Raw genomic sequence first — 72,089 nt, forward strand, 5'->3', positions numbered from 1 at the left:
CCTAGCATCAGCTGTCTTTCTACAGCACAGCTGATCACAGGTTTACTTGCACAACCAATTAATCTATCAACTCTAAGGCATTTGGGCACATTCCTTCTAATGTACTGAATTTTTAACCATTATCACTCACTTACCCCTAGCATCAGCTGTCTTTCTACAGCACAACTGATCACAGGCTTACTTGTTCAAATGGCTACTAGCAGTCCTAACTCATTTTTAGCACTACAAGAACAATGACATGATTACTAACTATCTTAACATACAATCAAGAGTTTCATCTAAACCCTAGCACATGATACTTAAAACATGCTGGAAATGATTAATAGCTGAAATTGAAATAATATTGACTTCAAAACATGAACTGAAAATAACTTGGAAGCACTGGCTATTCCAGGCCCCTTGGGTGAAGCTCTGGCTAGCCCAGGCATGACTTCTAACACACACCCATCATCCCTATTTATACAACAATCCAAAATTAGGGTTAACACCCTTTTCCCCAAAACAGTGAAATTAGGGTTTGGTGAAAATCAAAATTAAATCAAAATAATCCTACCTAATGTCACTGAATCTACTCAATAACACTCACCCATGCCTCTATTTCTAGTTGTAATCATCAATTCCTAAGAATCCCCAATTTGTAAAATTAGGGTTTCCTGTTGAGAAATAGGAATCGAAATTACTCACCTAACAGCTCTGATTTCTTCCCAATAGTCTCGACCCATGCTTCCTCAACGTCTTCTGCTCCTTCCCATGCTTCAATTACATCCATCTCATCAACTTATTTCACCAACTCCACAGCTAGGGATTAGAGGTGTGAAAATGGGTGAAATTAGTCGTTGAGAGGGATATAGGACGTGATATAGGGGATGGGTTTAGTTGGTAGGAGCCATGATGGCTTTGGTGGTGGATGTGGTGGTGGCAGAAGGAGCAGGTGGTGGTGATGGCGACAGCGTCGCTGTGCAGAGAAGGGAGGAGAAGAAGATGGGTTCGATATTTTTGGAGTAGGGGGTGTTTGGTTGGGTTAATATATTTGGGTTCTTGGGTGTTGAGAAGGCTCATCAAGTCTTGATGTTTGGATGGTGAAAGGCGTAGGATGAAAAGATGAAAGAATGATCCAACGGCTCGATGGAAATGGATATGAAGCGACCTTTGGATCTGGGATACATCAAAACTGACGGTCTGAGATGGAGTTAGGTGCTATAGTGTTAGACAGGAACATCAAAACTCGATGCACTCTGATAGAGCGACCGTTGGATGATGGAATGGATTCAATCTGACGGTGAAAGAGAGAAACGGGTTTGGGTATTGATTTTAGGCTTAGAAAATGGGTTTGAGCTTAAACAATCTTGAGCCCACTTCTTCTTTAAGAACAATTTCTTCCTTTGTGAGCCCATTTTCATCCTTGAGTCTTCCATACCGCATTCTGCACTTCTTTTCCTCTAGAGTTTCCGCCGGCTTTCTCCGTGTCTTTGCACTTTTCGCTCCGCAACTCATCTAGTCTTTATTTATTACCAAAAAATGCAAAATTAATTAATAAAAATATTTATTCTTGAAAACAATGAAAATACAGAATATGGGATAAAATGTAGAATTAATGCACAAAAGATGAGTTAAATGCCAAGAAAAATATATAAAAAAATGCACTTTTTAGCACTCATCACAAACCTAGGGCCAAGGCGCCACACGCGTCATTGGCACATGCCAACGACGCTTGCAACCTAGCATGCCAAGCCGTGCAAACCTAGGGCCAAGCCGCCACACGCGCCATTGGCACATGCCAAGCGATGCTTGCGACCTAGCATGCCAAGCCGTGCAGACTTAGCGACAAGCCTCCACACGCGCCATTGGCACATGCCAAGCGACGCTTGCGACCTAGCATGCCAAGTCGTGCAGACCTAGGGCCAAGCCGCCACACGCGCCATTTGCACATGCCAAGCGACGCTTGCGACCTAGCATGCCAATCCGTGCAAACCTAAGGCCAAGCCGCCACACGCGCCATTGGCACATGTTAAGCGACGCTCGCGACCTAGCATGCCAAGCCGTGAAAGCCTAGGGCCATGCCGGCACACGCGCCATTGGCACATGCCAAGCGACGCTTGCGACCTAGCATGCCAAGACGTGCAAACCTAGGGCCAAGCCGCCGCACGCGCCATTGGCACATGCCAAGCGACTCTTGCGACCTAGCATGCCAAGCCGTGCAAACCTAGGGCCAAGCTGCCACATGCGCCATTGGCACATGCCAAGCGACGCTTGCGACCTAGCATGCCTAGCCGGGTAAACCTAGGGCCAAGCCGCCACACGCGCCATTAGCACATGCCGAGCGACGCTTGCAACCTAGCATGCCAAGTCGTGCAAACCTAGTGCCAAGCCGCCACACGCGCCATTGGAACATGCCAAGCGACGCTTGCGACCTAGCATGCCAAGCCGTGCAAACCTAGGGCCAAGCCGCCACACGCGCCATTGGCACATGCCAAAAGACGCTTGCTACCTAGCGTGCTAACCCGTGCAAACCTAGGGCCAAGCCGCCACACGCGCCATTGGCACATGCCTTGCATGCCAAACCGTGCAAACCTAGGGCCAAGCCGCTGCACGTGCCATTGGCACATGCCAAGCGACGCTTGCGACCTAGCATGTCAAGCCATGCAAACCTAGGGCCAAGCCGCCACACGCGCCATTGGCACATGCCAAGCGACGCTTGCGACCTAGCATGCCTAGTCGTGCAAATCTAGGGCCAAGCCGCCACACGCGCCATTGGCACATGCCGAGCGACGCTTGCAACCTAGCATGCCAAGTCGTGCAAACCTAGTGCCAAGCCGTCGCACGCGCCATTGGCACATGCCAAGCGACCCTTGCAACCTAGCATGCCAAGCCGTGCAAACCTAGGGCCAAAGCCGCTACGCGCACCATTGGCACATGCCATTCAATATTTGCATTTTGGCATTGCCACCTGCACCCGATGTGCAACCTACAGCCAAGGAATTCCACACAAGCCATTGGCACATGTCATGCGACCCTTGCACTTTGGCATGCCGCGCCTACATCAAAAGCCACGATTCCTCTCAAGATGCAAAATCTCGACCGTCGAAGGTCGCCACTGAGCCGGCGCATCTCTCAAGCTCAACCTATCAAAAACCAGCGACATGCTACACATTTTCCATGAAAACACTCGAGACATCAATACATGTCACAAACTGGGGGATGCTCTTTAGGGTTTTGGTTTGGCGGTTTACAGCGTGTGGCATACACAAACGCCCGTTTCAAGACAGTGTATTAAAAATAAAACGGTTAGTAAATCCAGGAAGTACTGGTGAAACGCTCTTTCATTATGGAACATCAATTCCATCAAATTCCATCAACACCAGGCGTTACCACCTCTTCCCATTTAACTCATCTGCTTCTTTTTTTTACGAAGCCAGAGTACGTTTCACTTAGACTTGTATAAATAGGTCTTACCTATTTCCACCAAGACAACAAGTTTTTGGTCAGGAGAAATATAATATTCAGAAAGGCAACTTTGCTAGCTTTCCCAAAAGCTTTCACCTTCTGATACAAGTCAAGTACTACTCTTCCAGAACTGTTCTGGTCTCAACACTATCTTCGTTTCCCTCCCTAAACCAGCCCTTCTCCTCCTCTTTGTGACCGAAGCAAATCCGGAAAGGCCATTTCTTGGTTTAGGCCGGAGTTGTACAGATTGATCTCTCGAATCTAAAGTACTCCCGTGCAGTATATTTGTTTAGGGTTTAGATCTGTTTCTCACTCACCTACCGAAATTACCAAAATCGGCAGAAACGATTTTCACCCATAAACAACAACATCAAAGTTCAATTGTATCACAACTTCGACAACAATACTATGGTGATATGTATCACTACCCCTAGTCAATACTCCATCTCACATGGAAACCACTCCCCCTTACATAATGATCTGAAAACCATATGTATTTGTAGTGTGAACTACATATTAATTCTCCTCCTTTTTGTCAATAAAATTGGCAAAGGTACGAAAACGGGATCCTAATGAAATTTCCAAAAGAGACATTTCATGACCAAAAGAAAGCACATATCATCTTATTTAGATGAAATCATATAGCCGAAGCTAAATGCATTCATCAAGGAGTTTATAAAGATACAAGATAACCCCTATAATATTCAACATCCGCACTCCCCACAAAGATTTGGAGATTAAGCACAAGTTCAATTAAGAACTCTCCCCCATAATATGCCATTCCCGAATGAACAACAAGAGCGACCTTAATTTCAAAAGAAAAGAAGGATTTCTTTGGACATAACAAATCACATACAAGTATGAATTTGAATCCAAAATACTCAATTAAATTAACCACAAGAGAAGCGATGATTAATTTAATCGGAAATATACAATCAAATTTACCACAAAAAGTGATTAATTTAATTGGCCATGCTCGACATAAGAGAACTTACGGAGCCTCACAGTATAGACATAAAAATATGGATCAGGGAAGATCAATACTGCGGAATACACAAGGATTCATTCTATTTTCCATCACTATTCGCACAATGACATACAATAGACATAATCCTTGTAAACAAAAGATTTTAACCTATCTTTTATCAATAATTGACATAATAGGCTTAACTTTTGTATTGTAAAATGTTTATTCCTTCTTTTATCAACACATGCATATCGACATATAAAGGACTTAACTTTTGACAAGGTATGGGACAATCACAGTTCACAGACGCAAACACACATATCCCATAACAAATTGAAATATATAAAACCATAAAGATTAATACTGCAAAAATCATCTTCCAAACATTTTTAGAATTTAAACCAATAAATCTAAAAACATGAAGATGAAAACGTTGGACATAGCTATGTGTAATCACAATAATGGCTATTCCAAACTCTAGTTATTCTTCTACACAAAACACGAAAATAGAAGATTTACTAGACGTTAAGACCTTTGAAGAATTCTTTATCGTCCCCGAACTCCTTATCATCAACAACCATTGGGACATAAGGTTCATGAAGATAGGAGTTAATATCAATAAACCTTCTTGATTGATGTCGAACCAGGGCCTTTTGAGTCTCATGAGTCTTAAACACAAAAGCCTTTATTTGATGAATCTCATTTTGCATCTCCTTCAACACTTCAAGAACATCAGAAAACTTCTGAGAATTTGAAGGAACGACTCTTGGGCTTCCTCACATTCCTTCTTGTTCTTTTCAATGTCGGAGCTAACAGAGATATCTCTTTTTCCTTCATGATTGATGACTTGACAATCATATTAACATCCTTTCCATCATAAGACATGGTACTTGGAGCATCCATAGGCGTATGGGTTTGTGAGAGGAATTCACACTCTCAACAAGTGGTCTTGAGATAAAAAGAAGTTTCAAATAAGGAAAAGGAATGTAGGGTTAACCTTTAACAGGTTCGTGCATGCACAATTCTGAACCCTAAAGAGACAGAATTGTCGAGAATAACCTTCCTTTATTGATAGACAGGGTTTCTAAAAAAAATCAAAATTAAGAAAAGAAGAGGACAACCTTTTCCTAAAGCCTGAGAGCTACAAAATCTTGCCTCTTTTGATCAGGCACATGAGACAAGATTTTCAGATCAACACAATCAAGTTGTGTTGCGGTGAACAACAATTTGTCTACCATTTTCCTCGTGAGAGGAATTCACAGACCTCTGTCTAACAAAACAACTTGAGTACTTGACCATACTTTCTTCTCTAATAGTCTTGTTTTATCCTTGGAAACTAACTTCTTAGACGAAGATAAAATCCTACATACCTCAGCGGTCTTCTGACCAAGTTTAAGATTATTTGCCAATTGATTTGCTCTTCGTTGAAGTTTGTTGACATGCCTCAATTGGTGTTTGTACTTGTAACCCTTTGAAAGTTCATGACCCTTTAGAGAACAATATGAGCACGTCAATTTTGGATAAAAATCAGGCCTCTGGGATGTGCAAGCAGCTAGACATATGGTGGAACCTGAAACATTACATATAGAGTTTTCAAAGAATGAGTCAATTTTTTCTTCCAGATTGGTTGGGTTTTCTTCTGAAAGAATATCAATATTGATGTATGTATTTCTACAATTATCAAAATCAATATTTTCACCAAGAAGTGCAACACTCGATTTCTCGTCTTCATTTGAATCACAGCTGTCAGACATTTCATCAAGAGTTGCAGCAAGACCTTTGTTCCCAGTGTATTTTCTACGATTTGGGCACTCGTTTGCAAAATGACCAAATCCCTTACACTTAAAGCACCGAGGCATATCCTTGTCATCAGTTTCATCTGTGTCCCTGTTTTTAGGAGGAATACGATTATGCGGTTTGACTGATGCTTTAGGATTATCTCTGGAGAACCGTTTACTTCTCTTCAACAGAAGGTCCCTAAACTGTCTTGTGGTCATTGAGACCGATTTGTCAAGATCTTCATCTGATAAATTGGTCTCAGAGTGATCGTCCTCAGAGATATACACTTTTTTATTTTTACCAAGTAATTTAGTGTTTTTTAGTGATTTGAACGCAACATCCTTAGATTTGGATGAATGCTCGTGATCAAAGATCTTAAGCTTCCCAACCAGCGTATTTCTGGAGAGATTATCAAGGTTATTTCCCTCAATGATGGCATGCTTCTTAGAGTCATATCTAGATGGCAGCGGTCTGAGAATTTTCATCGCAATGTCCTTTTCAGGAATAGTCTTACCCAATGCAAAAGATGCATTAACAATTTCAGACACTTTGTGATTAAACTCGTCAAATGTATCTTCATCTGCCATACGAAGGTTTTCCCAATCGGAATTAAGGTTTTGAAACCTAGCTTCCTTTTCACCGGTATTTCCTTCGAATACGGTTTCTAAGATATCCCATGCTTCTTTAGACTTAGTGCAATTTGACACATGGTGCTGAAGATTTGGGTTAATGGCATGTATGATGGCATTCAAACCGTCGGAATTTTGCTTTGCAGCAAGTATTTCAGCAGGACTGTATTCACCAATATTCTTGGGAACGTTTACATTTCCTATTGCCACAACGGGAGCATCATAGCCATTAACAACATATACCTATGATTGAAAATCACGTGCTTGAAGAAAACCTCGCATAGCAATTTTCCACCATAAGTAATTAGAGTCATCGAAGACTGGTAGTACGTTAATAGAGATAGCACCTCTGTCCATAGAGTCAGATCGCTACAAACACAGACTTGTAAGGTCTTGAACGTGTTTGCCTGCTCTGATACCAATTGAAAAAGAGGGGGTACAACAACCTCACCCAATATTTTGATTAGAAATCTGTATGGACTAACTCTAATATACTTTTAAGAGAATCAACTAGACTCAATCTTAATAAAGTATATCAAAGAGTTATATCTCTCTTTCTCGATTCAATTCTTACTCAAGTAAATAGTAATCTGCGAGTCTAATTGAATATAAGAGAAATCACTTGAACGGTACCAAAGACCAATGTTCAAGTATCAATCAATTTCAATCAACAACCAAAGGTCAGATTTCCAATTGATTGATTCTAACGCACAACCTGTGATATTTCAATTATATAACAAAATATAATGTGGAATAGAAATAACACAGACACCAGAATTTTGTTAAAGAGGAAACCGAAAATGCAGAAAAAACCCTGGGACCTAGTCCAGATTGAACACACACTGTATTAAGCCGCTACAAACACTAGCCTACGACAAACTAACTTCGGTCTGGACTGTAGTTGATCCCCAATCAATCTCACACTAATCCAAGGTACAGTTGCGCCCCTTACGTCTCTGATCCCAGCAGGATACTACGCACTTGATTCCCTTAGCTGATCTCACCCACAACTAAGAGTTGCTACGACCCCAAGTCGAAGACTTTAATAAACAAATCTGTATCACACAGAAAAGTCTACAGTAATAGATAAATTTGTCTCCCACAGAAATACCTACAAGTTTTGTTCCGTATTTTGATAAATCAAGGTGAACAGGAACCAATTGATAACCCAGACTTATATTCCCGAAGAACAGCCTAGTATTATCAATCACCTCGCAATAATCTTAATATACGCGGCGAAAAAATATAGCGTGGAATCACAAACGATGAAACGAAGATGTTTGTGACGACTTTTATATCTTGCCTATCGGAGATATTAATCTGAATCCAATCGTTACGATTGTACTCAACACGATAGAATCAGCAAGTTCATATCACACAACTATGATAAAGTAGTATCGGTCTGGCTTCACAATCCCAATGAAGTCTTTAAGTCGTTAACCTGGTTTTTAAGAAGAAACCTAACGTTAAAGGAGAATCGACTCTAGCTAATACAACTAGTATCACACAGGAGGTGTGGGGATTAGGTTTCCCAGTTATCATAGTTCTCCCTTATATAGTCTTTCAAATCAGGATTTGCAATCAATGTTAGCTTGGTAACAAAGCATTCAATATTCACCGTTAGATGAAAACCTGATTAGATTCAAGCTAATATATTTCAACCGTTGGATAGAAAACTTAGCTTGTTACACACAAATGAAATGCGCAATTTTAGGTTTGTGTAACCGTATCCAAACATGTACATTTGTTGGTTCAACAATAGTTAACCAAATGGTTATCCATATGAGCACTTTCATATCAACCATATTCTTCTTCACCATAACTAGTTCAAGTGACTCAAATGAACTAGTTAGAGAGTTGTTCAATTGTATAAATCTTATGTAACTACACAAGACACAATCGAAGCAAAAACGATTTGATTCACTCGAATCGATTCATGAACTTTATAGCTACGGTTTGCATTTTGCATTCCTTAGTTTTTATAAATGTAAGTTCATAAAACATCGTCTTTAGATATAACCAACTTAAGTTCGCAGACTTAGTTCGCGGACTTAAGTTCCCGGAAGAAGTTCTCAAACTCCAGCAGAATTTCTCGGGAAGAGAACTTCCGCCAGTTCGCGGACTTAGCTCACAGCACTTATTCCGGTTTTTCCTGATCAACGAAGTACGCATACTTTGGTTCAAGGAAAAGGACTTATACATATATGTGTTGCCACACAATGCTTATATCAAACAATGGTTATATAATCTAAAGTCTCATTTCAATCATTGAAACATTCTTAGAGGACGTTATTATATAGTTGTTATTCACAAACTATTTTTCGTCAAAGCAATTTTCAAAGTGATTGAAACATAACATGACTTTCGTCACTAGGTAAAGATGAACTTCGCCAAAGCAAAAGCTTACCAACACATATTTCGAGAAATAGATAGGAGAGATAAACTCGCCTCGAAGTAGCAAATGTGTATAATCAAAGTTTATATAGCAAAACGACTTTTGTCTCAAAATAGGAGATAGAGTAGATAGACTTTTGAGTGATATATAAGTTCAAGTCTCCACATACCTTTTAGTCGATGAAGTTCCACCAGTTCCTTGAGTAGTTCTTCGTCTTGTATAATGATTTCCATGCAGTTCTTGAGCTCAACTACACTTTCTATCCTAGTCCGAGACTTTGCTATAGTAGACTAGAAATCAAGACTTATAGTTTTTGATCACTAACATTGACAAACATGTTTGAGATAGCAACGCATGCGAGTTCGACCGAGCAATGCTCTAACACTAACTTTTGGTCCCTTCTTGGCTATGGAGGACTTTGGGACCCATTTAAAGTAGGGTATCGAAGGAGCAACTTTCTCCTTCATACCATTAGGACCATTGTCCTTTTGGATATTTTGCGAAACAACCTTTCTCCAATTTGGAACATCAGATCTTGTCTTTGCATTTACAAAGTCATCTCTCTTTCTATATTCGGATCTTTTATGAGATGACCTTGTCAAGCGATAGGAAAAATTTGAACAATCATTATAATAGTTATTTTTTCTAAACTTAGGACAATAACGATCTGAGCTCTTTCGGGGAGCAAACTTAAACAATTCGTTTGATACAAAAGAAAGTGCATATTGCATCTTACGAACTTTGCATCCTCATTGCAAGTGTCCTTTATTATCACAATAATAACAATGCTTAGTAACATACGAAGTCTAAGTTATGTTATCTTTTTTTGGATCCACTTGCCTTGGAGCTCGACGATTTTTCTTCTTCTTCTTCTTAGCTTTATTCAACGTTGTTGCTTTCTTGACATTAGCAAAAGTGTTTTCTTTGATTGCTGCTGGTTGAACACTATTCTTAGGCTTGACAGGCTTTTCTTTTTTACAAGAAATAAGAGCATTTTTGACATCAGCGGAAGCCTCTGGTTGAGAAGAATTTGTAGCTTTAACAAATTCTATCTCATTGTTATCCTTGGAAGCACTTGATCCTTATAATATCCCAATCCTCGTGTATCACCTGAGGCTGATCTAGCTGGTGCTCTTGTTTGTGTTATCATTGGACTTTTTCAAGTACAAATTTTCTTCTTCTAACGTCTTGAATTTATCAAGAGCACCAGCTAGATCAGCCTCAAGGTGTTTTTCTCGTGAGAGATATTCACCTTCTTTCTTTTCAAAACTCTTTTGTTGAGAGTTATTCCTTACATCAGATTCAACAAGTTTCTCTTCCCACGATTGAATCTTTAAGGAAGATGTATTCTTAAGAGAATCTAATTCCGCTGTCAAGGAGGAAAGATCACGAACAAGTTGTTCATTTTCATCTTGCAAAAAACTTAATTCTTCTAGAAGTTCACCTTCTCTTTTTAGTCCAAGAGTGAGTTCAGTTGTACAAGAAAGACAAGTTTCTTTTAACTCTTGTAGCTCGGAAGTTTTTATACTCACATGATCAATAACCTTTTCATCTCGTATAAAAGGTTTTTCAGAATCGAGGTCCTTGATCATCAGTAAAGGACTTAACTTAATCTCATCTTGAGAATATTCAGAAGTATTTTCAACTGATTCGTAGAGCTCAATAAGTATGTCCCTTCTAAGCATTTTTTAAAATCAAAACTTCTAAAGTCTTGTGATACGTTAACTGAGTCCTTTTTTAGTTTTCGCTAACTCTGCTTTGATTCATTTCTTATAGGTTGGATCGCACCAAATACAGATTGTTAGATCTTTTCGTGTTTGCTTGCTCTGATACCAATTAAAAAGACGAGGGTACCCAAATACACAAAAATCTTTTTGTTTCAACCTATAAGTCCTCTACCGAAAGTGATCGTCTATGGACAGAATCAAGACAATACAACTAATCGGTTCACACTTCGTGTGATTGTCTATGAATACGAGATCGAGACAATACAACAACAAGATAACTTGTGTGATTGACTATGGATACAAGATCGAAACAATACGACAACAAAGTATGTTACTGGATAATAGGTTCAGACTTAACCAAACTTTATAGGATCACTATCAAGTAATACAGAGTTAACGTAAAATGCAATTTACTTTAATTATAATAAAATAATTATAATGCGGAAAAGTAAAGTAAATAACAAAACAAAATTTTGTTAACGAGGAAATTGCAAATGCAAAAAAACCTCGGGACCTAGTCCAAAACTTAATACTCTCAGAATTTAGCCACTATACAAAATCTAAACCAACTTCGTATAGTTGAGACCAAGCAGACTACCCCTAGCTACTTAGTTCCCTCAGTATCCATGCGCTTCCGACTTCAAGAGTCACGCACTGGTACAATTCCTTTGGATCGAATTCCAAACAGCAAAGGAATCACGAATCTGTTTGGTAACAACCTCTTAGATTCTTTTTAAGATAAAGATATCTTAAGTCATATGCAAAGGCTCTTCCGTTTAATCTAATAAACTCCTTTTCCTTGTTGGATCAATCTAACTTTAACTATCGAAATAGTCAAGTCTAGATTCGCAATCAATCAGTATAGATCTCAAAGAGAAACTATAAAGCGATGCCGATCACACACAACTAATCAATCGAATAAATCTGATTCTAGTTGGATCCCAGCCGATCAAGCTTTGTGCACACAACAAGATAAGAACACCAATAAGAAATTTTATTCGTCTTCAGATCTTCTTTAATCTTCAATAACCTGCACAACACCACTTGAATATCTTGTGATCAATCACTCACAGAACAGAGTTCGTTAACAATGGATTATCATAAGATATATTTATATCTAACAACAGTTCTAAAGATCTCGTCGATACTTCGATCTAGTTTGAGTGAATCTTATATAAGAAGAGAAGATTCTCAAGAATAAACAAACTAGTGCAATCAAAGTTTCAACAACCATTAGTCAATCAAATCAATCGAAAACTAACAACAGTGCAGTTATCTAGTTTCCCACCAATGGTACTCGTAAAGCTTCTTGATCCCACGGAAGTATTTAAACGAGCGGTCGTAAGAGATTTCACTTAATTAGAATAAATTCCTCTCTGAATAGACGACTCCACCAGAAACAACAAGAAATGAAATTTGCCTAGTTCTTAGGATATTTTGCTAGAAATGCAAACTTAGGTATTTATAGACCAAGGATGTTTGGACATCAAGGAATCTCCAAAACCAAAAATATTCTCAAGATATGCAATGAATAACAAAATTCGGTTTTCATAATTCCAATAAAAGCTAGTCCAAAATTTCTGAAATCTCTTAATAGAAAATTTCCATTTAGTAAATGCATATTACTAATTTTCATTCTCTTGAGATATGCATATAATTGCTGGTAATTAAAGCATATGAAACCAAAAACCTTAATTAAAATATTCTCAATTTATTTCCGCATAGGATCTCCTTGAGTACTAAGGAATATCTGTGAACAATAAATAATAAGAGTTACTGCTCGTATTCAAAGTATGTTGACATCTTTTCACTGTAAATCCTTATTTCATATTCACATTATTTACATTCTTCGAATCGGTCATACCACACTTCCAAACAAGTTTAGAATTGGGTTCCCTGTATTCCAAGACAACTATGTGATTCATCAATTACCAAATCACATATATGGGTTCAATCGATTCTACCAATCACTAGGATCGGTTATACCTAATTATGGAAATACTTGTGATCGGTCACACAATTTACCAGGACCGGTTACACCAGTTACAAGGATCGGTTCCATCTACACATGGTAATTCTTTTAGTCGGTCACACCAGTTACCAGGACCAGTTACACAAGTTACAAGGAGCGGTTACACCAATTACAAGGATCGATTATACATACTCATGATCGGTCACATCAATTACTAGGATCGGTTACACCAATTATAAGGATGGATCATACCAACACATGGTGATTAATTAGGAACGGTTACACCAATTAATAAAAACCAGTCATACCAAATTATTAGTCAGGCATTGTGATTAGTTATACCAAGATACATAACTTGGTTACGATCGGTTATACCAACTCACACATATTGGTCATCCAAAGATCTGCAATGAATAGCTGGACCAATAAGCCTAATGATTTCCCTTTTGATTCAAGAAACAAGTTCATGAATGTACTTCCTTTAAAAAATGTAAAACATTGTTTCCTAGGATGAAATCTTCAACATAACCCATTCACATAATATATACAAGATTATGTCGATGTCATATCTACGAAGTTCAAAAGATAAGCGTTATACTTCGTAGTCTAATTCCCTATTACTATGATCATATTATTATGATCATGTCACATCACTAGAGTATTATACAATATGTACACTATATACAGCTTCATAAATATGTTTTCAATATATCACGACTTGAAAGATACTTTAGGAATGAAACAGTTCAAGTCAATATTAGTAACCTCAAGTGGAAGGATGATGTCGCCGGTATAGTTCGCTACTTCTTCACATTCTTCAGGTCTTCTGAGTAATACTTGTATGTCTCAACATTCATATACTTTCTAGTCTAACCTAAACGAAGTTGACTCTAGTATTTAATCAAGCAACTTTAGATAAGTTTTGACACACTAAAATATGACAACCAAACTTTACATACCAACGCTTGGTGAGTTCAACTGAGCTATGTTCTAACACTGTAGAAAAAGTCAATTGAATATTCAAAATTTAATATAATTGTGGAAAACAAACCAACTTTTAACTCAACCCCTAACTGAGTGAAAGAGTGGAACACTTAATTTTTCAAACGAAATTACTCTAGAGAAATGGAAATGTTTAAATTAAATAGGTATACCACTATTTTTGATATGAATCTTTAACAAATATGGATCTTTAACAAATGGATCTTTAAATTAAAGTGGATACACATCATATGAATCTTTAACAAATATGGAAAGATACTTTTACAGAGAAAGAATACTATATATTCAAGCATTTTTAAATGAAAATTTTAGGTTTCAAAGGAGAATGCATATGCCAGACCCATAGCCATTGCTTCTGCTCATTGTCAGGAGAAGAAACTTGCACAAAGTTAATATAGATGGGCCAAAAGAAAAAAACTCGAAGTAGTTAAAAATGAACCCACATATGGAGTATATCTCCACAAACTGGGGATACTCACGGTCAAATGGAGCTGGAATTTAGGCTAAAAGGGAGGTTTTACTAATGAAAATACCATTATATCCTTTATACTTTTTTCCTAATATTTTTTAAAAAAAAAAACTAAAATATATATGAAGTTAAAGAATCCCTAATTGTCTTCTTCTCTTAAAATAAAAGCAAAATCTGAAAAATAAATTCCGAGCACTTACATTCAACAGTCTGCACTGTATTTATCATGAACACAATGTTGAATGTTGCAGCCAGCATTGTATTCATCATGACCACAATGTCGCAGAGGTACCAATACTCTGGTGTTTGAAAACACTCTGTCGGTATGGTCAATTAATTTTTTTTCAATGTTGACTACCATTAGTACAGTTGGCATACTCGACCCTCATTACGTCAATGCCGACTGTATACAAGTTTTGGGGAATACCCGATGTCGGCTTAGCTAGATGATGAATACAATACTGATTACTTAGAGTTGACATTGCCTTTATCATTTAGTTATGCTGACTGTGGTTATGTATCTTCATTTTCCTTGCAAGTCAAACCAAGAAAATCAAATTTATCACACTCTCTAACATCAAATTCCTCATTAGAATCTCTCATTTGTTTCCCTCAGATCTCCCAAAATACTTCTCTATTCTTCTTCTTTTCTCTTTTATTTAATAACTAACACTTATAAAAACAAATCAAAATAACTCAAAATCTTAAGTTTAATCTTAACAAGCTAATCTATTACTAATTCATCTTATCAAACTAATTAATCTAATTTTCATTAATTACTCAATGGTAATTTGGCCAATGCAAAAATTAATTGGATAAGGGGTTCTTTAAATTACTTCATATTTTTTTGTTGTCTTTTTGTGTATCACACAATTTATGGGGGTAACCCCCAAATATGGGTCTTAAAAATCATCTTAAAGAATCAGAATCTTGACTACGAAGATGAATTAGATGTATATTATGAATTTTCTCCTATGTGAACAACTCAGAAAGAGCTTGTTCATTCCAAGTTTTTCGTAAAAATCTATAAGCTGAAAATCTTGATATTAATCCTGAAGATAATACTTAGTTAGTCTTTGAGACTACAAGGAATTAATCGGATCTATCTTTCAGACCAAATGGAAATATCATCACCCTTTGCAATATCCAAGATAAAGTGCCTTAGATAAACCATGTCGAATCCAAGATCCTTGTTTTCTTAGTAATGGATGTGACAAGTTATGTTTCAGAAAATACTTTGCTTCAAGAAGTTCATCCTATGTTTTTTAAGGGTTGGATATCATTCTCTCAGCTTTTTTGGTTAACATGGTCATATCAAACTTATGAAGATTCTTAAAAACCAAGACATCCTTACCTTTTAGCATATACAAAGAAGACCAGAATTTAGGATAAATTTATCTTCTCCCCTTTTCATGACTGGACCCTCCACTGATATTGTCCCCACTTAGCCAGTGCGATAATTCGGTAGTGTGGGTTTTTCAACGGGAATATTTAAAGTCATCTGACGACAAGTTCTTGGGAGGTCACTCATCCCTAATTACTCTCGCCCAAGAAAATTATGCTGAAAAGGACATTGTTGTTAGGAAATGACAAACCATTACACATATCCCATTTGCGAACCCTCGTAGGTAGGGGTATTACAATATCAACACCTTAAATTGGAGTCATTCTCGCCTCCGTAATATTTTCAAGCCCAAATCTCCGACGTTCCCTGCTGAAAAAGCGGGGGTACAACAACCACACCCAATATTTCTCTTAGCACTCTGTATGAACAAACTCCAATATACTTTCTAGAGAATCAACTAGACAGTCAGACTCAATCTAGATAAAAAGTATATCAAAGAGTTTATATGTCAATCTCTCGATTTGATATATACTCAAGCAAATAGAAATCTGCGAGTCTTTATCAAATACTAGAGAGATAACTTGGATGGTACCGAAGACCAATATTCAAGTGTTAATAAATTTAAATCAACAACCAAAAGGTCGGATATTCTAATTGATTGAACAACGCACAACCTGTGATATTTCTATTATATAACAAATATAATGCGGAAAAGAAATAACACAGACACCAGAATTTTGTTAACGAGGAAACCGCAAATGCAGAAAAAGCCCGGGACCTAGTCCACATTGAATACACACTGTATTAAGCCGCTACAGACACTATCCTACTCCAAATTAACTTCGGTCTGGACTGTAGTTGAACCCCAATCAATCTCACACTAATCCAAGGTACAGTTATGCTCCTACGTGTCTGATCTCTGCAGGATACTACGTACTTGATTTCTAGCTGATCTCACCCACAACTAAGAGTTGCTACGACCCAAAGTCGAATACTCTAATAAACAAATCTGTATCACAAAGAAAAGTCTACGGTAATAGATAAATACGTCTCCCGGGAATATACCTACGATTTTTGTTCCGTCTTTTGATAAATCAAGGTGAACAGGAACCAATTGATAAATCGGACTTATATTCCCGAATAACAACCTAGTATTATCAATCACCTCACAATAATCTTAACCGACGCAGCGAAAAAAGATATTGTGGAATCACAAACGATGAGACGAAGTGTTTGTGATTACTTTTATATCTTGCCTATCGGAGATATCAATCTCAATACAATTATTACAATTGTACTCGTACGATAGAAACAACAAGATCAGATCACACAACTACGAGAAAGTAGTATCGGTCTGGCTTCACAATCCCAATGAAGTCTTTGAGTCGTTAACCTGGTTTAGAAGAAGAAACCAAAGGTTAAAGGAGAATCGACTCTAGCTTAGCACAACTAGTATCACAAAGAAGGTGTGGGGATTAGGTTTCCCAGTTGCTAGAGTTCTCCCTTATATAGTATTTCAAATCAAGGTTTGCAATCGATGTTAGCTTGGTAACAAAGCATTCAATATTCACCGTTAGATGAAAACCTGATTCAGATTCAAGCTAATATCTTTCAACCGTTAGATCGAAAACTAGCTTCTTACACACAAATGAAATGCACGTTTCTAGGATTGTGTAACCGTACCCAAACTTGTACATTTGTTGGTTCAACAATAGTCAACCAAATGGTTAGCCATATGATCACTTTCATATCAACCATATTCTTCTTCATCATAACTAGTTCAAGTGACTCAAATGAACTAGTTAGAGAGTTGTTCAATTGCAAGTAAATCTTATGTAACTACACAAGACACAATCGAAGGAAAAACGATTTGATTCACTCGAATCGGTTCATGAACTATATAGCCGCGGTTTGCAATTTGCATTCCTTAATTTATATAAGAATAAGTTCACAAACATCGTTTTTAGATATAACCTACTCAAGTTCGCGGACTGGGTTCGCGAACTTAAGTTCCCGGACGGAGTTCACAAACTCCAGTAGAATTTCTCGGGACGACAACTTCCGCCAGTTCGCGGACTTGGCTCACGCCACTATGCCGGTTCTCTTGATCAACTAAGTTCGCAAATTTCTGTTCAAGGTATAAGGACTTATACATATATGTGTTTCCACAACAATGCTTATATCCTCCAATGGTTATATTATCTGAACTCTCATTTCAATCATTGAAACATTCTTAGAGGACGTTGATATTCTATGGTTGTTATTCACAAACTATTTTTCGTCAAAGTAAGCAATTTTCACAGAGATTGAAACTTGTCATGACTTTCGTCACTAGGTAAAGATGAACTTGGCTAAAGCGAAAGCTTACCAACACATATTTCAAGAAAAAGATAGGCGAGATAAACTCGACTCGAAATAGCAAATGTGTATAATCTAAGTCTATATAGAAAAACGACTTTTGTCTCAAGATAGGAGACAAATAGACTTTTGAGTGATAGATAAGTTCAAGTCTCCACATACCTTTTAGTCGATGAAGATCCACCGGTTCCTTGAGTAGTCCTTCGTCTTGTATGATGATTGCCATGGAGTTCTTGAGCTCAGCTACACTTTCTATCCTAGTCTGAGACCTTATCTATAATAGACTAGAAATCAAGACTTATAGTTTTGATCACTAACATTGACAAACATGCTTGAGATAGAAATGCATGCAAGTTCGACCGAGCAATGCTCTAACAATCTCCCCCTTTGTCAATTTTAGTGACAAAACTATCAATACATATGGAATACAAAAAATAAATAAATTAACTTTTGTAGCTCCTATTCCATACGCCTAATCTTCAACATTACTCCAAGTCTTCGTCACTTCCAAGTACTCCAATGATCCCAAAGGTTGTAAGTTTAGCATCATCGTTGTTGAAAATCCGTAGCTATAACAACGAGAAAACAAGAGTTCTCAATCATTGCTATACAGTGTCATAGTATCATTACACAGCGTCAAATTTCAATTGTATCACAACTTCAACAACAATACTATGGTGATATGTATCACTCCCCCTTAGTCAATACTCCATCTCACATGGAAACCACTCCCCCTTACATAATGATCCGAAAACCATATGTATTTGTAGTGTGAACTACATATTAATTCTCCCCCTTTTTGTCAATAAAATTGGCAAAAGGTACAAGAACGGGATCCTAATGAAATTTCCAAAAGAGACATTTCTTGACCAAAAGAAAGCAAAAATATATCATCTTATTTAGATGCAATCATAAAGTCGAAGCTAAATGAATTCATCAAGGAGTTTATAAAGATACAAGATAACCCCTATAATATTCCACACCCGCACTCCCCACAAAGATTTGGCAATTAAGCACACGTTCAATTAAGAACTCTCCCCCATAAAATGTCATTCCCGAAAGAACAACAAGAGCGACCTTAATTTCGAAGGAAAAGAAGGATTTCTTTGGGCATAACAGATCACATACAAGTATGAATTTGAATCCAAAATATTCAATTAAACTAACCACAAGAGAACCCATGATTAATTTAATCAGAAAATGCTCAAACATAAGTGAACTTATGGAGACTCAAAAATATACAATTAGAGAACCCATAATTAATCTAATTGGAATACACAACCAAACTGATCACAAAAAGTAATCAATTTAATTGGTCATGCTCGACATAAGAAAACTTACGGACCAACAACTAAATAACCAAACAAGATGATTAATTTAGTTGAAAATGCTCGACATAAAGTACCTCACGGAACAACAACATAGCTAATCATAAAAATAATCAACTTGGTCGTTTAATGCTCAACATAAGACACTTTACGGAGCCTCACAGTAATACATAAGATATGGATCACGGAAGATCAATACTGCGGAATACACAAGGATTCATTCTATTTTCCATCACTATTCGCATAACGACATTCAGTAGACATAATCCTGCAAACAAAATATTTTAACCTATCTTTCATCAGTAATTGACATAATAGGCTTAACTTTTGTATTTGTCAAAAGTCTATTCATTCTTTTATGAATACATGCATATCGACTTACGATAGACTTTACTTTTGACAAGATATGGGACAATCAAAGTTCAGGTACGTAAACACACATATCCCATAACAATATTGCAATATATAAAACCATAAAGATTAATACTGCAAAAATCATCTTCCAAACAAATTTAGAATTTAAACCAATAAATATAAAAACATGAAGATGAAAACGTTGGACATAGCTATGTGAAATCACAATAATGGCTATTCCAAACTCTAGTTATTCTTCTATATAAAACAAGAAAAATAGAATTCCTATCCGAAGACTTACTAGTGGTTGTAGATATTTCTCAGAGCCTCTACAGAGAATTCCTTCTCATTATTGAAAAACCCATTGATTATGGGATCGTTCAATTCTTCCAAATCTTCAGAAATATCAGTTAACTCACTAAGTTCTCTCTTTAGCTCACGCAAGGTGTTTTTTTGAAAGAGACAACATTTGTTCATAGTGAGCTATCTCTTCAAAAGACGAAACAATTTGAGATTTTAAATTGTTTCTTCTGTTGATGAAGTCTTTCACCAATCCCCTGAAGTTATCATCAACCTGATAAAAAGACAAGAGGTAGTTAGAGGAAGAACCTTCTCCACAATTTGTAGTCTTCACTTTCTTCACCCTTGAGGAAGAGATTCCCTTACAAAGATACACATTGATTGATTCGACTGCATCTCTGCTTGTGATGCCTCTAGTTACAGGAGCCATGAAACTGTATCTTTTTAAGGAAGAAAGGAAAAAGAATCTACAAATGAAATAAATAGACTAGAGAGCATCTAAACCCTAGAAGAACAAGTCTTCCGTAGTTTAGAGAATCAATATCTATATTGTTAGGAGAATATTTTCTTAACAACAATAAATACACTACTTGAGCCACAAAGACGCAGTGCCCCATTTTCTCAAGTTAAAGATGAGGATGCGAACGTCTCTCGTATTAGATAGAGACGTTGTGAGCTGAACGCTCTCCTTGTTTATCATATAGTGATTTACCAAGGTTTGTTGTGTAAACAGAATTCCTACCTCTTTTGATTCTGGAAACACTGGTTTTATGGGAGCCACGATGATTATCCAGACTCATCTTTTGCATGTTCTTCTGCAGTTTAGAGAGATTCTTATTGCTCCTTCTGAATCTCCAGCACATAATTTGAACACGATTTGCATGTCCACAAAACGAACAGATCAATGCTCCTTTGTCTTGTTGAGGTTTCTTCTGTTTAGCACAACAATCAACTTTTATTTTTCCCTGATCAATAGAAGCAACGGGGTTGACAATGCCTGAACACTTGCTTTTAAATCCTAAACCATTAGTGTTTCCAAAGGACTTCTGACCAAATAACATTGCTGAGATTTTGTCAGAGCTTCCAGACAATCTTTGTAGATCATCTTTAAGAGTATTAATCTCTTTCTCCTTCAGAGCAATGGTTCTGGTGAGTTTATCATTAAGACAGTCTATCTCAAGATTTTTCACCTGAATTAATGATTCTAGTTTCTTCAATAAAGATTTTAATTGAAGATTTTCTTGAAGAACCTCTTTATTCAAGAATTCGAAAATCTCTGTGTCAGACTCAAACTCTGAATCAGAACTTGAGTATGTGGATGTTTCTGTTGTAAGAGTTGAGGGTTTATCACATCCATCAATCGTATTCAAACGGTTTACACTAAGAGATCTTTCTTTCACGAAATCATTAGTAGTGGAGGCTGACAAAAGATGTTTGTCACGTCTAATGCTTCTTTTCACAAATTCTTTGATATTTTCTGTTATCAATGGTTTTTCAAACCAGATACCATCTGAATAACATTCATCATCCCAAGACAAGGTAGAGGATTCACTTGTGTTGGAAACAACATTGAATGCAACAGTTTGAACAAAATTTTGATCAGGAATTCTTACCTTTCCAAAAGGAATATTTTTGGAAAGAGTGTTGAGGTTATTTCCTCCATCGCTGGTATACTTCTTAGAAACGTATCTGTTGACTTCAAAAGTAGTTTCTAAGATATCCCAGGCATCTTTAGACTTAGTGCAAGTAGACACACAGTGATGAAGGTATGGGGTAATGGCCTGTCTGATAGTAAGCCTTCAGAATTTTGCTTTGCAACAAAGATTTCTTGTGGACTATAACTACCAACATCCTTAGGGTATAGATACATCGCCTTCTGTATTAACCGGAGGATCATAGCCATCAATAACATGTACCCATACTCGAAAATCATGAGATTAAAGAAAAGCGCGAATAACATCTTTCCACCATGGGTAGTTTGAACCATCGAAGACTGGTGGTACGTTAATTGAAATAGCACCTCTGTCCATAGAGTCAGACCGCTACAAACACAGAATTGTGAGGTCTTGAACGTGTTTGCCTGCTCTGATACCAATTGAAAAAGCGGGGGTACAACAACCACACCCAATATTTAGCTTAGCAATATGTATGGACAAACTCCAATATACTTTCTAGAGAATCAACTAGACAGTCAGACTCAATCTAGATAAAAAGTATATCAAAGAGTTTATATATAAATCTCTCGATTTGATATACTCAAGAAAATAAAAATCTGCGAGTTTTTATCAAAAACTAGAGAGATAACTTGGATGGTACCAAAGACCAATATCCAAGTGTCAATCAATTTAAATCAACAACCAAAAGGTCGGATATTCTAATTGATTGGACAACGCACAACCTGTGATATAACAAAATATAATGCGGAAAAGAAATAAAACATACACCAGAATTTTGTTAACGAGGAAACCGCAAATGCATAAAAACCCCGGGACCTAGTCCAGATTGAACACACACTGTATTAAGCCGCTACAGACACTAGCCTACTCCAAATTAATTTTGGTCTGGACTGTAGTTGAACCCCAATCAATCTCACACTGATCCAAGGTACAGTTATGCTCCTACGTCTCTGATCCCAGCAGGATACTACGTACTTGATTCCCTTAGTTGATCTTACCCACAACTAAGAGTTGCTACGACCCAAAGTCGAAGACTTTAATAAACAAATCTGTATCACACAGAAAAGTCTACGGTAATACATAAATCCGTCTCCCACAAATATACCTACGAGTTTTGTTCCGTCTTTTGATAAATCAAGGTGAACAGAAACCAATTGATAAATCGAACTTATATTCCCGAAGGACAGCCTAGTATTATCACCTCACAATAATCTTAATCGACGCAGCGAAAAAAGATATTGTGGAATCACAAACGATGAGACGAAGTGTTTGTGATTACTTTTATATGTTGCCTATCGGAGATATCAATCTCAATCCAATTATTACAATTGTACTCGTACGATAGAAACAACAAGATCAGATCACACAAATACGAGAAAGTAGTATCGATCTGGATTCACAATCCCAATGAAGTCTTTAAGTCGTTAATCTGGTTTAGAAGAAGAAACCAAAGGTTAAATGGGAATCGACTCTAGCTTAGCACAACTAGTATCACATAGAAGGTGTGGGGATTAGGTTTCCCAGTTGCTAGAGTTCTCCCTTATATAGTCTTTCAAATCAGGGTTTGTAATCGATGTTAGCTTGGTAACAAAGTATTCAATATTCACGGTTAGATGAAAACCTGATTTAGATTCAATCTAATATCTTTCAACCGTTAGATCGAAAACTATCTTGTTACACACAAATGAAATGCACGTTTCTAGGCTTGTGTAACCGTACCCAAACTTGTACATTTGTTGGTTCAACAATAGTCAACCAAATGGTTAGCCATATGATCACTTTCATATAAACCATATTCTTCTTCACCATAACTAGTTCAAGTGACTCCAATGAACTAGTTAGAGAGTTGTTCAATTGCAAGGAAATCTTATGTAACTACACAAGACACAGTCGAAGCAAAAATGATTTGATTCACTCGAATCGGTTCATGAACTATATAGCCACAGTTTGCAATTTTCATTCCTTGGTTTATATAAGAATAAGTTCACAAACATCGTTTTTAGATATAACCTACTCAAGTTCGCGGACTTAAGTTCCCGGACGGAGTTCACAAACTCCAGCAGAATTTCTCGGGACGAAAACTTCCGCCAGTTCGCGGACTTGGCTCACGCCACCATGCCGGTTCTCTTGATCAACAAAGTTCTCAAACTTCGTTTCAAGGAATAAGGACTTATACATATATGTGTTTCCACAACAATGCTTATATCCTCCAATGGTTATATTATCTAAACTCTCATTTGAATCATTGAAACATTCTTAGAGGACATTGATATTCTATAGTTGTTATTCACAAACTATGTTTCGTCAAAGTAAGCAATTTTCACAGTGATTGAAACTTGTCATGACTTTCGTCACTAGGTAAATATGAACTTGGCTAAAGCGAAAGCTTACCAACACATATTTCGAGAAATAGATAGGCGAGATAAACTCGGCTCGAAATAGCAAATGTGTATAATCTAAGTCTATATAGCAAAATGACTTTTGTCTCAAGATAGGAGATAAATAGACTTTTGAGTGATAGATAAGTCCAAGTCTCCACATACTTTTTAATCGATGAAGACCGGTTCCTTGAGTACTCCTTCGTCTTGTATGATGATTGCCATGGAGTTCTTGAGCTCAACTACACTTTCTATCCTAGTCCGAGACCTTAGCTATAGTAGACTAGAAATCAAGACTTATAGTTTTGATCACTAACATTGACAAACATGCTTGAGATAGCAACGCATGCGAGTTCGACCGAGCAATGCTCTAACACCTTCCACTCATGAGACGAGTACCTGATACGACCCTTCTAGCATATTGTCTCATCCTCAGTAGGTGACCCGTCGTCAGTTATGATATTATTTGTAATTAGCAAATCCTCTATCAATACTGTATCCACTTAGCCACTATAGTCATCCGGAAGTATAGGGTTTTCAACAAGCACATTTGCGGTCATCCAGCACCATCTTCCTAGGAGGTCACCCGTCCCTGGATTACTCCCGCCTGAGCACGCTTAACTGCAGTTGTATTTGCTAACTCTAAAACCAATTGTGTTGAAAAGGCCCCGGTGTTACAAAAGCACAAACCATTACATATATTTCATTTGAACCGTGCCGAATTGAGGTATTACAACATTAGTACCTAATCTGGATAAATTTCAGACTGTGATTAATAAAATTTGGTAATGATTCATTCGATATTTAACTATAAAGTTTAAAAATAGATTGAATCTGTGTTTTTTTAGCTTGCCAACTATAAAAGCTAGATTGCATTTTGTATATCAACGGTTTGAAACTAGGATACCTAAATTTATCAATAAATAATAAGTACTCTCATATATTTCTCACCGAAGCTCACCTGTTTTGTTTCCATAAAATTGGCAATAAAGCTAGCCTTAGACCTGGGCACATTTTTACTAAAGCGATGCCACTTTTGGAAAGATTTATTAATAACTTGCCCAGAAGCTGAATTAAGCCTCGAGAGAAGCTGTTGGACGTTCTTAAGCTCCTTGATATCAAATGTAAGAAAAAAAATATATTTTCATCTGCAATAAACAGATGAGTAATATGAGTACAAGATCTAGTAGTTTTAACTTGATAGATTTTTTTTTTATCTTGCTCAGATTGAATCAAGAGCCTTGACAAATCATCCATACATAGGATGAATATAAAGATACAATGATTCTCTTTGTCAAATACCTCTAGACGGGGAAAAGGAATGACAAAAAGATCCATTAAGAAGAAAATAAATAAATTAGTGGATATATATATCATTGAATTTTCACTATTGATCAGCAAAACCAATTTGAAGTAAAATATCAACATTCAAGCCTATTAAATACCCTTTTCAACCATTTTGATGACATTACCTTTCATTGCATCGATTTTCTTTTTCATGGAATATAGAAGTTCATGGAATATGCTTATATTATCTGGAATAATTTTAATATATGTGTATTTACGTAGTTTGATGGGCCTAAAATCATTTGAGGTTTATAGACACTCAACTTTAATAATTAAGGTATTTTGCTTGTGTACTTAGCTTATTAAGACATGATTTTTGTTTAGACCAGCCTAAAATCATTTGCGGATCACTTAAAAAATGAGAAAGTGAAAGCTACAAACCTAATTGGTTTGACGTTGGTGGTACCTTCTAAGTTTTACCTAATCGTTTCTTTTATAATAATTATTTCAGGATTTTCATTTCATGTTTATGTGATGTTGACTTGTTTTTATTTTTTGGCACGTTTCTTTTTTCATGTCAGTTTTATCTTCCCGCGAGCAAATCTTCTTCATATTGGAAGTAAATTTTGAATATTATTATTTTTCTCAACACTGTACAAAATTTAGCGCTTCAAAGGTACTTCATTTTTTTAGTTTTTAGTATGTGTTCCCATATTCCGTACACTCTTAAGTAAACTAAGTTGTATACATTCATTGCAATAAAAATCCACTATAACGATCTAAGAGCACAAGTATCTTACAATCGTATTTGTACATCCATAAAATGTGACAAGTAGTCTCTAAATGTAAAACTAGCCCAAATTTTATGTTGTTGCTAAAGTAAGGAAGTTACATCACTGAGGAACCATAAGCATCAATACAAAAGCATAATGTTAATGAACTCACCACTAGATTCAACCTTCGAATAATTAAAATGATTTCAACCTCGATCACATAACTGGTTTGACTAACATCTATATATAAATCAAGTATGGAGTTACATAACCTGATGTCAATTTAAAACACTACTCTAGATTTGCATATATATGTCAGCTCAGCAAAGTACCAATGGTATTAAGATTGGATCGATTTTGAAAAAATGAATCGTTATACATTATAGAGAATTTTTTTTCCCTTTCGAAAATGTATTAATATAACTTCTTTGGATATAATCCAAAATGCATAGCCATCATATGATAGTACATTGATATTGAACCAATACATGAAACGCGCGTCATTTAGGTGGTGGAATCCATCATGTGTATTGAAACCTTTATTTGAGAATTAAATATTGTTATTTCAAACATTATATGTGTTTTTTCATGTTGGAATCGCCGATCCTAAGGTTCTAGTAACCCAATGAAAAAAACCCTAGTTTCATGGAGGTATTGAAAATACTAGGTTGAGTAAGTTTATGAATAAATTAGTAAACCTGTAGATAAGTAATCAGTAGATACCACTAGTCCTCATTGATATCTTCGTTACTGGTGTATGACGAAGGGAGTGAAGTCTTTTTATAACATTGAAGAGACTCATGAAGAGATTCGAGAGCAACAAGACTTGTTGAGAAAAAAGCAAACATGTGTTTCAATGATTGAAATGGGAGTTTAGAATATAACCTTGAAAGGATATAAATATTGTGTGATAACTCATACGTGTGTAAGTCCGTATTCCTTGAACCAAAGTATGCGTACTTTGCTGCTCAAGAAAACCGGAACTGAAGTCCGCGTATCAGTACACGTACAGTCGAGGTACACGTACTTCTCAGGAAAACCGGAAAACCGGAACCCTGAATCCCGTGAGTTTCTGTTGGAGTTTGTAAACTGAAAACAGACTTATTCCGGGTACTTAAATCCGCGTACCAGTATGCGTACTTAAGTGGGTTAGTTTCTAAAAACGATTATTCGTGACTTAAACTTATATAAACTAAGGAATGCATACTTGCAAACTGTGGATATAAAGTTCATGAATTGATTCGAGTGAATCAAATCGTTTTTGCTTCAATTGTGTCTTGTATACTTCTATGAGATCTAAGCAATTGAACAACTCTCTAACTAGTTCTCTTGAATCATTTGAACTCATTATGATTAAGATGAATATGGCTAAATACCACGTGTATGATTCTTGATTACCTAACTTGATTGGTGATTAAAATTCTTAAGTATAACATGTTAGAAGCAATAATCAAATCCATTGGATGTTGGTTTTTATTGTCAAAGAAACTTTTTCATACACTTATGGTAACTATTCTTGGTATAAATCCTTGTGGAAAAAGTTTTCTTCCTTCTAAGCATATCATTTAGTAATATAGTTGAAAAAACCGAGGTCATCTTGTTTCCTTTTCAAGAAAACTCATCTATAAATTGAGGTGGTGGTTGGTGTATGTGGCGGTGGTTGGTGGTGGCGGTGGTGGTGGTTGTTGGTGGCGGTCGGTGTTGGTGGTTAGTGGTTGTTGTTGGTGGTGGTGATGGTAGTGCTGGTTGGTGGTGTGTGTGGTGGTTGTTGTTGTTTATGTTGTATATATCATAAATACATTCATTTGAATCATTAAATCATCATATCCCAGACAGATTTACACTAGAGCATATTTTTTGTATGTCGAATCTTACGTCCCGAATTTATAATAGTAAAACGCATTAAACACTAACATATGTGCTTTTGCATCTCTCGCGAAATATGCATAATTGCAGATTTTCTAACTAGGATCCGTAATTTATCCGAAATTGGTTAACGGCCTAGAAGAGTCTCAGGGACCACACAAATATTTACCTAGCCCGATGATGCATGTCAATATCTCCCTCTTTTAATGAGAGCAACGAAAACAAAAATATCTACCCAATTCGATTTCCAGTTGTTGGATGAGCCAACTCTGAAATTCAGTCGTCAGATCTAGACGGAAAATTTCTGTGTGAACTACTTTCATTGGCCGTTGGATTATCTTGATCTAAGCCATAAGAATTTGTTCTTCCATAAAGACACTATATTAATAAAAATTGTTTATGTTTTTTCTTCTGGTTCTTCATCGAATTAGCTCACAAGTTTTGGTAAACAAAAATTGTGATTTGAGAAAACTGAAACTCTTACAAATCTCTCTCACCCTTTGATTTTTCCATTGCATTTTGATGACTTAGATCCAAATTTATGAAGAAAAATATCTTAACCTTAAACCTAATATTTTGTTTCCATCATCTAGATCCAAATAAGGACGATTTCGCTTCATAAAATTTAAGTAAGAGGTTTCGATCCACTATTGTCTCAGAGTGTGTGGATTTTTTTTTGGTAGAGCAATTGATTTTCATTTGGAGGTTTTTGCATTATTGATGAGAAAAAGAATTAAGTCCCCGAATCTTAGACCACTGATTGAGCGATCAAATTCTTTTTTTAAAACAATATCAGTTTTTACGTGTCATTTGAATTTGTTGAAAAAAATATGTGTATTTTTCTCTATGTGAGGATTTTTCTTTGTTTGGGAATTATCAACTCGACCGTGTACGGATGGATGTTTCAGGATGTGCAAAGCAAGTGCACTCGACTTGTCTTTTGAATGGCATTTTTTTAAACTGGGTAACCTTTTATTTATTTAAGTAGAAGTTACAACTCTTGGATAGGTGGTTCTAATCCTGTCATTGAATAAAATATCTTGCAGAAAGGTTAGGCAGGTGAGTTCCCAACTGGTCGTTGTTGTCAGTGTCGTGATCTAGATTGATCTTTGACTTACTTATTTTCCAGTTCGTATGTTGTATGATTTGCCTCTCTCAGAGTATGTGTTTGTTTCGAAGTATTTCGGAGTACATATTGAAGTCCAGACGGAGGATGTTGATTGTTGTAGGTACCAAACAAGTTTGAGTAGTAGTGCATGGTTATGTTATTTGCTTTTCCTAATTCCAAGTCCTCCAGCTGATATTGGTTTGGTGACACTTAGCCATCCAATTGGGTATAGTTTCCTAGATTGGATGTCGTGTCCCAAAAAAAAGTTCCTTGTAAGTGGGCTTCAATTGGAAATTTTTGTGCTTGTATGATGTGGTTTGCAGTAGGGGTAAGCGCAGTCCTTATCAGAAGCAATCTCCCAGCTTGGTTGACACATTTAGCAATCCAACCCTTTGCATTTCTTTCAATTATATTCAGTAATTCAACAAAAAAATGTGATGAGTTTCTACCTCTTTGGAATTGAATACCTAGATAGGTCGTCGGTTCTGGAGTCGTTTTGATGTTGAAACTCATTTTAAGTTGTTGGATTATCACCGGGTCAAGCTTTAGGTGGTGTATAAGTGATGACTTGTCCTTGTTGATAATTTAACCGACCGATGTCGAGTACTTCTGAAGGACATTTTGCAAAGCTGTGCACGACTGCGGATCTGTTGTGCATGTGATTAGTAGATCATCCGCATACATGAGATGCATGATGGGTGGCACTTTCTTTGCAATTTTGAGACCTTTTAGTTCCCCTTTTTGTTCCATTATACCCAGATTGGTGGAAAGAACTTATGCACACAAAATGAAAATATATGGGTAGAGGAGGTCTCATTGACGTAAGCACCTTGATGGTTTTATAATCCCTTGAGCTGAGCCGTTGAAATTGATAGAGTAGGAAACCGAGGTGATACAATTCATGACGTAGTCTTTGAATATGGTTGGGAGCCCATCTTTTCTAGGGTTAGACTGATGAACCCCTAGTCAAGACTATCATATACTTTTTGTATATCCAATAGCAATTTTTGGATATTTGGCTGGGGGTATGACTCTAATGTGATGGAATAACTAAGATGCAATGGGTATGCTATCGTGAATGACACGGTTGGGTACAAAAGAACTTTGAAAGGAACTAATCATGAACTACAATAACGACCGAATTCTATTAACAAGAATTTTGGCTATGATTTTATATACCACATTGCACAATCCAATTGGTATGAAGTGGTTTGGTTTTGTTGGGTTTTGATTTTCGGGATCAAGGTGATATTGGTGCGGTTTATGAGATGCTCAACATGGGAATGTTCAAAGAAGTGATGGATCATGTCAATTATTTGCGGTTTGACCGTTGGCCAGAAGGAAGTGTAGAACTTACTTATGAACCCATCTGGCCCGGGTGATTTGTTTGATTCAATTGACTGAACATCAGGCTTGATTTCTTCCTTTGTAACCGGTTGAATCAGGCTTTGACATTGGTCTGGAGATAATCTGTTTGAAATACAATTAAATAAAGATTGGTCAATGATTGTAGCCTGTGCCACATACTGGTTAGTATAAAATATTTGTATAAATCTCAAGATTGACGTGAGTTCCGATTGCCAAATTCCTTGCTCATTCTGCAGCCGCGATATGTGATTAATGTTCCGGTAGATTGTTGCCTTTGTGTGGAAGAAGGTTGTATTCAAATATCCCTCCTGTAGCCATTGTATCCTGAAATGCTGCTTCCAATACATTTCGTAGCAGTTGGCCAGCATTAAGTGTGTGTGTCTGAAATCCTGTTTATATTGTAGCCAAAATTGAGTTCAGGGCCTGTCGAGATTGTACACATGGATTGGAACTGCTGAATTGCATGTTTTATTTCTTTGATGAGTGTAGGTAGGTGACCAAAGGTGGATTTGCTCCACTGTTGTAAGGAAGCTGCAGTATCATGCATCTTTTTGATGAGATTGGTGGGTGGTGACACTGAATGGGATTGGTTCCAAGCCTCCATGACCACAACCTTCATATGAAGATGAATGAACCACAGATGCTCCAGCTTGAATCTTTTGGATTGTGGTTGTCTGATGAATTTTTCTTAGAGCAACAGCGGAGCATGATCTGATGCTATCCTGGGAAGATGTTTGACCACTATGTGTAGGTGCAAGTCGAGCCACTGTTTGGTTGGTGAAGCTACGGTATAGCGTTTCTATTATGATGTTATCCCCCATTTGTTTGTTGGTCCATATGTAAGGGTCACCTTGAAAACACAAACCTATCAGTCCGTTTGTGTCAATAACATCTTTGAGTTGGATATCTAGACTGCTACTAACTTGTTTTCCCTCATTTTTCTCCATTTGGTTCAGGACCTCATTAAGATCTCCCATGAGTAACCATGGAAGGTTATGTTGGGGAATGATCACGTTGAAATCTTGCCAAAAATTCCATTTTGCTTGAGGTTGCGGTGGTCCATAGATGCTAATGAACATCCATGGTGTTGAGTTTGAAACATGATCAATGTAAGCATGAATCATACTTTCATTAGATACTAATACATTTACCCTAAGGTTGGATTTCCACAACAAACATAATCCTCCCTTATGAACATTATGGGAAACTGTGAAACAATCATCATATCTAAAAGAAGATTGCAAATACGGTGCAGATAATAATGTTTCTGAGAGAAAGGTGATAGAAGGGTTAAACCTGCGTGCATATTTACATTTTTTGAATTGTCAAGGTTTTGTGGCTCCTTGACAATTCCAAACTAAGTAATTCATAATACATGCGAGTGTTGGTCCGGGACAACAACTCACAAAGGAGTGACATTTGTAATGACATCAGTCTCATTTTCAAGAGATATGTGCCATGCCGCAGTAGATGATGTTTCTTCCTTAACTTTGTACTTCAGATCATGTGGAAGGTTCTGTGCTTGATGGTGTTGGTGTTGTATCTTGGTGTTGGGTTGTATTGCTCTGCCAATGTAAACGGACGATCTAGGTTTTCTTATTCTTGGTGTTGGTATTTCATATTGTGGTTGAATGGTTCTACTTGATTCAACTCTTAAAGCTAATAGAGATTTGAATTTCTAAATTTTCTCCGGAGCTGGTGGTGCAACAAAGTCTGGTGTAGGCGGTAGTAGGAGGTGCTTTGGTGGGGTTTTCCTCTCTCTCATAGCTTTCCTTTTATATGTCTTCATGGGTGTAACCACCTTAAGTGAATTGTCATGTTCAAGTGAAGGTACAGATGCAACTTCAGGAGTTGTTGTTGGCTTTTCAGAGTGGTCGCGAGTCATCTTTACATGAGGGTTCCCATTTACTTTTGTAACTTGCAAATTTACAACAACATCTTTGTTCTGCAAAATTTGTATAATAATTGAGAGAAGTTCACAGAGAAATAAGTAGTGAGAGAGAACAACTGTGTTGTTTCGGGTCCAGCAAAGGTCGATGATTTAGTGCAATGTCTCTGACGTGAAATTGAGTAATTGTAGGAGTTTGTGAATGTAATGGGCCTTTTCCTTTCTCACTGGGCTCACTCGTCCCAGCCCTTCCTGCTTTGGGTACAACCGTTTCAGAAATGGGTACTCCAAATTTAACCGGTCCTCCATAATGGGTGTGGGTTGTTGGGTGATGATCTAATCCGCTTTCATGGGTCCTAGAGATGAGATTGTCAGTGGAGACATTCTTTCGGCTAACAGAGACATCAGTACTTGATGTGGTGACATGATTAGCAGAGATTGAAGCTTTTACGCCAGTGAGATTGTCAGACTGCTTCTTTTCCTTGGATTTAGCCGGTAAAGTATCTTTTACACCATGTTTTAGGGGAACTGGGTTCCAGTTGAGTCCTTGCTAAGTCATAATGTTGGCTCACTCGTCCCAGCCCTTCCTGCTCTGGGTACAACCGTTTCAGAAATGGGTACTCCAAATTTAACCGGTCCTCCATAATGGGTGTGGGTTGTTGGGTGCTGATCCGGTCCGCTTTTATGGGTCCTAGAGATGAGATTGTCAGTGGAGACATTCTTTCGGCTAACAGAGGCATCGGTACTTGATGAGTTGATGTCGTGCCATGATTAGCAGAGATTGAAGCTTTTACGCCAGTGAGATTGTCAGACTGCTTCTTTTCCTTGGATTTAGCCGGTAAAGTATCTTTTACACCATGTTTTAGGGGAATTGGGTTCCAGTTGAGTCCCTGCTAAGTTATAATGTTGGATATGAGGATTGGGATCAGTTTAAAAACTGTGTTTTTTGGCGGTAAGGGTGGTGGTGGTGGTTCTTCGGTGGTGGTGAAGTTGGGAGGTATCTCATTATTGGTTGAACATGAATGTTGGGTTGATGTTGAAACCCTTGATGGTAGGTTGGATGATGAAGATGTCAAGATATTGGGGGTTTTTTGGCTGTGGGTTTTGTGCTTTGATCTCGCTATTGAGTCTATGATAAGGGAAATCAGGGAATTGAGTATCTTTGAGTGCATGATCAGTGCTGATGAACTTTTTGCATTCTCTTGCTATGTGACCCGTTAAACCGCATTTGTAGCATATCATTGGGAGATACTCATATACAAACTGAACCCAAGTTGGTCCTGCAATATCAAGAAGCACTCCCGGAGAGAAAGAGTTATCCACTAAGAACACTGGTAGATGATAACTTATCCACTAAGAACACTGGTGGATGTAGAAGCTGCAACAAAAAAACTGCTGACATGAAACAATTATTAGGGTTAGCTAAGAACTTTTCATAGTCCTCAAACAGGACCACCTGATCTGAAATGATCCAAGGTTGGTGAGCAAGTATTGTGTTGTTGTCACTTTCATGGAACATGATGAGTTTGTAGGCATCCAAGTGAGGGATAGTTTCCAGATGTTTGTAAGACAGCGGGTGCCAGTGTTTTCTCAAAGCAAGATTAAGAGTAGAGTAAGTAAACTTCCCTGACAAAACTTTGATATCCAAGCAATGTTTTTGATCGAATTGCATGAGGTCTTTCATTCTTTCAGTGAGTTGGAAAAGGTTTGTATCCTTATATTTTGTTTAACGATGACTGTTTAAAGCTGAAGATGATGGGGGTCTTTTGTCTGATGTTGAAAAGTTGTTTGATCTCTTCTTTTTTTTTTTCTTAAATTTTTTTTTTGGCTCTTTTTGGAAGGATGATATGGAGGTGAAAAAGGAGGATGTGGGAGAAGATGAAGATGATAATGATGAAAACAAGATATTGTGGTGGGTCTCGATGGAGGATATGGAAGTGTTGGAAGGTGGAATGGAAGAAGCATGATTAAAAAGTCTTGAACGAAGGGAAGGGTTGTGGGAGATTGTGTTGCTCTTCAGGCGTGATGGAGAATGATGACAGGAGTGATAATTTCTCTGGTTGTGGTAGTGGTTCTTTGGCTGGTTTACACGGTGGTTGTTTCTCTATTGGTCACTAAATCAAACAGTACAAAAAAAGAGTGGTGATAGTAGGTTGATTGTAACGATATTGGAGCTTAGATGAAACAAAATTCCAGGAATTCAAGCCTAAACTTTTTCAAATTTCAGGAATTCGAACCTAGTTTTTTTGGTTGCAAGAATAGCAACCAGACATGAAATGATTCCAACACTCCGAATATGTTGATTGATTTCTAGAACTTTAATATTGTGCAAGAACCAGAAGATTTAGGTAATATGTGAATTCTGGTTATCTTGACTTTTGATCAACGCGACTGCCAGTCTTGACTCCATTTTTACTCGCATTATACATGTACAGTTCTTTAGAGAAAATCAAATTGGGCAGGGACAGCTCTCTTCTACACCAAAATTTTTATTTTCACCGCCAATTGAATTCAATAGTTTGAAACACCTGAGAAATGCGCTCACTTAACCATGCGACTCTCATCTTTGCTTCTAAGCTCTTCCACTCAACCAAGTCCATAGAGCAAAAAACAATATTTCTTCTCCATAATTCAACTAAACTCAATCATCTTCTCCAAATCCATGCTTTTACCATCAAAACCTCCCTTGATCAAAGCAATTTTATACTAGCCAAATTCTTGGGTCAATTGTTTTCGTGTTCTTCATTCAAAAATTTACCCTACGCACGTTCCTTATTCGACCGTATTCCTTCACCTGATACTTTCATATGGAACTCGATGATCCGAGCTTACTTAAATGCCCAAAACCCTCGAGAATCTACATCTCTTTTTTTCCAAATGCGGATCCGGGAAGACATTGTTGTTGATAGTTTTAGTCTTTCGCTTGTTCTTCAAGCTTGTGGAAGATCAGTAAATGATAGAGATGGTAAAAGGATACATACTCATGTCTGGAAACTTGGGTTTCTTTCAGATTTGTTTGTGCAGACTGCTCTTATTGAAATGTATGCAAAATGTGGTACATTGGATATTGCAGAGGAAGTGCTAAATGAAATGTGTGAACCGGATTTAGTTTCTTATAATGTTATGTTAGCTGAGTATGTTCGGGTTGGTGAGATTGAATCAGCTCGGTGTTTGTTTGATAAAATGCCTGAAAAGGATTTGGTTTCATGGAACACATTGATTCATGGGTTCACTGCAGCTGGAATTATAGGGGATGCAAGACAATTGTTTGTTACAAAGAGAGAATCTAATGAAGCACTGAGGTTGTTTCATGAAATGCAGTTAGCCAATGTAAAACCTGATAAAGTTACCATGGTTTGTGTACTGTCAGCTTGTGGCGAACTGGGTGCATTAAACATGGGTAAAATGATTCATGAATATATTAAACGAAACTATATCGAGGTTGATCTGAAACTTGGGACTTCTTTAGTTGATATGTATGCAAAATGTGGAGATATTGCAAATTCTCTCGAAGTGTTTAATAAGATGGGTTTAAAGGATGTCTTAACTTGGAGTGCGATGATTATAGGACTTGCAAACCATGGATTTGCAGAGCTTTCTCTTGATCATTTCTCCAAGATGATATCAGAGGGGTTTAAACCCAATGGTGTTACGTTTGTAGGAGTTTTAAGCGCATGTAGCCATGCTGGTTTAGTTGATATGGGATGGAAATATTTCCGATCCATGAGCGATATCCATCGAATTGAACCCAAGATTGAACATTATGGATGCATGGTTGATCTTTTAGGTCGAGCAGGATGCCTCAAAGAGGCAAGAGAGCTCATTAGAAGTATGCCATTTTCACCAGATGCTGTTGTTTGGAGGGCGCTTCTTGGTGGTTGTAGAATCTACAAGAATATACAATTAGCTGAAGAAGCTGCTGCCAATCTTCTGCAACTAGAACCTCAAGTAGATGAAAATTACATTCTCTTATCAAATGTATATTCCGAAGCCAAGAACTGGGACAAGGTAATTAACACAAGAAAGATGATGAAAGGTGGGAACATTCAGAAACTTGCCCCCGGAAGTAGTTCAATAGAAGTTGACAATGGTGTATATGAATTCATTGCAGATGATGAATCACACCCGAAATCAACTAAACATTGGCATACATGAGCCAACAAAATCTTCATTTCTACTAGACATGGGTTATTAGAATGCGCCGGCCTAAAGACTCCATATAACGGCGAGGATCTGCCGGCCGTTTCTCGCCCCCGCAAGCATCTCTCATTACAAGTGGGTCCCACTGATCATCTTCAGCCATTAATTCTCGTATATATTATATGTCTCAGTTGTTTCTTTCTTAGAATCCCAGTAGTGAGCTGAAAAATGCTGAAGGTTTCAACTTTCCACTCCTTTCAACCATACATTCCTCATGAAACCCATCTTTCTCTTCTTCAAACCTGCAAAACCCATAAAGAACCGAAACAAATTCATGCATCCACGATCAAAACGGGTATATTCAACCACATTACAATAGCTTCTCGAATTTTAGCCTTTTATTCTGACCCGAAAATTGGAAACCTTGAGTATGCTAGATCAGTTTTTGATCAAATTGAAGAACCCAATTCATTTACTTGGAACACCATTATTAAGTGTTATTTAGAGAATCATCATTCTAATGATGCAATTCTTATGTTTTGTGAATTGCTTCGTGAATCGTCCGTAAGCCCAGATAATTTCACATTGCCTTCTGTTATCAAAGGATGTGCTCGATTATGTGCACTTGAGGAAGGAAAACAGGTACATGGGTTAAGTTTGAAAACTGGGTTTCAATCTGATTTATATGTACAAAGTAGTGTTGTTAGTTTGTATTCTAAATGCTTAGATATTGTTTCGGCTCGAAAAGTGTTTGATAGAATGGAGAATGCAGATATGATTTCTTGGAATTCTTTAATTGATGGGTGTGTGAAATGTGGAGAAATTGAACTTGCTCAGAAGTTGTTCGATGAAATGCCAGAGAAGGATTCATTTTCTTGGACTGTTCTAATTGATGGGTACTCAAAATGTGGCAAGGTTGACATTGCTCGTGATGTTTTTGATAAGATGCCGAATAGGAATTTGGTTTCCTGGAATGCGATGATTAATGGGTACATGAAGTCTGGTGATTTTGTGTCTGCTCAACAACTATTCGACTCGATGACAAAAAGAAATATCATCACATGGAATACATTAATTTCTGGATATGAACGAAATGAACGGTTTATCTTAGCTCTGGAGGCTTTTGAGACTATGCTTGAAGAGGGTCTAACTTCGACTAATTCAACGTTGGTCAGTGTTCTTTCTGCTGTTTCAGGTTTAGCACTTCTTGAAAAGGGGAATTGGATTCACTCATATTTGGTCAGAAATGGGTTGAAAATAGATGGTGTTCTTGGAACTGCACTTATAGAAATGTACTCCAAGTGTGGCAGTATTGATAGTGCTTTGGGTGTCTTTCAAGCAATACCGAAGAGGAGATTAGGGCATTGGACTGCTATGATTGTAGGGTTAGGAATGCATGGTATGGCAGTTGAAGCTCTTAAACTGTTCAGAAAAATGCAGAGACTCCAAATGAAACCTAATTCCATAACTTTCATTGGGTTACTAAATGCTTGTAGTCATGCCGGTATGGTTAATCAAGGTCGTCAGATTTTCAGTATTATGGAAGAAGAATATGGGATAGAACCTACTATTGAACACTATGGATGCTTGGTAGACCTCTTATGCCGAGCAGGGCACCTAGAAGAGGCGAAGAACGTCATAGAAAATATGCCCATCAGGGCAAATGCAGTAATTTGGATGAGTCTTCTGAGTGGTAGTAGGAACCACAGCAATGTTGAGATCGGTGAATGTGCCGCCAAGCATGTTATCGAGATGGCTCCAAAAACAGTTGGATGCTATGTTCTTCTCTCTAACATATATGCCACAGTTGGTAGATGGAACGAGGTCTCGAAAGTGAGAGAAATGATGAAGAATATTGGAATAAGAAAAGACCCAGGATGCAGTTTGATCGAACACAATGATGTTTTTCATGAGTTCGTTGTTGCTGATAGTTCACATCATCAAAAAGAGGAGATCTATTCTAAGTTAAGCGAGATGGACGACAGATTGAGATCTGCCGGGTACATTCCTGACCTAACTCAAGTCTTGGTGTGCGTTGAAGGGCAGAAGGAGAAGGAAGCTGAATTGGCTAACCATAGCGAGAGATTCGCTATTGCTTTTGGGCTTATCAATGTGAAACCAGGAAAACCTATTCGGATTGTGAAGAACCTTCGAGTCTGTAATGATTGCCACTCTGTTACTAAATTACTCTCAGCCATATATGATCGTGAAATTATTGTGAGGGATAATAGCAGATACCATCATTTCAGAAAGGGGACTTGCTCATGCAAAGACTATTGGTGACTGAATGGCTGCGGAGGTACCTAGTAGCAGGTACTATCCTTTGCGCTTTTTCTTTTACATTTTGAAGGTTATATGGTCTTTGTAGAGAAATGTTAAAACTTAATTTTCAGAATTTTGTTGTAGGATTGTAACAATAAACACGAGTACTTTCTAAGAATATTTGCATGGCCAACTATGGCAAAGCAATAAAAACAAAATATTTGATTTTTCGTGCAAGTTTTATAAACACGAATGTGCAACTTAATTAAGAACAAAATAAGAATAGATCAATTTTAGTTACAAATACAAATTACCATATACACACAACTACAGAAGACTTAGCAAGCCTTATACACCCCAGAAAGTATAACATTCATTTTCCAGGAGAAAAGTTAGTAGCATAAGCCCATGCATTGTTTGCAACAGGATCGGCAACATGGTCATAAAGGTTTTCAATTGGACCCTTTCCTGTAACAATAGCCTGAACAAAATACCCAAACATGGAGAACATAGCAAGTCTTCCATTCTTGATCTCCTTTACCTTCAATTCAGAAAAGGACTCTGGGTCATCAGCTAACCCTAGAGGGTCAAAAGATCCACCGGGGTAAAGTTTGTCTAGTCCTTCTCCAAGTGGACCACCACCAACTCTGTATCCCTCAACAAACCCCATTAGAACAACTTGAGTAGCCCAGATTGCAAGGATGCTTTGGGCATGTACCAAGTTGCGGTTTCCAAGGTAGTCCAAACCTCCCTCGGAGAAGATCTGTGACCCGGCTTTGAACCATACCGCCTCACCAAAGTTGATACCGTTCTTTGAGAGAATCTCAGGGAAGAGACAACCTAGGGCACCCAACATGCCCCATCTGCAGTGGATCACTTCGAGCTCACGGTTCTTAGCAAATGTTTCTGGGTCAGCTGATAACCCGGCTGTGTCCCAACCATAGTCACCAGGGAATTCACCAGTGAGGTATGATGGGGTTTTCTCCGAGAATGGGCCTAAGTACTTAGGTCTATCAGGACCATACCTGTTTTTTTTAAGTCAGATCATGTGATTAGATTCCAATTAGAAAAACCAGATAGTCTACTGAACGAGAATTCATGTTATAAACAATGCAAACTGAATTACAAATAGGATAACTTGACAAAATGAATAATTAAACTTGTATAACTACCACATGCTTTGTTGAATGCTTTTCACGGTACGACGCATGGAGATGCGACCACCGTCAATGTTTCCGACCCTGCGGATGAGCTCATTCTGCTGCTTCAAAGCAGTTTGACCAGCAATTGCGGAGCGTTGGATTGCAGATGTAGCCATGTTATTTAGGGCTTCTCTGTTACTCTACCTGTTCCTTTTTTTCGAATTTTAGAGTATGAATTGCTGAATTAAAGAGAAAGACTAGAAAGGTATTAAGTAGAAGAAGGGGGAGATAGCGTGGATGAGGAAATTTCCATGTCAGCAGCTCTCTATTGGCTCTCTAATCTGAGTCTAGATATCCAGTCAGTTCTGTTTGAGGTAAAATCCATACTATAGGTTATGGTTCTGCCAGCTCTCTATTGGCTCTCATTTTAAGTCTAGATATCCAGTCAGTTTTGTTTGAGGTAAGATCCATACTATAGGTTATGGTTCTGCCATGTGGAATTTTGAGATCTCGTGATGGGTCCACAAATTCGCTGTCATTTTATATCTCAGCAAAAACAAGAATCTGAGGCACTGAATAGAAAATATACTAACTTTAGTTGGTGTCCGAGGAACTTCACTTGCGGAAATGTATACTCATGGTGTGGGGCTCATAAAGTAAGTTGTCTGCTTCCTATGCCCAAAGAAGAAATTAGGAAAAATGAATTCTTAGGGTGGAAAGAATGGTGTGGCTTATCAAGCTCTTGAACTGCGCAATATTTTGCAGACATTCCAAATGAAATCTTTCAACTTGTTGGGTTACCAAATGCATGTAGTCATGCTTTTGTGGTAAAGGTGGTTGTTAAGTTTTCATAGTTATGAAAATCAATATTGGCTAGAGCAAACTACTAAAACACTATTGTTGGTTGCTTGACCTTTCTATGTTGATCTGGTAATATTTCAGAGGGTATATAACATCACAACAAATGCTTGTCAAACCAAGTTAATAAATTGGATTAGTAATTTTACGAACTATAGTGATATTAAGATCTGTAACTTTTATGTCTGTAAAACAGGTAGAAACTCGTTTCTGGCTCGTTTTTGAATTCTGAGACTTTTGAAGTAATTAAACAAGCTTTAAGTTTGGGGTGTAACCTCAAACATCTCGTGAGTAGCCCATAATTTATCCGTTTGAGTTCCTCTTAATTTTAGCTCCTACAGTTATTTTTAACGTTTCATATATGTTAGTGGTTTTGAACTAGATGACATCTAGAAAATCACAAAACATCACTATCATGTTTAGATACTTTTATTAATCTGTTTCACAAAGAAGGTTAGTATGTTGCTCGTTGTAAATATGAACCAAGTAAAACACCACTTAAGCATTAGGCACGTAGCTTGAGCTTGTTACATAAACAAGCGAAGACGAGCTTGAATTTTTCAAGCCAATATTAAACTTGATTTCCTAAGCTCAATGAACCAAGCCAAATCCTAGCTCTTCAGTACTCAGCTTGTGTAATTAAACCCCAAGGTAATGGTGAGGCTAAGCACACTAAACCGGTGTCTTCACAAACAGTTGGATGTCATGTTTTTCTCTCTAACTTACATGCATCAGCTTGTAAAGTGATCAACCTCTCAAAGATGAGAGAACTATTAATAAATGTTGGAGTTAGAAAAGTTCTAGGCTGCGTTTGATTGAGCTGACAGTTTTTGCCGGGAGTTGTTATCAGCAATTGTTTACATATACTACACAATGACGGTTTACTTTAATTCAAGTATTTTCTTTCTTTATTAATGGAGAGTAGGAAATTGAAGCTGAATTTGCTGAACACAACAAGATCTTTGCTGATGTTTTTGTACCCAATGTAAAACCAGTAAGACTCGGTCAGATAACGAAGAACCTTTGAGTTTATAATAGCTGCATCTCTGTTAGTAAACTCCTTGCAGGAACGGATAATAGCAGAATCATCATTTCAGGAGCTGTTACTTTTTGTGCAATGACTATTGGTGATTGAACTAGGTCACAGGGGCAAGCCTAGTTGCAGGTATTATTCTTTTCTTTTCCATGCTCTCTCAACTTGAAAGATTATGTTACTCTTAAAGGAACATAAAAACGAAATTTTCTTGCATCACTTCAGCATCCATTCATCCGCAGTTATATGAAAGAAAATTCTTTTGCCCACCCATTTGCATATATATCTATTATTTTATCAACAGAAACACTAGAAATTCGACAACAGCTCTCCTAGCATTCAGAAAACAGATACCAACTGAGTAACAGGAAAAATAGTTATATATATTCTAGCTACTAGAGAAGATTACAATGTACAGCCAAGGAACTACAGCAAACATAACAATTCTGAAGTAATGATACACCTAGAAAACGCTACATTCATTTTCCAGGAACAATGTTTGTAGCATAAGCCCATGCGTTGTTTGCAACAGGATCAGCAACATGGTCATAAAGGTTTTCAATAGGACCCTTTCCTGTAACAATAGCCTGAACAAAATACCCAAACATGGAGAACATAGCAAGTCTTCCATTCTTGATCTCCTTTACCTTCAATTCAGAAAAGGACTCTGGGTCATCAGCTAATCCTAGAGGGTCAAAAGATCCACCGGGGTAAAGTTTGTCTAGTCCTTCTCCAAGTGGACCACCACTAACTCTGTATCCCTCAACAAACCCCATTAGCACAACTTGAGTAGCCCAGATTGCAAGGATGCTTTGGGCATGTACTAAGTTAGGGTTTCCAGGGTAGTCCAAATCACCCTCGGAGAAGATCTGCGATCCAGCTTTGAACCATACCGCCTCACCAAAGTTGATACCGTTCTTTGAGAGAACCTCAAAAAAAGACACAACCTAGGGCACCCAACATGGCCCATCTGCAATGGATCACTTCGAGCTCACAGTTCTTAGCAAATGTTTCTGGGTCAGCTGATAACCCGGCTGTGTCCCAACCATAGTCACCAGGGAATTCACCAGTGAGGTACGATGGGGTTTGCTCTGAGAATGGGCCTAAGTACTTAGGTCTATCAGGACCATACCTGTTTAATAAGCCAGATCATGTATTTAACATCCAAGTAGAAAAATCAGATAGTTTACTAAATGGAAATTCATGTCATATAACCATGCAAACTAATTATATGTAAACTCAATTACTTACCACATGCTTTGTTAAATGCTTTTCACGGTACGGCGCATGGAGATGCGACCACCATCAATGTTCCCAGCCTTGCGGATGAACTCATTCTGCTGCTTCAAAGCTGTTTGACCAGCAATTGCAGACCGTTGAATTGCAGATGTGGCCATGATTATTTAGTGCTTCTTTGTTGTTCTTCCTATTCTTTGTTTTCAGTTTTAGAGTATGAGCTGATGAATTGAAGAGAAAGACCACAGAGTTATTATAGAAGAATTAGGAGAGTGTGGATGAGGAATTTTCCACATCAGCATCTCTCTATTGGCTCTCATCTTGAGTCTAGATATCCAGTCAATTTTGTTTGAGGGTAAGATTGATACTTTGGGCTATGGTTCATCCACCTGGATTTTTAAGATCTCCTTGTGCACCATTATGATTTTGTGGTCATTAAGTAACTCAGGAAAAACTATAAAGCAGGGCATTTTACAGAAAATGCAATACCTAGTATTAACTTCTTATAGTCAAGCCGGTGTGGCAGTTGCTTAAATTTTAAACTTACGTGAATGGATACAGTCTTAAACTACTAACTAAAATTACTGAACAGCATTATTGGTTGCTAGACCTATGTTCAGATTGGTGAATCACAGGGCTCTATTAAGCTCCATACTCTTTTCTGGGTAGTTTGAGGCTGACCTCAATGAAACAAGTCAAGCCTGAGCTTTGGAGTGTAAAACTCAAAAAGCTCGTGGTTAATCCCTGAGTCTCAAATAGTTCATTCTAGTTCAGCTCATTACTTTACTTTAATTTAGATCTTATAGGTTTCGTGTCTAACATACACACTATCAACGGGGTTTTAAATGTGGTATTATTGATTAAAATCACAAAGCATCATCTTTTAAAAATTTGACTCATGTTTAGGCATTTTAAACGATTTTTCTTTTAAATAGTCTTGTGAAGTTCAAATGTAACCTGTTGTAAATATAAATCAATGCCTAAGCTCTATTGAGCAAATGCCTTGAGCTCGTCACAAACAAGCTGAAGGCAATCCTAGTTCAATCATTCATCCAAGCTTAAACTGGTTTTTTTAAGCTCGATGTGAACCAAGCCAAATCTGAGCACTTCAATTTTCCATTTGTTTTCACTGCAGGTGTATGTGAGGCTAAGCACATGTTCGAAATCGATAAGAAAGAATTGTACTCCTTCCGTTTCACAAAGATAGTCCGCTTTGACTTTCTCAGAATATTAAGGAGACCATACTATTTTACTTGACTACCCTTAGTTACTTACCTATTTTATTTTAATAAAAATGCTAGTAATAAAGACTATCCAAAATTGTTGTGAGAATTATAAATACGAAATATAAAAGGAATATTTAAAAAATATCGAATTTATGAAGTATAAACCTTATAAGAAATTTATTTTTTAGAGTTAAATGTATATTTTCTTAAAAGGAATGAATGATATATTTGTTTCCTCAAATATACTAATTTCTTTAATATTTTAGATTGGGTCACGTTAAAAATGGATTTATGATTATAAAGAATTCAAGGATATATTAGAGAGTTCATTGAAAAAGTATGACACACAATTTTGAAACTGACGAAAAAGGAATAGAGGACGGTCTTTCAGAAACAGAGGGAGTATTTAATATTTCACTCTCTCTAACTTACATGCAGCAGCTGCTAAACTGGACATACCTCTTTAAGGTGAGAGAACTAAGAGAACTGATGTAGTTTGATTGGGTTCCTCCTGACCTGACTCTAATCGTGTTATGTGTTAGAGGGAAGTATGGGGAGCCTGAGTTTGCTAGCCCCGGCCAGAGGTATGAAGTAGCAGTTGCCACTCTGTTATTGAACTTCTCTTAGGGATTCACAATTGTGAAATCATTGTGAGGGGCAATAGCAGATTGGGCCATTTCTCAAACACAAGGACTATTGGTGATCGAGCTTAGTGAGAAAGAAACCCATTTACAGGTATTATTCTGTTTCTTTCCTTGCTCTTGCAAATTTGGATATTATTTAGTATTGTAGGAGGGATGTAAGAATTTTCCTGCAGCATTTAGTTTTGTTTGTTCTTTTGTCATCCCATTTGAGTAATTAAGTACTAGTATATCCTATGCAGCACAAAACACTAGAAATTTGATAACAACTGCTTACTATTCATAAACAATTTACACACAAATAACAACAGAAGACTTAACAAGCCTGAAACCTTGATACACCCTAGGAAAAATTACATTCATTTTCCAGGAGCAAAGTTAGTAGCGTAAGCCCATGCATTGTTTGCAACAGGATCGGCGATGTGGTCATAAAGGTTTTCAATTGGACCCTTTCCGGTAACAATAGCCTGAACGAAATACCCAAACATAGAGAACATAGCAAGTCTTCCATTCTTGATTTCCTTTACCTTCAATTCAGAGAATGACTCTGGGTCATCAGCTAATCCTAGAGGGTCAAAAGATCCACCGGGGTAAAGTTTGTCTAGTCCTTCTCCAAGTGGACCACCACCAACTCTGTATCCCTCCACAAACCCCATTAGCACAACCTGAGTAGCCCAGATTGCAAGAATGCTTTGGGCATGTACCAAGTTGGGGTTTCCAAGGTAGTCCAAACCTCCCTCGGAGAAGATCTGTGATCCAGCTTTGAACCATACTGCCTCGCCGAAGTTGATACCGTTCTTTGAGAGAACCTCAGGGAAGACGCATCCTAGGGCACCCAACATAGCCCACCTGCAGTGGATCACTTCGAGTTCGCGGTTCTTTGCAAATGTCTCTGGGTCAGCAGATAACCCGGCTGTGTCCCAACCGTAGTCACCTGGGAATTCACCAGTGAGGTAAGATGGGGTCTGTTCTGAGAATGGTCCCAAGTACTTGGGTCTGTCTGGTCCATACCTGTTTATTCAAAATTCCGAAAATGAGGGTCATATTACGATTTGAAAATATCAAAGTAGTATACTAAATTACATGCCTTAAAATGGAGTTGTGTAATTACCACATGCTTGATTGAATGCTTTTTACAGTGCGTCGCATGGAGATACGACCACCTTCGACATTGCCAACTTTGCGGATGAACTCATTTTGTTGCTTCAAAGCAGTTTGACCAGCGAATGCAGACCTTTGAATGGCAGAGGTGGCCATGACTCTCTTTTTCTAGTGCTTCTTTGTTGTTCACCTGTTCTTTGTTATGTTTTCTAGAGGATGAAGAAGCTGATGAAGTTAAGTAAAGGAGTAGAGAGGTATTAAATAGAGGAATAAGGAGATGTTGTGGATAGAGAAAATCTACACATCAGCATATTTTTATTGGTTCTCATCTTGAATTTAGATATTCAATCTGATTTCCATGGTAAGAGTTGAGAGTACTACTGGCTGCTGCTCTGCCAAATGGATTTTCAGAATCTGGCGGTTCATGTAAATCAGAAGATATTTCTTGTCAGTTTTGAAAGAATATGTGGTGGTGTAGTCTTTAGTCTTTACATATCACTCTCATCTCGAGTTGATCATGGACGGCTGAGATTTACTTAAACCACTCTTGAAATTGTTCAGGCACCCATATCTTCACAATGAAAACTAGAAGTTAGCTATCTGAAACAAAACAGTATCTCGGTAAAAAGTAAGGAGAAAGTTTGGCTCATATCAAAATAAATCAAATGCGTGACCTCTTGTCTTGACCAACAGGCTTTGTATGAAGAAGAGGACTTGGACAATGGTTAGAATTTTAAAAACAGAACTGCCTAGATGTGTAAATTTTGAATGATTTTTTAGGGAGCATCGTTTATTTGAGGGGACCATGGTTTTATTATGCCACCTTCCCTATAATGATAAGGGGTGTCATAAAACGTTGAAATGACTAATCTATCCTTAATCTAATTTAATTTAAAACCAACCTAATAACCACCTATATATATAACCACCACCACCTCGTCCCACCACCGCCGCCCACCACCGTTGATTACCACCACCACCACCTCTGATTATCACCACCATCAACCACCGATTACCACAACCACCACCACCGCCCACCACCGCCGATTACCACCACCACCACCACCTCCGATTATCACCACCACCAACCACCGATTACCACCTCCTCCCACCACCATCGCCACCGCCTATTTAAGAAATGTAACAACATCAATGCAATCACAATTAAGTTCGGTTACATAATAATTTTATCGAGTATAAAAGACGCCAGCCGCAACCTGATTCTGCCATGTGACCACTTTGGAGATATTTTCCAACAAACCCTTCACTTTAATTTGATTTTGATTGCTTCAATCGAATAAAAATCATCAAAATAAGGTTTTAATAGGAGTTACAGAGCCATGTTCGGTTAGGCCGGTTTTCCAAAAAATCCTAGTTTACTAACCGAACTTCTTGAAAATGAAGAACACGAAGAACAGTTCGGTTCTATTGGATTTAAAACTAAGTCACCAACCTCTCTGTTCGGTTGTTTCGCAAAAAATTTTAAAACTACAAAGTAACCGAACTCCACCCTTGAAACCGAAAAAAAAAACAAATCCAGTCTAACCGAACTGTGTTGTTGTGGCCACTATGTTGAGTTCCAAAATAACCGAACTTAGCCAATAGAGTTCGGTTTGTTCGCAAAAACTTTTAAAACTACAAAGTAACCGAACTTATCCAATAGACGCTGGAACTTCACATTTTTTTGTTTGTTAAGTTCGGCAACTTCACAATTTTATCGCGGAAACCGAACTCAGAGTTCGGTTGGTTAGATGTTAGGTTCAAGTTTGCGAAAGAACCTAACTTTGTAAACTTATATACTCTTATATTACGTAAAGTTTGGTTAGATCAAAAGTGCATGCAGTTTGCGAACCAACCGAACTTTGTACACCAAAGGTCGGTTAGTTGAGAACCAACCGAACATAACGCTGTAACTCCTAGAAATTCTATTATTTGAGAGTTCGGTAATCTGCGTGTTTGGAACAAGTAACCGAACTACACTTTCAGATGAGTTCGATTACTTGTTCATCTCACGGGGCAACCGAACTACAGCTTCAGATGAGTCCGTTATTTGTTCTTCATATAAAGTAACCAAACTGTTCAAAATCCAGTTCAAATCCGGATCATTTTGAAGATTAACAAATATTATAGGAGAGGATGGAGATGAAGAATCAGATGAGTTTTCATCATTTGAATACTCAAACTTAGTGAATTGGAAAAAAAAAATATTTTCCATGTTTTTCTCCTTCATCTTCTCTAATTCTACTCTCTCAATAATTCTACTCAACTAATAATAAACCCATCTTTTAATTTAATCTCACTAATTTTTTTTAACTAAATCATTCACTAATTATAACCTAAAATTAATTAAGAGGGTAGATTAGGTATTAAATAAATAACTAGATATGAGGTGACTAAAATTACTTCTAATTCCTTTACCCAAAATAAAACCATGGTCCCCCCAAAAAAACCATGGTCCCCAAAAAATCGTTCTAAATTTTGCCCGGCAGCCCAAGGCCCAGCACCGTCCGCCCTGTCCCATGACAACCCATGGGTTCCCGTGGCCCATTACGGGCCGGCCCGACCTAGCCCATTTAAATAAAAGGGCGGGCACAGTCCACAAGTCAAATTTTATTTCCTTGCCCAATACCCTCCCTATTAGCCCATCAATGTTACCCGCCCATTAGCCCGTCAATGGTATACATTTACTTAGCCTAAATGACTGTTTTCATTTTCCTCGTAGTTCTCATATGTGTTTCTTAACTTTTACTCCATAGGAATTTGTTAACCATATAGAGAAAATATTGAGCAAAATCTAAGGTAGTTTCCTTATCTGATGATTCAATTTAAGAAAAATTATAGGAAGTTTGGTTTATCTTGTTCCCATCTCAATCTCGTATTTGATTATTAATTTTAAGTAATACTTGTGTGTTATTACATTACGTTCTTTTTAGTTTTAATAATAATACATATATATTTTTGTAATATTAATTTTAAGTAATATTCAAGGCCCTCCCTTCCCTACCCGCCCGAGCACAAATTACATAACAGGCTTGGGCAGGGCATGGGTACTAACTGTTGATAAATAATCCTATCCGCCCGACCCTTTTAATTTCATGGGTAAGAGATTATCATGCCCGCCCTATACCGTCCCATTTAATAATTAGGTCGGGCAGCCCGGCCCGGCCCAATTTGCACCCCTCAACTGCCGATATTTTTTTTTTAAAATGACTGTCATTTTAAGCTTCAACCTGATGATTTATGGCTCATCAAAATGAGTGGAAATTGATATGATTTCAAATTCTTAAAGAAAGAAACAATTGTTCCTTCGCATCCGAGCTGGGTTACGTCGAGTCGTTGTTTTGCACAGTTTGTAGATGGCACGTTATGTGTTCAGTGTCCTCATACTCCTCTTAGTGAACCCTTGACATTTGTTTTAATGTCATTTTTGTAAGGCATTGACTAAATTCAACCCACATTCGGGTTAAATAGAACCGAAATTTTACATTTAAAATTTACATTTTATTAATTTTAAAAATTACTAAATACAACCCTAATAAAAAGTCAAGTTCGTTAGAGCACTGCTCGGTCAAACTCGCAAGTTTTGTTATCTCAAACTTGTTAACGAGGAAACCGCAAATGCAGAAAACCCCGGGACCTAGTCCAGATTGAACACACACTGTATTAAGCCGCTACAGACACTAGCCTACTCCAAATTAACTTCGGTCTGGACTGTAGTTGAACCCCAATCAATCTCACACTGATCCAAGGTACAGTTATGCTCCTACGTCTCTGATCCCAGCAGGATACTACATACTTGATTCCCTTAGATGATCTCACCCACAACCAAGAGTTGCTACGACCCAAAGTCGAAGACTTTAATAAACAAATCTGTATCACACAAAAAAGTCTACGGTAATAGATAAATCCGTCTCCCACGAATATACCTACGAGTTTTGTTTCGTCTTTTGATAAATCAAGGTGAACATGCACCAATTGATAAACCAGACTTATATTCCCGAGGAACAGCCTAGTATTATCAATCACCTCACAATAATCCTAATCGACGCAGCGAAAAAATATATTGTGGAATTACAAACGATGAGACGAACTGTTTGTGATTTATTTTATATCTTGCCTATCGGAGATATCAATCTCAAGCCAATTATTACAATTGTACCGTACGATAGAAATAGCAAGATCAGATCACACAACTACGAGAAAGTAGTATCGGTCTGGCTTCACAACCAATGAAGTCTTTAAGTCGTTAACCTGGTTTAGAAGAAGAAACCAAAGGTTAAAACAGAATCGACTCTAGCTTAGCACAACTAGTGTCACACAGAAGGTGTGTGGATTCGGTTTCCCAGTTTCTAGAGTTCTCCCTTATATAGTCTTTCAAATCAGGGTTTGCAATCAATGTTAGCTTGGTAAGAAAGCATTCAATATTCACCGTTAGATGAAAACCTGATTTAGATTCAAGCTAATATCTTTCAACCGTTAGATCGAAAACTAGTTTGTCACACACAAATTAAATGCACGTTTCTAGGCTTGTGTAACCGTACCCAAACTTGTATATTTGTTGGTTCAACAATAGTCAACCAAATGGTTAGCCATATGATCACTTTCATATCAACCATATTCTTCTTCACCATAACTAGTTCAAGTGACTCAAATAAACTAGTTAAAGAGTTGTTCAATTGCAAGGAAATCTTATGTAACTACACAAGACACAATCGAAGCAAAAACGATTTGATTCACTCGAATTGGTTCATGAACTATATAGCCACGACATTCCTTAGTTTATATAAGAATAAGTTCACAAAAATCATTTTTAGATATAACCTACTCAAGTTCGCGGACGGAGTTCACAAACTCCAGCAGAAATTCTCGGGTCGAGAACTTCCGCCAGTTCGCGGACTGAGTTCGCGGACTTGGCTCACGCCACCATGCCGGTTCTCTTGATCAACAAAGTTCACAAACTTTGGTTCAAGGAATAAGGACTTATACATATGTGTGTTTCCACAACAATGCTTATATTCTCCAATGGTTATATAATCTAAACTCTCATTTCAATCATTGGAACATTCTTAGAGGACGTTGATATTCTATAGTTGTTATTCACAAACTATTTTTCGTCAAAGTAAGAAATTTCCAAAGTGATTCAAACTTGTCATGACTTTCGTCACTAGGTAAAGATGAACTTGGTTAAAGAGAAAGCTTACCAACGCATATTTTGAGAAATAGATAGGCGAGAAAAACTCGGCTCGAAATATCAAATGTGTATAATCTAAGTCTATATAACAAAATGACTTTTATCTCAAGATAGGAGATAAATAGACTTTTGAGTGATAGATAAGTTCAAGTCTCCACATGCCTTTTAGTCGATGAAGATCCACCGGTTCCTTGAGTAGTCCTTCGTCTTGTATGATGATTGCCATGGAGTTATCTAGCTCAACTACACTTTCTATCCTAGTCCGAGACCTTAGATATAGTAGACTAGAAATCAAGACTTATAGTATTGATCACTAACATTGAAAAACATGCTTGAGATAGCAACGCATGCTAGTTCGACCGACCAATGCTCTAACAACCTTTATATCTTTCCTATCATAGATATCAATCTCAAGCCAATTATTACAATTGTACTCGTACGATAGAAACAACAAGATCAGATCACACAACTACAAGAAAGTAGTATCGGTCTGGCTTCACAATCCCGATGAAGTCTTTAAGTCGTTAACCTGGTTTAGAAGAAGAAACCAAAGGTTAAAGGATAATCCACTCTAGCTTAGCACAACTAGTATCACACAGAAGGTGTGGGGATTAGGTTTCCCAGTTGCTAGAGTTCTCCCTTATATAGTCTTTCAAATCAGGATTTGCAATCAATGTTAGTTTGGTAACAAAGCATTCAATATTCACCGTTAGATGAAAACCTGATTAGATTCAAGCTAATATCTTTCAACCGTTAGATCGAAAACTAGCTTGTTACACACAAATGAAATGCACGTTTCTAGGCTTGTGTAACCGTACCCAAACTTGTACATTTGTTGGTTCAACAATAGTCAACAAAACGGTTAGCCATATGATCACTTTCATATCAACCATATTCTTCTTCACCATAACTAGTTCAAGTGACTCAAATGAACTATTTAGAGAGTTGTTCAATTGCAAGGAAATCTTATGTAACTACACAAGACACAATTGAAGCAAAAACGATTTGATTCACTCGAATCGGTTCATGAACTATATAGCCACGGTTTGCAATTTGCATTCCTTAGTTTGTATAAGAATAAGTTCACAAACATCGCTTTTAGATATAACCTACTCAAGTTCGCGGACTGGGTTCGCGGACTTAAGTTCCCGGACGGAGTTCACAAACTCCATCAGAATTTCTCGGGTTGAGAACTTCGCGGACTGAGTTCACGGACTTAGCTCACGCCACTATTCCGGTTCTCTTGATCAACAAAGTTCGCAAACTTCGGTTCAAGGAATAAGGACTTATACATATATGTGTTTCCACAACAATGCTTATATCCTCCAATAGTTATATAATCTAAACTCTCATTTAAATCATTGAAACATTCTTAGAGGACGTTGATATTCTATAGTTGTTATTCACAAACTATTTTTCGTCAAAGTAAGCAACTTTCCAAGTGATTGAAACTTGTCATGAATTTCTTCACTAGGTAAAGATGAACTTGGCTAAAGCGAAAGCTTACCAACACATATTTCGAGAAATAGATAGGCGAGATAAACTCGCCTCGAAATAGCAAATGTGTATAATATAAGTCTATATAGCAAAACGACTTTTGTCTCAAGATAAGAGATAAATAGAATTTTGAGTGATAGATAAGTTCAAGTCTCCACATACCTTTTAGTCGATGAAGATCCACTGGTTCCTTGAGTAGTCCTTCGTCTTGTATGATGATTTCCATGGAGTTCTTGAGCTCAACTACACTTTCGATCCTAGTCGGAGACCTTAGCTATAGTAGACTAGAAATCAAGACTTATAGTTTTGATCACTAACATTGACAAACATGCTTGAGATAGCAACACATGCGAGTTCGACCGAGCAATGCTCTAACAATCTCCCCCTTTGTCAATTTTAGTGACAAAACTATCAATACATATGGAATACAAAAAATAAATAAATTAACTTTTATAGCTCATATTCCACATGTCTAATCTTCAACATTACTCGAAATCTTCGTCACTTCGAAGTAATCTAATGATCCCAAAGGTTGTAAGTTCTGCATCATCGTTGTTGAAAATCCGTAGCTATAACAATGAGAAAACAAGAGTTCTCAATCATTGTTATACAATGTCATAGTATCATTACACAGCGTCAAAGTTCAATTGTATCACAACTTCAACAACAATACTATGGTAATATGCATCACTCCCCCTTAGTCAATACTCCACCTCACATGGAAACCACTCCCCCTTACATAATGATCCGAAAACCATATATATATGTAGTGTGAACTACATATTAATTCTCCCCCTTTTTGTCAATAAAATTGGCAAAGGTGCAATAACGGGATCCTAATGAAATTTCCGAAAGAGACATTTCATGACCAAAAGAAAGCAAAATATCAACTTATTTAGATGCAATCATAAAGCCGAAGCTAAATGCATTCATCATGGAGTTTATGAAGATACAAGATAATCCCTATAATATTCCACAGCCGCACTCCCCACAAAGATTTGGCAATTAAGCACAAGTTCAATTAAGAACTCTCCCCCATAAAATGTCATTCCCGAAAGAATAACAAGAGCGACCTTAATTTCGAAAGAAAAGAAGGATTTTTTTGGACATAACAAATCACATACAAGTATGAATTTGAATCCAAAGACCTCAATTAAATTAACCACAAGAGAACCCATGATTAATTTAATCGAAAATGCTCAACATAAGTGAACTTATGGAGACTCAAAAATATACAATTAGATTAATCACAAGAGAACCCATAATTAATCTAATCGAAATACACAACCAAACTAATCACCAAAGTAATCAATTTAATTGGTCATGCTCATCATAAGAAAACTTACGGAGCAACAACTAAATAACCGAACAAGATGATTAATTTAGTTGAATATGCTCGACATAAAGTACCTCACGGAACAACAACAAATCTAATCATAAAAATAATCAACTTGGTCGTTTAGTGCTCAACATAAGACACTTTACAGAGCCTCACGGTAATACATAAAATATGGATTAGGGAAGATCAATGCTGCGGAATACACAAGGATTCATTCTATTTTCCATCACTATTCGCATAACGAAATTCAATAGACATAATCCTTGCAAACAAAATATTTTAACCTATCTTCCATCAATATTTGACACAATAGGCTTAACTTTTGTATTTGTCAAAAATCTATTCATTCTTTTATCAATACATGCATATCGACATACCAAAGACTTAATTTTGACAAGGTATAGACAATCATAGTTCACGGAAGAAAACACACATATCCCATAATAATTTGCAATATATAAAACCATAAAGATTAACACTGCAAAAATTATCTTCCAAACAATTTTAGAATTTAAACCAATAAATCTAAAAACATGAAGATGAAAACGTTGGACATAGCTATGTGTAATCACAATTCTATTCCAAACTCTAGTAATCTTTCTCAAAAACAAGAATAAATTCTCATAAGAAGTTTCCTAGGCATCAAGACAAACTCGTAATGCACATATAAGATGATTTGTCCTTAGAGGGTAGAATCAATATTTTTCGCTCGGATTTACACCAAGAATAGCTACCAAAGGCGTATAAAAATATTTTCTTAACAAAGAAGAACATACAAAGTCATTAACGACCATGCACTACAGTTCACATAAGATGATTGTGAACATTCAAGAATCCTATAGTAATGCATACTACTGCCCGTTCTTGAACTCCCTTCTTTGTGATTCACCAACAACATTCTTGTAAAATCTACAATGAGCTTAGAAGAGTAGTACTCCAAGAATACAAGTGCCCAATTCCAAGAGAAGTGGAACAAGTGCAATGAAATGGAGCAAAACACTCAAAAACAAGAGACAGGACAAATACCAATCTTAACTCATCCAAATTCATAAATTCTCATCTTCATTTTGAATAGAAATCAAAGAGGAAGCGAATGCAAAAATAATGAGGTCATTCCGACTTCGTACGAAGAAATTACGGGCAAAACAAGTTTACCGAATATCGACGTCTACCGGCAAGTATGCATACGGGTTTGCAAACGAAATTTCATGACTTGGAGCAGTTTGCAAACTGGGTATGCGAACTTAAACCCCTTAATTTTGATTTTAAATGATGGTATGCATACTTGGTATTGGCAGGCCAGGAAAGGCGTATAAATTTGGTGCAATGGAAACGGGCCTACAGTAATACCGCAAGTGCACGGTCGTCAGTTGTAGCTCATGCAAGTACGGGTCGATCCACAGAGATTGGGTGTGTTTCGGAAGTGTTTTAGCTAATTGGGTTCCTAGATTTGCTTTGGGTTTAGAAGCCTTTTGGCTTAAATGGAGTTTTGAGTGCTAATGGGTTTGAATGCCCTTTGAATGAATTGGGCTTAGTGGTTTGTTAAACATAAAATGAACTGAGCATGGGCTCAGTTATATTTAAAGTGCAAATGGGCTTTGGTTCTAGAAACTGGATTGAGCTTTGGGCTCAACAGTTCAACTATGACTTGGGCTTAGCATTTCACTAGGCTTTGGCCTTGGTCTTACAGTTGGGCTCAAATTGTTCTCTGGGTTTTTGGAAGTGAACTGTGAGTTGGGCTCAGATGGTTGGGCTTAGTAAATGGAGAGCAAAGCAAGCAGCAGGAGCAAGAGCTGCAGCAGTTTGCAGCAGCAGCTGCAGAAAGGCAGCAGCAACAGAAGAATTGGCTTGGCTGCAGGAGAAGAAGGGGCAGCAGCAGCACTTTGGCAGAGCAGCAGGCAAAGAAGTGGCAAAACAGCACAAGGCCAAGAAGAGGGAAAAACAGTGCAGCAGCACAAGTACTGCAGCAGCAGTTGCAGCAATAGAAGAAATGCAGCAGGGAAAGCAAGTAAGCAGTGAAAATGCAAAACAGAAAATGCAGGTAAACCAAACAAGTGGAAGGAAACAAGACTAACAGTTGAAAATGGATTTATGGATGGGAACTAGGGGTTGAATTCACTCTAATTTTTACTGTGTATTTTCCTATAGGAAGTTAAACACAACTATGGTATTATTTCCAAAGCACTAATTGTCTTTCTACAGCACAACTAGTCAAGGGATTATGACTTCAGCTTGAGTTGCAGCTTATCAGCAGCTCATGAACCTAACTACAAAGCATACTTGGCATACATTGTGAAAGTGAGGTGATGATGAGCTAAGTTCAGTATTGTCCTAAACTTGTTTAGCCTTCTAGAACAATGTGATCAATGTACTACACAATAAGACAATAGAGCTTCATCTAGTCCCTAGCAAGGTGATTTAGAACATGACAAATATTATACTAAACATAGCATTCACAGTGACACAACAATGAGTCTAACTAACAACAGGAGCATCACACATTAACAACAGTGCATTAACAAGAACACATTTAACAGTAACAAGAGAGTCTAACATGAACACACACAAACAAACATTTAACAATGGCAAACTAACATGACAACAAATGCAACTAAGGGTGAAAATGCAACTAACAGTTGAAACTGAAATTTAACAGGACAATTAACAGTGCAAGAACAATTGAAATTAGGCTAACCCAAATTGGGTGGAAACTTGGCTAGTCCAAGAACAAGTTTTTCATCTCCTACACATTGCCTATTTATACCCAAATTAACAAATTAGGGTTTCACACACTTTTTCCCAAAAGTATCAATACACAGTACAATTTAGGGATAAATTATTACCCAAAATTTGGCCTCCAAACTCCAAAAATTGCTCGACCCATGCTCTGAATCGTCCTTATGATGCTCTTCCTGCTCCTATTGTCCCCTAATTTCTAGCTATTTTACTCACCCCAAAACCTAGGGTTTCAGAGGTTGTGAGATGAAGAAAATAGCTAGGCTAGGGTGTTGTCGGGTGTTGGAGATGGTGGTGGCAGTGATGGAACTGGTGGTGGTGAAGGAAGCTCGAGGTCTGGTGGTGGCAGTGGGTTGCAGGCGATGGTGGTGGCAGGACATGGTGTTGCAGAGCCTGTGAAGGAGAAGGTGATGGCAGAGGTGGTCGATGGGTTTGAGGAGAAGGATCTGTTTGGTTGGGTGTAGGTTCTCGACTGCTTGAGTGTGAGGCGGGCCCATCGTATTTCGATGTCTTGCGATGCTTAGCCGTGGGGTGTGGAGATGGTAGGTAGATCGGACGGCTAAGGAAGAGGCAGCTTGTAGCGACCGTAGGATGTAAAATACAACGAAGTCAACGGTGCTAGATTGAGTTAGGTGTTGTAGTGTTAGGCGGAATCATCGGGAGTTGATGCACAGGCATAGGAGCGACCGTTGGATTCAACTACCATCTAATCTGAAGGCTTGGAATTTCAGCGCTGTGGTGCTCGGCAGAAACATCAGATTTTGATGCTCTATGAAGGAGCGACCGTCGGATGCTCCTGAGAACTGATCTGATGGCTGAGAACGGAGGCGCTTTTGTGTGTAGAAAATGAGGTTGTGCGCACCATTCTTTGCGGTTTCCTTGCGTAATTTCTCCCGGCTTTTCACTACTTTTCTGCTCTTTTCGCTCCACGTCTCATCCGAACTTTATTTATTACCTAAAAATGCAAAATTAATTAATAAAATATTTATTCTTGAAAACAATGAAAATACAGAATATGGGATAAAATGTAGAATTAATGCGCAAAAGATGAGTTAAATGCCAACAAAAAGGGATAAATATATACAATATTTGGCACTCATCAAATACCCCCAAACCTGAATTTTACTTGTCCTCAAGTAAAACAGAACTAAGGAAATCCTAACTATACCACTGTCGCTGGTCTCTCGAGTGCATTTAGCGTATGCACTAAGCCTTTTAAACCACTAAGTGTCCCTAGTGGACGAGTTGAAGTCTCGTGAAGGTTTACCAGAGGTGTGCCTACAAAACCTAAGGACAAAATATAAGCTCAGATTCCATCAAACGTGACATGTGCAAAACAGTTAAGCTCACAGCAAAATGGAGATGTCAATCTAGCTATCAAGGCACAATCCTAGCACTGATAACAAATAAGGACATGTGATAAGAGTGTAAAGTGTATCTACACATGTGTAAAGAAAGATCTGAAGTCATGACTACTAATCACCAAGAGATAGTTTCTCAGGCTAAGAACTGAGGTCGAAATCTAGCTAGCTGTCCGGACTTTACGAGAATTGTGAATGAGTTGGAGGTATTTCACAATTGCTCGCGTTGTACATCAATGGCATACACCCTCCTTGCTTATTACAACGAAAAAAAGAACTCTTTACATGACTCTTATTTACATTGACAAATCTCTTTTATTTTTGGAACAAGAGATGATGGAATTGATAAATACTTGATTTTTTTGGTATTTTTCTGATTTTTTTTTTTTTTTTTTTTTTCTGAATATATACATCGTTTTTTTTTTTTTTTTTTTTTTTTTTTTTTTTTTTTTTTTTTTTTTTAACAAGGAAACACTTTTGATACATAACAAGAAGAAACAAAAATTACATGACACTTTGCAAGAGGTAGCCCTTTTTGATGCACCCAGTTAAATTCGATGGTTGTCTTTCTTAATGTAACCTCCACCTTCTATCCCAACCAACCAAAGAACAAGCTAGTCAAGTTTCGTTCAGTATTCTAAAGTGATTGGCAATCGTAACTTCCTATCCAACACCTTGAAGATCGAGGCCATACATGTATTGGTAGATCGTGCGCGTGCAAATTTCTTATCACTATGTGAATTGTGCTAGAATCAGGGTGCCTAAATATCTAGACTAAGACTCCTAATAATAATACATATTTGCACAAGAGTCAACATTTCAAGGTAAATGAGCTCCATTTTTTTATGATTTTTCATTTCATTTTTTAATTTTTTTTGAATTTTTGAATTTTTTCAAAAAGAGGAGTTTTGTTTTCAATTATAGCATTATCATGGTATCATTACTCTATACCCCCAAACCTAAACTAAACATTGTCCTCAATGTTTCAAAATATGGAAAGAATTAAAATGCAACATATGGAAAGGGACATGCTGAGTAGAGTAAAAGGAGAGAGAATACCCGATTTCGGCGAAAGCAGAATTAAAACTCCGTTATTCAAGGCAAAAATCCAACATATTTCAGCCGAGATCATATTGGATTAAAAATATACAAAAGGAACAAAAGGTTTTTAAAATTTTATCTACTGGATTATATACAAAAAATTCACCATACACTAACAATCTAAAGAGTTGAGGATCAACCCAAAAGACGAAGTGTAGACATTTCAACAGCTTCAACAATAATAACATGAAAGAAACGCAAGTGAAACTGTGAAACAAAATGAGCTACCCCCAAACCTGGATTTTACAGAAGATATAATTTTGAAAACAAAATCGCAGTTTTGGGGGTTCATCATGACAAGGTCTAGCTCAAATGAACTGTGCTAGGGACGGGCAAACATGCTATTTCCAACTGTGGTTCCTCAAATGTATTATATTTGGAAGCAAAATAGTCCAAGAGGACTTGGGAAGCACACAGTTCCAAACCTAGGTTGGGATTTCAGAAAATTGGTTTTATAATATTGGTACAAACCAAATCTAGGTTGGGTGGAAGGCCATCAGATTGTGACTTAGGTAGAAGAATAGGCATATCATTATCAATCAAATCAAAATCTTCTAACTCATCTACACATGTCACATCATGCTCACAATCATCACACATTGGCAAGTTCAATCAGAATCATCAACATCATCAACAAATTTATTCTCATGCATCGGCAAATCAGGAGAAATATCACAATGTGACCTAGGTAGAGAATCAGACACATCAAATATATTTTCATGCATATTAGTGTCTACAGAAGATTCAACTATTCCTATGTCATGCTCATCTTCACAGAATAATTGTACGAATCCCATGTCAATATCAAAATCATATGAATTACAATGAGTTAGAAAAAACAACATTCATGAAGGTCGAGGGCGAGAAGCCATATGTTATTGAACCAACAGGTTCCACAATATTTTCATGTTCTTCTAACACATCATCATAATCATCATAATCATCATCATGGTAGCATGCATATTGGTCCTCATTAAAGTGGTGGTGTCGTTAGTCGATTCATGTTCCTCTAAATTAGGTTCATATTCAACATCATTTACATGAATGGGACTAGACACTTCATTAGGGACAACATACATTTCCTCATGAATTTCCTCCTTTTGTAGGTGAAGCAAAATCTGATCTAAATATGCCTGAATTCGTGATGTAGATCTATCGAAGTTTTGCTCACTAAGTCTGAAAGCTTCTGTGGTGGAGTCTAAATTCATGGGAGTACAAAATTCTTCATGTTCAAATTGTGGTGAATGGTACATGTATGCATGGTCATTAGGGTCTACAAAATATTGATCGCAACCCTCAAAGGATTGATTATGGTCCCAATGACTACCATTCTCACAATTCATGGGCATTTCATACCTTGGATTTTCTCTGATTGCCTAAAATTATGCAAAATATGACAATGCTCAACAGGGTGGTCTAAACTACCACATGCGGGACATGCATAGATTTCAGGTTGCCTAAGAAAATTAGATGTGACAGATTCCTCATGTGATTGCATTTCTAAAGCTGCGATTCGAGCTTCTAATTGATCCACAAGAGATGATTGTGTGAGTGAGGCACTAGCAAAATGTTCATTTTCACGTTGTGGCAAACGATGCATGTGTGAATAGTCATTAGGGTTCATGTATTGAGGCTCGGGACTTTGAAAATGTCCATAATAATTCCTATGACTATTGACATCATGGTCTATGGGAGGTGCATAACGTGAAGTTTGTCCACACGCAAGTTCTCTAAGGGATTTGTTGTATTCCCCAACTGTAGAAAAAGATCTATACATGATTGGGCTCAAAGGCTAAGTAAAGAGTTTACAAAGCTCAGAATTTGGTTTTTAAAGGGTTTGGATTTTTGGGAAAATTTTTTTGGTGGGATTTGAAAATTTGGTTTATTGAGTTTGGAGTAAAAATAAAAATTTGGTTTAAGATGGGAGCAAGTAAAAATTTGGTTTTAAAATTGGGAGCAAAGTAGAAATTTAAATTTTTTTTTTTTTTTTTTTTTTTTTTTTTTTTTTTTAAAAAATAAGAAAATAAAATTAAGAAAAAAAATAAGAAAATTTGGTTTTTGAATGGGAGCAAGCCCACTGTGCAAGCCTCATGAAATGGAAGGAAGGCTGCGGCCCACAATCGGTTATCAGCTGGGTTTAAACCCAGAGTCCAAAATACAAGTCCAATGGAAAAATTTAAACAAGCCCACACAAAATAAATACAAGCCCACAAATTAAACAACAAGCCCCCAAAATAAATTATTACAAACCCAAAATAGAAAAATAAAAAGCCCAAAAAATTGGGTTAATTATTACAAGCCCACAATAAAAAATTGGAAGCCCACAGGTTGGGTTCTCTCAATTGAATGGGTTTAGGCTTACCTTTTTAGCACAGCCCAGCTGCTCTGATATTGTTGCAAAAACCCAGTTGGGTTTTGGTTCTTTTCCTTGGTGGCGTCCCAGCAGAGGAAAAACAGGTTCAGAACAGCAGGTCCAACAGCAAATGAATGAAGCAGATGCAGATGCAAATGCTATGAAATGAAATACAAAATAGCTAAGAAAAACACAGAAAAACACAGCACCAATCCCCGGCAGCGGCGCCAAAAACTTGGCAGGCGGCAGGAAATGTGTATAGAAATGATGCAATGGAAACGGGCCTACAGTAATACCGCAAGTGCACGGTCGTCAGTTGTAGCTCGTGCAAGTACGGGTCGATCCACAGAGATCGGGTGTGTTTCGGAAGTGTTTTAGCTAATTGGGTTCCTAGATTTGCTTTGGGCTTAGAAGCCCTTTGGAAGTGTTGGGCTTAATGTACTATGGGTTTGAATACCCTTTGAATGGATTGGGCTTAGTTGGTTTGTTAAACATAAAATGAACTGAGCTTGGGCTCAGTTATATTTAAAGTGCAAATGGGCTTTGGTTCTTTGTTTAAGCTTTGGGCTCAATCTCACCTGAACAGTGAAATGGCCTTTTACAGTAATTGGGCTTTGGTTATGGTCTTCTGATGAGCCCAATTGTGCTCTGGGCTTTGGTTTTAGAAACTGGGCTTGAGCTTTGAAAGTTGGGCTTTGTTTCAATGAACTGATTTGAGCTTTGGGCTCAACAGTTCAACTGTGAATTGGGCTTAGGACCTTGGACTCAGTTGGCCTTGGAAGGCAGCAGCAGCTGCAGAAAGGCAGCAGCAGCAGAAGAAGCTGCAGCAGCAACAGAAATGGATTGGCAGCAGCAGGAGCAAGTGCTGCACAGCAGCTACAGGGGAAAGAAGCAATGCAGGGCAAAGAAAGAAGACAGCAGTAAGGGAAGCAACAAGAAAAGCAACAGAGTTGCAGGGAAGTGAAGCAGCAACCCTGTAGTGCAGCAGCAGAAGTGCAACAGTAGGGGGAGCAGCATAGTAGAAGAAAATGTAGAAAAGCAACAGAGTTGCAAGGCCTGGAAGAAACAATCAAGGCAAAAACAAAACAAAGCATGAACAAAGCCAACAGTTGATGATGAAATTGTGGATGACAGGGAGCTAGGGGTTGAATTCACTCTAATGTTTACTGTGTATTCTCCTATAGGAAGTTAAACACAACTATGGTATAATTTCCAAAGCACTAATTGTCTTTCTACAGCACAACTAGTCAAGGGATTATGACTTCAGCTTGAGTTGCAGCTTATCAGCAGCTCATGAACCTAACTACAAAGCATACTTGGCATACATTGTGAAAGTGAGGTGATGATGAGCTAAGTTCAGTATTGTCCTAAACTTGTTTAGCCTTCTAGAACAATGTGATCAATGTACTACACAATAAGACAATAGAGCTTCATCTAGTCCCTAGCAAGGTGATTTAGAACATGACAAATATTATACTAAACATAGCATTCACAGTGACACAACAATGAGTCTAACTAACAACAGGAGCATCACACATTAACATTAACAGTGCATTAACAAGAACACATTTAACAGTAACAAGAGAGTCTAACATGAACACACAAACAAACATTTAACAATGGCAAACTAACATGACAACAAATGCAACTAAGGGTGAAAATGCAACTAACAGTTGAAACTGAAATTTAACAGGACAATTAACAGTGCAATTTAAAATTGGAATTAACCTAACCCAAATTGGGTGGAAACTTGGCTAGTCCAAGAACAAGTTTTTCATTCTACAGCACCTCCCTTTTATACCCAAATTAACAAATTAGGGTTTCAACACATTTTCCCCAAAAATATCACTACACAGTACAATTAGGGTTTAACTTATTACCCAAAATTTAGCTTCCAATCTCCAAAATTTGCTCGACCCATGCTTCTTGATGTCCCTCTGATGCTCTTCCTGCTCCTATTGTCCCCTAATTTCTAGCTATTTTACTCACCCCAAAACCTAGGGTTTCAGAGGTTGTGAGATGAAGAAAATAGCTAGGCTAGGGTGTTGTCGGGTGTTGGAGATGGTGGTGGCAGTGATGGAACTGGTGGTGGTGAAGGAAGCTCGAGGTCTGGTGGTGGCAGTGGGTTGCAGGCGATGGTGGTGGCAGGACATGGTGTTGCAGAGCCTGTGAAGGAGAAGGTGATGGCAGAGGTGGTCGATGGGTTTGAGGAGAAGGATCTGTTTGGTTGGGTGTAGGTTCTCGACTGCTTGAGTGTGAGGCGGGCCCATCGTATTTCGATGTCTTGCGATGCTTAGCCGTGGGGTGTGGAGAGGGTAGGTAGATCGGACGGCTAAGGAAGAGGCAGCTTGTAGCGACCGTAGGATGTAAAATACAACGAAGTCAACGGTGCTAGATTGAGTTAGGTGTTGTAGTGTTAGGCGGAATCATCGGGAGTTGATGCACAGGCATAGGAGCGACCGTTGGATTCAACTACCATCTAATCTGAAGGCTTGGAATTTCAGCGCTGTGGTGCTCGGCAGAAACATCAGATTTTGATGCTCTATGAAGGAGCGACCGTCGGATGCTCCTGAGAACTGATCTGATGGCTGAGAACGGAGGCGCTTTTGTGTGTAGAAAATGAGGTTGTGCGCACCATTCTTTGCGGTTTCCTTGCGTAATTTCTCCCGGCTTTTCACTACTTTTCTGCTCTTTTCGCTCCACGTCTCATCCGAACTTTATTTATTACCTAAAAATGCAAAATTAATTAATAAAAATATTTATTCTTGAAAACAATGAAAATACAGAATATGGGATAAAATGTAGAATTAATGCGCAAAAGATGAGTTAAATGCCAACAAAAAGGGATAAATATATACAATATTTGGCACTCATCAGGTATGTGTACCATGAAGTCCAAACATCCCGAACTATTATTTTCAAACCTAAACATTTAAGAACTTTAAAGACATGTCACGTTAGGTAGAAAAGAACAATAAGAAAGGTATGTGAATCATTATAAGTTCTCTAAGAAAATAAAATCACAAATCTTGCTCAATTTATAGACATACCTTTTTAGATAAATCCAGTTGAATTCTACAGCCTTACCAAACATAATCTGTGCGCCCCAATTTTCGTGCTTCCCTCACCATATACATAACAGGGCATTCCTTGGTGAGGATACAATTACAACACACTAAAGTTGTGTTGAGGTGAACAATGTCTTGGTCACCACAAGTGACTTTTGGATTATCATGAAAGAGATCGCTTTTAGGACCTTTCACATCCAAATCCATCTTCCCAAAAAACTTTTTAAGTTCCAGCATCATGGATACTGCTTTCTCCATAGTCATGGAACTTTTTGGGAGATCATTGCTTTTCACACTCAAAACATTATTGACTTTCTTTGGTATCCACTTGTGAGTGCGTTTAGGAATGACCGAAACCTTCTTCCCATTACTCTCTTCAAGATTTTCCGGAAGAGAATTGGGTTGACTATTCTTTTGCAAGTTAGTCTTTCTCCAATTGGGAGCATCAGATCTTGTCTTCGTCTTTACGAAGTTATCCTTTTGATAACCATTGTGATTGTGAAAAGGATTCGTATGACGTTTATAGGCAAATCTAGGCTCATCACAACACTGATTCCTTTGCCTAAAGGTTGGACAGTTACAACCTGTAACGTTAAGAGGATTAGTCTTAACGTATGATCTTGGTTTCACAACTTCTTCTGATGCCCAAACAAGAACATCATGAAGTTTCTCAATCCTTATACGGAAACGACATCTCCTTTCCAGGTGACCTTTATTTCCGCAATAGTGGAAAACATAAGGAATGTTCTTACCTCGATCTGTATGTGCTGACTTTGGAGGTTGATATACTTTGTTCTTTCGAACCTTACCTACCGGTGAAGGTATTTCACTTTTTCCATCAGTGGAAACCTTTTGTTGAGAAGAATCACTAGCCTTGACAAATTTTACCTCTTTGCTAATACTTGGAGCATCTATTCCCTTATAGCCCAATCCTCGTGTATCACGATGATTTTTACTTGCTCCTAGCATAGTGGTTAATTTGATTGAACTAGTATTGAACTTTTTCAATTCATCTTCCAACATCTTGATTTTATCAAGAGCAATAGCTAAATCAGCTTCAAGGCGTTTTTCTCGAGCGAGACAAGCACTTTCTCTGTCGTTAAAACTAATTTGTTGAGAGTTAAACCTTGCTTCAGATTCTGCAAGTCTCTCTTCCAACAAAAAGTACTTTTAATAAATATTATCACATTCAAGTGACTTCATATGTAGGTTTTCCTCAGATCCTTGAGGATCGATTCGAAAAATAAACACTTGCGTAACATCTTCCCAATTTCTTGTTTTCTCGATAAAGAGGAGTCAGAAGAGGTGAGACATGAGAAGTTGTAATCTTCTTCATATTCCATGAATCCAAAAACTTAACATACTCTGAGACTTCCTCATCAACATCTCTATCAATATCTGAATCACCTTCATCAGAAAGTTCATCCAACTGTTCTTCTAGGAGAGTTTCCCAATCAACAGTTTTTACATCAAGAGAATGTTTAGATATTGACTTAGATGTCACAATTCTCTCAGGTGAATCCAAGCTTTTAGAATCATCTGGTAATTTTTGAACTGGTACGTCATTAGAGATGGACTCGTCCATAATCATATCTCTACAAACACATACTTGTAAGGTCTTTAATGTGTTTGCCTGCTCTGATACCAATTGAAAAAGCGGGGGTACAACAACCACACCAAATATTTGGCTTAGCAATCTGTATGGACAAACTCCAATATACTTTCTAGAAAATCAACTAGACAGTCAGACTCAATCTAGATAAAAAGTATATCAAAGAGTTTATATCTCAATCTCTCGATTTGATCTTTACTCAAGCAAACAGAAATCTGCGAGTCTTTATCAAATACAAGAGATATAACTTGGATGGTACCAAATACCAATATCCAAGTATCAATCAATTTAAATCAACAACCAAAAGGTCGGATATTCTAATTGATTGAACAACGCACAACCTGTGATATTTCAATTATATAACAAAATATAATGCGGAAAAAAAATAACACAGACACCGGAATTTTGTTAACGAGGAAACCGCAAATGCAGCAAAACCCCGGGACCTAGTCCAGTTTGAACACACATTGTATTAAGCCGCTACATACACTAGTCTACTCCAAATTAACTTCGGTCTGGACTGTAATTGAACCCCAATCAATCTCACACAGATCCAAGGTACAGTTATGCTCCTACGTCTCTGATCCCAGCAGGATACTACGCACTTGATTCCTTAGCTGATCTCACCCACAACTAAGAGTTGCTACGACCCAAAGTCGAAGACTTTAATAAATAAATCTGTATCACACTGAAAAGTCTACGGTAATAGATAAATCCGTCTCCCACGAATATACCTACGATTTTTGTTCCGTCTTTTGATAAATCAAGGTGAACAGGAACCAATTGATAACCCGGACTTATATTCCCGAAGAACATCCTAGTATTATCAATCACCTCACAATAATCTTAATCGACGCAGTGAAAAAAGATATTGCGTAATCACAAACGATGAGACGAAGTGTTTGTGATTACTTTTATATTATTCGGAGATATGAATCTCAAGCCAATTATTACAATTGTACTCGTACGATAGAAACAACAAGATCAGATCACACAACTACAAGAAAGTAGTATCGGTCTGGCTTCACAATCCCAATGAAGTCTTTAAGTCGTTAACCTGGTTTAGAAGAAGAAACCAAAGGTTAAAGGATAATCGACTCTAGCTTAGCACAACTATATAGCCACGGTTTGCAATTTGCATTCCTTAGTTTATATAAGAATAAGTTCACAAACATCGTTTTTAGATATAACCTACTCAAGTTCGCGGACTTAAGTTCCCGGACGGAGTTCACAAACTCCAGCAGAATTTCTCGAGTCGAGAACTTCCGCCAGTTCGCGGACTTAGATCACGCCACTATTCCGGTTCTCTTGATCAACAAAGTTCGCAAACTTCGGTTCAAGGAATAAGGACTTATACGTATATGTGTTTCCTCAACAATGCATATATCCTCCAAGTTATATAATCTAAACTCTCATTGCAATCATTGAAACATTCTTAGAGGACGTTGATATTCTATATTTGTTATTCACAAACTATTTTTCGTCAAAGTAAACAATTTTCAAAGTGATTGAAACTTGTCATGACTTTCGTCACTAGGTAAAGATAAACTTGGCTAAAGCGAAAGCTTACCAACACATATTTCGAGAAATAAATAGGCGAGATAAACTCGGCTCGAAATAGCAAATGTGTATAATATAAGTCTATATAGAAAAACGACTTTTGCCTCAAGATAGGAGATAAAAAGACCTTTGAGTGATAGATAAGTTCAAGTCTCCACATACCTTTTAGTCGATGAAGATCCACCGGTTCCTTGAGTAGTCCTTTGTCTTGTATGATGATTGCCACGGAGTTTTAGAGCTCAAATACACTTTCTATACTAGTCCGAGACCTTAGCTATAGTAGACTAGTAATCAAGACTTACAGTTTTGATCACTAACATTGACAAACATGCTTGAGATAGAAACGCATGCGAGTTCGACCGAGCAATGCTCTAACATATCTTATTTACTCGCGGCATTTACCATTCTATCTTTATGAGACTATGTCGTATGATTTTAGTATATTTCATGTTACAAAGAAGAAATTACGAGTCAAGCTTGTCTTGATAAATATCTCCAAATATGATTCAAGCAATGGATGTCTCTTAGTTAAGAACAATTTATTGTTCAAGAGCTATTTTTGTTTCTAGTTGATCATTTGGAAATCACCCAAGCAATGAGATTTGAATCTACGGTGATTGGGAATGTTTCAAATTGTTTAAGAGAGTTTTCAGAACTACTGCGATTCTTGACATAATGTAGGTACGCATACCCAGTACGCGTACTTTGGACATCTGAGCTCCGAAACAGGGGGAGGTACACATACCCAGTAGGCGTACCCTAACATCCTGAGTTCACCAATTGGTCTATAGGTATGCGTACCCCTAAACATACCTACCCCATACAAACTAAGCAGATGCCCATAAACTATTTTCGCAAATACATTTGGCATTGGTACAACTCTCATAAAAATTTCTAAGACAACTTTGACCACTGAATCACTTTGTGTTTGGGAATCATGGTTTATGTCTCGAGTGTTAATGAACACGATTATGCTTACAAGTTCACAAGGAATATTTTCCAAGAACTATCATTGTACACGGATTCAGAACCCTGGACCATAGTGTATATTCTTCTATGTAATTTCAAGGCGAACTTCTGACATGCTTACATAAATTCCTAGAAAGAATTTCATCTAAACTGAGAAAGTATTTGCTTGAATCCCAAGTTATCTTATCTTGAATTCAAAGCTACCTAGATCCTTGAAAATCTATAAATTGAGAGACTCAAACAATTGAGAACATCAATCCCTGACATTTATGTGTCCTCGTTGATTGATAGAGTCGTCCTCTATTAACATAGGTATCCTTTAAGAAACATAATTGGGTATACGACTTGAAGACTTCACTTAGGTATTCGTTAAGCTAGGTCCGATTATCTTTTACCTGATAGTTCGTGTATCTTGATCTTGTTCTTGTTGATCGTTGAGGTTTCGTCAATCTCCGATCAGGAACGAGATAAATAGAAATCGCAAAGTTCTCTTCGTCTTAGACTTTGTTATTCCTCAAAATAAATATCTAAGACTCTTCTTTATTAATCGTTTTAGATTGTTCTGGAGAGGTGGTTAGTAATCCATGAATCCTAGCTAACTGAATGTAAGTATTCTGGATTTGTGAGATTTTCTATCTTTGTCTATTCTAAATAGATTTCCAAGCCTTGATCTAAACCATCTAAATGGAAATCAAATAGGATTATCTGTTAGAGGCAGATTGGTATCAAAATTCTTCACTTAAGTTAAAGCAATTCTTAGCTTTTTTTTTCTTCTATTGCGTACAAATTTCTAAGCCTTGATTTAAACGATCTAAAGGAAAATCAAATATGTTTATCTCTTATAGGCATATTGTGATCAAAAGTCTTCACTTAGGTGGAAACAACTTTTAGGCTGTAAAGGAAGTTAGTTAAGTGAATCAATTGCGTAGAACCTTGCGAGGTTCAAGAGAGGTAAGGAGCACGATTGCAGCTGGATTTCTTTGAGGGTTGATTCGGTTTCAACTACATTCCAGGCCGAAGTCTGATAGTAGGCTAATGTCTGTAGCTGCTTAACACAGTTTGGTGTTCTAATATGGATGACCTCTCAGGATTATTCTACAAACGCAGTTTTCCTCGTTAACAAAACTTCTGGTGTCTTGTGTTTTTTCTTTCCCAACATTATATTTGTTTATCCTTATAATAGGAATAACATAAGGTAGCTTAAGTCCTTATTAATTGTGATGAATAACGAGACTTGTTATTATTCAATTAGTATCTTGAAAGATAGATAGCAAGTTTCATACTTGGCAGAATTCGGATCATCTTGATTTGAATACGACTAGATTGATCTTGGATATTGATTTGTGAGATATTCCAAGAACTCTTATATACAACCAGGTTCACGACTTTGTCACTCTAGATATATTGATTATGCAAGAGAAAGAAAAAAACTTTATATACATATTGTTCAAATATCTTTAACTACTTGCAATTGTATTAGGTTTTGTCCATACAGGTTGCCGAACAAAAAAGTTGGTGGTGTATGGTACCCTCTCCTTTTAAATTGGTACCAGAGCAGGAAAATACTGTTATACCTAACAAGTCGGTATTTGTGGCGATCCGAATCTATAGAAAAGAACTCAATCTCTGATAACGTATCACTAGTTGTTGAAAGCGTTGTCTTTATGAATTCTATTAATGAAATTGAATCTTCTTCTCTCTATAAAATAGAAGAATATTTTATTCCCATAATACATTCAGGTATTGACAATTTTTATCCCTACTATATCACAGATCAGTCTGACTCAGAAGTGGAAAGGGAAGCAGCCAAAGAAAGTGTTGAAATTCTTAAACATCTCAGAATTCAGGCTTCTGACATCAACAGGCTGGAAAAAAAAGTCAATGCTCTTATTGGTAAGGTTAATAAAAAATATTCATGAATAAGGATCCTTCTCGGAGAAAAATCCCTAGTGGATAAGAAAGTTGTCTCACTCGAGTTGCGTCTAGGGGAAAATACCTTGGAACTTGTACATCTACAAGGTGCTCTTCCTGCTACTTGTAGTACTGTCCGTGAATAAAAATTTAACCTTAGTCATGGCTTCTAAAAACATTAAGGAATTACAAAAAGTGATTGCAATTGGTACTCATGATGTTCTTGAAAAATCTCCTTCAGAAGATCATGTTCAAAGTGGCGACAGTTAAATTTTTCTAACCTAGAAAAAACCGCCTCTCCAAGAAGGGGAAGTTCTTATGATGTTACTTGTTCCACTTTAACTCATTCTGATCAGATTGGAACTCATACATTTTGTTACTTATGTAATATAGAATGCCATGTTCGTAGAAATTGTAAGCTCAGGTTGGAGAACATTTGATTCAAAAATCTCCAAAACACCTTAAATCTCATCCTAAAAGGTGTAACTGATATTTGAAATTTTAAACCTCTTGGTTCAATAATAACGAGTGGTGATCCTCACATCAAGGAATCATATCCCTAGAATGCTAGTTATGCTTACTCTACTAATAAATGAACCGAAAGAAATAGTGTGGCCACAAAACACTCCAAGAAGAATAGAAGAAACCTACGAATATATGGGTTCCTAAAAGTACCTAGTCTACTATAAAGGATCCCAAGGAGCTACCGGCTAGGGAAAATGTTCAACTGGATAATATGAACATGATGATATCTGGGTACAAGGGTCTTATCGACATGAACATGATGATAACTTCTAAAAACCTAATGATAGAAACTCAAAAGTAAGAGTCATGCATAAATGTAAACATTGGTTTGAATCTTGTGGTGAATGTGAAAATACTCACCCTTGTGCTTTCTGAGCAACATAGATTTAGATCTTCATCATCAACAGAAACTCTGTACGATGAGGATTTCTAATTAACAGATGTTTTATTTGGTTTAAATAGTTTTGATGCATGTTGTTAGAGCATTGCTCGGTCGAACTCACAAATGTTGTTATCTCAAGCTTGTTGTCAAATTTAGTTGATCAAAACTATATCTTGATTTCTAGTCTACATTTAGTCAAGTCTCGGATTAGGATAGAAGTGTTTAGTTGAGTACCAGACATTACTGTATTCTACCGTTTGAAGGCGAAGATCAACCAAAGCTTTTGGAGAACTTCTTCAACAAAACTATTACTCAAGTTTTCACCTTTCTATCTATGAGACATTGTCGCATGACTAAATTAGACATTACATGCATAATAGAAATTTCGAATCAAGTTTATCTTGAGTATCGTTCTCGAAATATGCTGACTAA

At 37.4% G+C, this 72,089-nt stretch overlaps 4 protein-coding genes across 4 annotated transcripts; 2 read left to right on the top strand and 2 right to left on the bottom strand.

Moving 5' to 3' along the window:
* Positions 1-34,948: 34,948 nt before the first annotated feature.
* LOC113351452 (pentatricopeptide repeat-containing protein At5g66520-like) lies at positions 34,949-36,603 on the top strand. Its single transcript, XM_026595436.1, has one exon. The coding sequence runs from the start codon at positions 34,949-34,951 to the stop codon at positions 36,566-36,568; it is 1,620 nt and encodes a 539-aa protein (XP_026451221.1). The 3' UTR covers positions 36,569-36,603.
* A 100-nt stretch (positions 36,604-36,703) lies between these two features.
* Positions 36,704-39,046, top strand: LOC113302513 (pentatricopeptide repeat-containing protein At5g48910-like). Its single transcript, XM_026551434.1, has one exon. It carries the CDS (start codon positions 36,782-36,784, stop codon positions 38,834-38,836), a length of 2,055 nt encoding a protein of 684 aa, XP_026407219.1. The 5' UTR covers positions 36,704-36,781; the 3' UTR covers positions 38,837-39,046.
* Positions 39,023-40,308, bottom strand: LOC113302523 (chlorophyll a-b binding protein 5, chloroplastic-like). Its single transcript, XM_026551441.1, has 2 exons — positions 39,988-40,308; positions 39,023-39,840 (listed from the first exon to the last, which is right to left on the bottom strand). The coding sequence occupies exons 1-2, from the start codon at positions 40,131-40,133 to the stop codon at positions 39,189-39,191; spliced, it is 798 nt and encodes a 265-aa protein (XP_026407226.1). The 5' UTR covers positions 40,134-40,308; the 3' UTR covers positions 39,023-39,188.
* Positions 40,309-42,206: 1,898 nt separating this feature from the next.
* On the bottom strand, positions 42,207-46,294 carry LOC113302531 (chlorophyll a-b binding protein 5, chloroplastic-like). Its single transcript, XM_026551450.1, has 4 exons — positions 46,063-46,294; positions 45,315-45,962; positions 44,343-44,350; positions 42,207-42,728 (listed from the first exon to the last, which is right to left on the bottom strand). Exons 1-4 carry the CDS (start codon positions 46,206-46,208, stop codon positions 42,328-42,330), a joined length of 1,203 nt encoding a protein of 400 aa, XP_026407235.1. The 5' UTR covers positions 46,209-46,294; the 3' UTR covers positions 42,207-42,327.
* Between the last annotated feature and the right edge of the window lie 25,795 nt (positions 46,295-72,089).

The sequence above is a fragment of the Papaver somniferum genome, chromosome 1 (assembly GCF_003573695.1).
Source record: "Papaver somniferum cultivar HN1 chromosome 1, ASM357369v1, whole genome shotgun sequence".
Classification (NCBI taxonomy): Eukaryota; Viridiplantae; Streptophyta; class Magnoliopsida; order Ranunculales; family Papaveraceae; genus Papaver; species Papaver somniferum.

Bases quoted from the DNA above. Each gene is read 5' to 3' on its own strand.
- LOC113351452 (XM_026595436.1), top strand. From the start codon at position 34,949: ATGCGCTCACTTAACCATGCGACTCTCATCTTTGCTTCTAAGCTCTTC.
- LOC113302513 (XM_026551434.1), top strand. From the start codon at position 36,782: ATGCTGAAGGTTTCAACTTTCCACTCCTTTCAACCATACATTCCTCAT.
- LOC113302523 (XM_026551441.1), bottom strand. From the start codon at position 40,133: ATGGCTACATCTGCAATCCAACGCTCCGCAATTGCTGGTCAAACTGCT. The intron at 39,841-39,987 runs GTAGTTATACAA...TAAAAAAAACAG, and splicing joins AGCATTCAACAAAGCATGTG to GTATGGTCCTGATAGACCTA.
- LOC113302531 (XM_026551450.1), bottom strand. From the start codon at position 46,208: ATGGCCACCTCTGCCATTCAAAGGTCTGCATTCGCTGGTCAAACTGCT. The intron at 45,963-46,062 runs GTAATTACACAA...TTGAATAAACAG, and splicing joins AGCATTCAATCAAGCATGTG to GTATGGACCAGACAGACCCA.